This window comes from Talpa occidentalis, unplaced genomic scaffold (assembly GCF_014898055.3).
Source record: "Talpa occidentalis isolate TD23 unplaced genomic scaffold, MPIMG_talOcc4v2.1 talOcc4.4, whole genome shotgun sequence".
Classification (NCBI taxonomy): Eukaryota; Metazoa; Chordata; class Mammalia; order Eulipotyphla; family Talpidae; genus Talpa; species Talpa occidentalis.
This window is the reverse complement of record NW_023604295.1, coordinates 5,592,105-5,664,193: the sequence shown is the minus strand read 5'-3', so window position 1 is coordinate 5,664,193 and position 72,089 is coordinate 5,592,105. Positions and strand designations below refer to the sequence as shown.

At 42.0% G+C, this 72,089-nt stretch overlaps 1 long non-coding RNA gene across 1 annotated transcript in view; it reads left to right on the top strand.

The window, feature by feature from the left end:
• Positions 1-1,343, top strand: part of LOC129146700 (uncharacterized) — an 18,567-nt gene extending 17,224 nt beyond the window's left edge. Inside the window, exon 3 of the long non-coding RNA XR_008553744.1 lies at positions 1,285-1,343. This is a non-coding gene — a long non-coding RNA (uncharacterized LOC129146700). The remainder of the gene's footprint in view (positions 1-1,284) is intronic.
• Positions 1,344-72,089: the final 70,746 nt, after the last annotated feature.

Here is a 72,089-nt window from a genome sequence, read left to right as displayed (position 1 = left end):
GCACAGAACCTTCGCTCTGAGTTCTCAACAATACCTGTTAGAGGGACAAATGGTTGACTGGCTGCCTTTGCCAATGTATGTCTTTTTCTTCGTTTAACATCTTCTGTTTATTTGCATAACCCTACTTCTTTGAATATCATTTCCTAACCAGCTCTATGGAGGGAATACAAAGCTATTCTTTTAAACATAGTATCTGTCCCTGGTGGGCTGCATTTGGCAGCAACAATGGGCTGAAACCTCCAAAGGCTTAGTAAGAGCTGTGGGGAAGTGTGAAATGTGTTCAATTAACTCCCTTTACTCAAAGTAAATGGAGGCGCTTAAGCCAACAGTCATATATTCTCAATTGCTCCTATGACTAAACTGTGAACTCCTTAAACAGGTCGATTCATCTCAGCACAGGCAGCATGGCCTATGCCTAGCACACAGTAGGCTCTCTGCAGATGGAGGCCAAATGCACCAGTAATCAGACAAGGACCGAGCCTTCAGAAGGGCCCACTTGGACTGGAGAAGCCCCCGGTGGTAGCTCTGTAGTTAGGGAGGCTGCCGAGAGGCCGAGCTCACCACCCTGGACAGAGGGGCACCGCGTCCTTCCTGCCCACTGTGTCCCAAGCAGCTGCTAGAGGTGCGCCGTGGAGGGTGAAAATGTAAAGATAGCTGTGGTGGACTATGTCTGGTCTACCTTGTCCCCTACCTCATCATGGCCTCTCTCCGCTGGCATTCACCCTTCCCATACCCTCCACCCTTTGTTCTGTCTGTCAGCAGTCCTAACAAAGGGCCTTCGCACATTTCTTGAACAAATATTAGCACCATGTCTATTTCTGCATTAGCATAGAGGACCTTAATGTGTGGTCTCTCCCAGCCCATTAGTCACAGCCTTAATTTCAGAAGCAAAAAAGAGCGGCTCTCCAGGGGGGTGGCTGGGGAGGAGGCTCCATGTGTCTGTCCAGGGCTCCATGAATGTTCTGTTGAGTTCTGCTACCAGCCCTCAAGGAAGCGCTTCCCTCCTCTCTTCCTCATGGAGATGGGAGGGGAGGGGTCCTCCTGTAGTTTCTGCAGCCATTTACTGAGGCGGCATCAATAATTCAGGACACCGGCTCCCTTTCTGAAAGCCCAGGTGAGGGCAAAGGGCCTAGCCCAGGCCAGCAGCGCATTTGCTCTCTCCTGCAAGACTCCACGGAGATCACACAAGGCTCCTGGCTGGCCAGACCACAGCGGCGCTTGGAGAGGGGAACTCGGTAAGCATTGACTTTGGAGTTGAGATCTGCTTTTGTTTTCTTTCTTTAGCTGCTGATCAGCTCGCTTGATTCTATCAGCAGGCCAGAGGCCAGGCTGGATGGAGGCCCTTCTGACCCACCTGGGTCACAGGAGCTACCCCGAGAAGGATCAGATCCCAGGCTCAGACCCAGAATTCTTCCCAGACCAGGTAAGGGGATTGAAAACCCATTTTTGGATTTTACAAATATTTGTGTGAGACTCAAAGATGAAAATATGGCTGTGACTTAAGAAAGACTGACTTCCTGAGCTAGACAGTTTGTTTGAGGTCTGGGAGGGGCGAGACCTGCTGTCACCCCCTTGGGATGGAGGGGCGTACCGCTGCCGATCCACAGCAGTAGCAACTTACACCCTCTGCTTTCCAGGCTACTCAAGGTGCTTGGGCTCCGGTATTGTTCTTGGTTGCACGCATGAGTTTGGATTCTCCAATACAACCAGCAAACATGCCCTCCTTATCAAGTCTGTTAGAGACCATATTTCTCTGAGCCATTATTTGGGATTTCTAACTCAAATTTTGAGAAATGCTTCCAATTTCCAGAATCGAGATGTAGAAAGATCTGGCCCGTGTCTAGCAGCCTCCCCACATCTGCATCCCTGTAGACTTCAGTCTCAGTACTGAACCACCTCTCACTGGATGAGAAGGACCATCTCTATTTTTTCAAGTTCTCCAGAGAAAACTCCAGAACTTTCTTTGCTACCCCACCTCCCTATGCAACCAACCTCATTGACAGAACAAACTTCTTATACTCCAAAATGCTCTCATCCCTGCTGAGGTTTCTTTCTCTCTTTCATCTACTGAAATAATCCATGATGTACATTTGTCATTAATCTTATTATTCGCTCTCGTCAACTTGAAGATGGTTTAGAGAGATGGCTGTTTTGCTCCCTGCAGCTTCTCTCCTCAAGTTACCTAGGTTGCTGAACTCATATTTTTCCTGCCCCCTGACCTTGTCTAGTCAAATTTATACCACAAACCACTGCCATGTCCAACTTCCATGGCAGAGTTTCATCAAGCCACCTCCACCTGGTGCCCCTGTCTCCACCACTGTCAACTTCCCATTGACGGAAAAGTTGACTACAAAACCACCAGGTGAGGCCTCTTTTGAGGTCCAGCTTAGCATTCAGGTCTCCAAACCAAGCCTTAGGTAATCTCTAATCATCCACCTTACTCTCTGCCCAGCAGACTGCCCTCCATTCTACCTATTAAATCCTACCAATTCAGAGCGCCACAGGGTTGTGCAGTAACGACACAGGGTCCCTGGCCTCCCTGCTCGTTGGGGGTCTAGTTAGGAAGATGGACACAAACACACAGACATTTCAGTACATATAATGTGGAAAAGTTGCTACTTTGGGGGGCTGCCACAGGGGCATGGTGTGTGTGGACCCTGAACCTGCTGTGTGGAGAGAAAGCATAAGCTGGTTCTCAGTGGGCAGGAAGGAATTAGTCTTAGGAAGACATTGGCCGGAAAGCAATTTATTGGCACCCACAACAGAGAGTTGGCCCATTGCAGAGAGCTTGCCCCACAGCCAGCCGTTGTGCTGCGCTCACTGCTTGGCCTGTCTTGCTGGACTCTTTGCCTGTAAGGTGGTATGGTTACGAGCAAAGCTGTTCTATAGACTAGAGTGGGCTGGTGCAGCCCTGCTCACATAGCCTCTCAGCCAAGGGTGGACCCTGGGGTTCAACCTAGGACCCAGTTCTACTCAGCTGACTCACTTCTGTTGAAAGATCATCCTTTACCAGAAGGACAGAGAGGCCTTCAAAGCTTTGTGATCAACAGCTTCTGGTTCTGGCTTCACATGGGTTTCCTGGGCCATCTCACTGTGCTACATGAGACCTACTGGGTCTTAGTCCTTTGCCTGGACTGGTGGTTCTCCACAGGGGATAGCTGTGGCCCCAGGGGCCATGTGGCAATGTCTAAAGACATCTTGGGTTGTCACAACTGGGGGAGGGTATGTCTGGCATCCAGGTGTGTAACTCAACCTTCCTCTGCACACAGGACCGCATGCCCACCACCCACCCACAACAGCAGAGGAATCCCCCGCCCCAGAGGCAGCACCACAGCCGCCCCATGAGCTCCTTGGCACACCGTCCTGAGCCTCCAGGAGCTCAGTACTAAGGTCTCCCCTCAGCTCCCAGGACCACCCTCAGGGTACCCAGTCCCCAGGGGTGGATCTTCTCCACATTTGCTTCAACCATCAGATCTACTTCTGCCAAGAACCCAGTGTTTTTCTCCCAAGTAGCCCTGTGGGCCGAGGTGCTGGTTGCTGGCAGCTTTCGCCAGCTCCTGTTTTGCTGGGTTGTTTGCTCCTGAGCTTGGGCCTCCTTCCCCCAACTGCCTGCATCTCGCCTGCTCCTGGCGCGGCTGCCGACAGCTGGACTCACCGAGGGAACAGGCCCAGAGCAAAAGGCCCAGGCGGCCCACCGTGCTCCCTGGCCTGCCCCAGGCCCTGAGCGAGACAGCCAGACATTTCCTCTCAGCGGAGGGTCGGCCTTTCTTCCCCCAGTTATCTGTATTTACTTGGAAAATCATTTCCTCTGTTTTCCTCAGTTTTCCTTTGAGCCCAGTTGCCGGCTCAGTTCTCCATCCCTTCTGTTTATTTCTACTTCTCATTTTTCCCATTGATCAGATGCCCTGGAAATAGAGCAGGAACAGAGTGTTCCCTGTAATATTTGGTTACACTTAATATTTCTCAGCAAAACGTTGACTTGGAACGCCAAGCAGTAAAAAGCCAGGCCCGCTCTGCTTACACTGGACATGGGCTTCGGCACAGACTCCAATTCAGGTCACATCTCTTCCCTCGTTAAAGGAGAAGCCCGCGCAGGCCAACAATGCGGGAAGGTGTCCCAGCAGGCGAGCCGCCAGGCACCCCACGGAAAGCAGTTTCCTCAAGTCAGTGAGTGGTCCTTGCACACTCGATGCCCGGCTGAGGAAAGACATCGCGGCGAACGCAGTCTGCTTGCGACACACGCCCTAAGCAGAACGGTTTTTCTAAACCAGCCTTTGCCACCATGTCTGCTAATGCCAGTTTTCTCTGATGCCATTTTCTTACTCTGAGAGCTCCAGGAGGTAAAGTGAGTAAAGATCGCCATCAGCCTAAACTGCATCCCCAAGGGGCTTCACCACCTTGCTTCAGTGATAGGCTCCAGGCCCTTTGAGAACCCCACGCACCTCAAACTAATGGAGCACTTTTGTGCAGGCGTTCTTATAGTCCTCTTTGGCGAGCTGATGAAAGCCACATTCCCTTTCTCCAGGATTCCAGTGCCCACATCACAGATTAGTGTGAAGAGCAGGAGCTCACGCAGATGAAATGCAACACCTACACCAGAGACCATCAACTAAAGGGCAGAGTTCCTAAGGGAACCCAATCCTCTTAGATGGATCGTCGCCATGTTGGCTTCGGAGATAGGATCTTCTTCCTCCACAAGCCCCACATTTGCTTTAGAATAAAAGGCTGTAAATTTTAATCCTAGGAGGGACTATTGATGGAGGCCCATGTTTTCAAACTTAAAAGTCAACCTGCCCTTTTGGTTTAAGAAAAACAATTAGAAAATATTGAAACTGAAGTATTGTTTATGTTGGTCAACAGAAAGCAACTCTAAGAATGCTCACTCCAACCTACCAACACTTTGCATCTAGACATCTCTCTTTGGGCGCAAACATGTATTTTCTCACATGTATTTGTACAAGTCAGGAAAATGAATAAAATGAAGAAAGAAATTGCAAATCAAGAAACAAAGAAGAAACTGAAAGCCAAGGTTTTCTAGGAAGACTATCCTCGCCTTTCAGCTAACAGAAAGTGGTTGAGAAGTGACCCACCGAGGCACGTCAAACATGTGGGGACATGACCAAAAGTGCTTGAGTATTCTGGGCAAAACCCACATGGCTACCTCCCACCCATCAGAGAGGGCAGGTCTTTGTCTTGGTCCTTCTCTCCTTCAGAGTCGAAAGCTATTTGGTTACATGTATGTGATCTCCACCTCTGCCCCAGCCACCTGAAGAGGTAGGATCCTTGATCTGCTGGACCTTCATCTTGGGAAGTATGGAGTGCAGTGACAGATAAGGAGATCCACTGCAGAGGTGGAATGTCAAGGGCAGGGAACCTGCAGAAGGAGAGAGCAGTAGGGAAATAAACATCACAGGAGTAGGACTTTAGAGAAAAGAGCATGTAGAGTAGGACGTCTTCCTGGACAACATGGCGGCCATTCCCTCTTTCCTAAAGCTGGAAAGGTAAATTAGCTGCAAGACCTCATCCTACTATACAGCAAGTTCTCCTTTTAGGTCATCAATATTCTATTTTTTTAAAGATTTATTTATTTATGCATACAAGAACTGGTGTATAAGCCAGAGGTGTGGGGAGTAAGAGGACTCACCAGAGACAGAGTAGGGAGCAGAACAGACAGATCTACTGAAATACACTGCTGAGAGAAGCAGGACAGGAGAGGTTTCCTGTGAGAGAAGCAGCGGGCGAGACAGGAGAGGTTTCCTGTGCCATGTGGGTCACCTCCCTGGCCAGGGATCGAACTCATGCTGCAGTGGCTGGCGATATCTTGATAGTGCTGTCTTTAACCCCTGTGCCACCAGGGAGGCCCAAGATCATCAACATTCTTGGAAACTGTGACTTTAAGCCAACTGACATATAATAAAACAGATCTTGGAATAACAACACGATTCGGTAAACACCTGATTGCTGTCATCAGCATCACCAGCAACAGCATCAGCATTGTTCTGTAGATGTTATAACAAAATGACCTCCTTCAAGGACCTGCTGTGTTTCTCTTGGATGCACACCTAGTGGATATGGGCTATACAGACCCATTTTTATTTCAGGTTCTTTTCCATGAATATGTTCCACACGCTTCTCCCAAAAGACAGAATTTTCACCAACAATCAGAGACCAGAAAGTGAAAAACAGGAAGACAAGCGAGAAAGGAAACTTTTCCTTGGGAAAGCTTTCAGAACCCTCAAGAATTTTTTTTTTGTAAATTAAAAAGATTCACTTTCAGACTAAGTTATTTGGTATATCTGAGAATTATTAATCTGAAAATAATCGGACTGACCCAAGCACGTTATTGCCAATGAATTGAATTGAATGAAGTGAATGTTTGCTTCTTCCCAAAGGGGTGGCAGGTGCTGATGAGATGAAGATATAAGTAAGAAGCACCTCAGAAAATCCTTTTTTAGGAAAGGTGAAGAGTTTGTTTTTAATTAAAGTTTCCCTTAGGTCTCTAGAAGCTTCCATGTTACCTGTTAGGATTGTGACTAGAAATGAGAAATGCACAAGGTAGCCAAATAGTCAAAGAGACAACCTCTACTGGACTTTCTCTTACCTGCACTAAAGTGTTTTATATTCTGGGTGCTTCGAAGAATGTAGGTAAAATCCACCCAATTTATCCAATGTTCCTAATCCCCTTCTCCATTATTTAGTGAGGCAGGCAGTGCCGCAGAGAAGGTGCACACAGAAATTTCACTGCGTTTTCCTCTCCTGCTGAGCAAGGTGCAGGACGGAGGACGGAGGATGGTGAAAGGTGAATGATGGAGAGACGTGGGCAGGGAGACACCAGTTTATACCCAGACAGGATTTCTAGACCTGAGTCAAAGGAAGGGACGCTCCCTCCCCCAGATGACCAGCTGGTCCACTCCACCATCACGAGAGAGTTTCCCATGTAGACGGTGAGGGCGATCACCTGTTCCGCCTAGCGAGCTCTGGCCCCAAAGGCAGCAATTCTGATGGCCTCAGAGGGGAGAGAGCTGATTCCTTTCCTTTTAATCTCATCCTCTCTTTCAGCCCCTCCATTCCTTGATTTCAAAGCCTTTCTGAGACAAATATGAAGTTGAAAGGATAGACTTCAATTATTTCATTTTCTGAAGGTTAAAAAGGTTCTTGTAAATGACTGATGCAAATCCTGGCAACCCGGTTAAAACAACTGGACACCATATGGCAAAGGAAAGTGGTTTACTGTAAAGTGCTGCAGAGCAGGAGCTCATTTACAAGAAGCAATTACACAAACAGCCCTCAGTATCCCAGATCCCATAAAAGGATGGCGGGTAGAGGCACCATGCAGCTGTGCCTGCGTGGTTCCTCCCAGGGTGAGCGACGCACGTGGGCACCTTATCTGTGGCCCACCCCCTCCCACCGCCCTCAGGAGACCAAGTCAGGCTGACACACCAATGAGCAAAGAGCTACACCCCGGAGCAGAATACTTCCACCTTCCCCATCACTCAGCTGCCTGGGGGAGTTTCCTACTGAGAGCAACATAACCATAGAAGGGGAGCATGTGTCTGTCTCAATGGTTGAGCTAGAGAACTTTCCTTTCACTTCAGGTCAAGGGCACAGGAGAAAAATTTTGTATAATCTAGGATGCCTTTGGGCCCTTAGTCATTCTTAAAATTGAGAGTGCTCATAATGCACTCTGTCTTTTGCATGCACACATAGGTGTCTCTTGCATGCCTGTCTAGACACAGCAAATCAATGCACCGATGCAGATGATAAAGCTACAGGTGAGAGCTGCCCACTGTTTTGTAGCTTCTCACTCTGCACTCTCAGTCCTGTCTGGGCTGAGTTGGCGGCCCAGGATCCCACAGAGCACAAGGAGCCTCCTGGCCCGTTTCAGTGGCTCTGAGCCTGAATTTCCTTGAGCCATAACCCCCTCACGACCAGTTCTCTGGTTACCACACATTGACTGGGCAGGCCTTCCCATGTGGTTGTTGCCTTGACCATAATCTCTGCTGGGGAAAAACTGGAGTATACCCAGCTCACAGTCCTGTTGTGGGTGACAGCACTGTCCCCATGGAGGCACCTATGTACCCATGCACCCCCAGGCTACTCTTCATCAGGATTTCCTTTGGAGTGAACACAACCAGACAAGAATGGAGTGGCATCTGGCCCAGGCAGTGAGGGGGGATTTCCATGCCACTGGAATCACCAGGTCAGTAGCAAAGCCACACAGGAGATGTGTCTGTGAACCTTTATCCCGGCAAAAGCAGGATTAGGTTCCAGTGTGCCATGTGGCACTACCAGCTCCCCAAGGCTCTAGCACAATGGAGGGGCCTCCAGAGTCCTTCAGACACACTAAAGTGGGCCTGACAGAGATGGATGGACTATGCCCGAGGTAGCACCTGATCCCCAAATGCCCATCAGTTGATGAATGAATAAACATAACGTGGTTGTATACATTTGCTAGAGCTACCATAACAAGTCTGTGGACTGAGTGATTTAAACAACAGAAATTTATTTTCTCACTATTCTGGAGACCAGGAGTCCACATACCTTCCTGTCTAAAAGGGGAATAATCAGACTGTCTTCTTTTTCCCACTTTTTTTTCATCCAGCTCTCTCATCTATCAAGGCACACAGTGATTCTGTGGTGAGTTCTGCTCAGCAGATTCTAAGGCAAGTGCAACTTCCCCCCGATTGTCTGCCGTGTCACTGTGCAAGGGCCTCTCATGGACAAGGGCGAGTCTGGGAAGAAGTAGTCTTCTGTCAGTTTCTCCATGGAGGTCAGTAACCTCAAGGACTTTCCAAAAGCCGTGGTGTGGACTAGGCTTGAGTGAAAAATAGACCTTCGTGGTGTTAAATTCTTGAGGTTGTGAGCTTGTGGGTAATAGCAGCACGCCCAAGCTTGTGCTAAGGATGCGCTAGGAACTGGCTAGAACTGACTGGAGCACCCACTGGGGAAGAAGGTTCAGAGTCACCTTTAGGTCTTTGGACTGTTTCCTGGACACATCTGACAGAATAGAAAGTCACAGACCACAGCATTGGTCTCCCCGACAGAGAAGGAAGAGAAAGGAATGCAGGCTGATACAGTTCATATTCAACGTAGCTGAAGCTCTAGGAACAGTCAGTTACATAAACCATTTACAATTACAAATAAAAGTGGGTGAGTGATATTGGACGTTCAATCCATGTGCCTTTATCTTTAAGCATTAGAGGGAAATCTGGTGAATTTGGGGGGCTTCTTAGAGTGGCTTCCCACCCCAAAAATGTTTTTGTGTCTTTGAGCCTCTGACAGTTCACATTCCATATAAACCACTCAAAAATAGCTTCCAATACCAATGGAAGGAATGAGCATGGGCTGACATTTTATTTAGGTATCAGCGAGGTCAGGCTGTCCTGTGCCTTTTTAGGCCATGCTCTGCATTGATTCCGGTCAATAGCCAGTTTTAAGAAAAGCTTAGGCCAGATTTAAAAAAGAAAAGAAAATGTGCCTTCCCTTGGGTAAACATGGGAACCTGACAGCTCTAGTGGGTAAATAATGTACTTTTTAAAAGGCTTTCCAAACAGGTTTTTATCCAGCAAGCTGCTTTGATAAGCTACCATTCTTCCTAACATCTACTTACTCAAAACTCCTTAAAAATATGTCACAGCTTGAAAATGATAGACGTTCTACTAGATCTGGGTTTGCTGGATTTTTTTTTTTCTTTTTAAGAAGAAATGTATTTTTTCCCTTTGGCTAGGGAAAAAGTCTTTCTTGAAATATGATCCTCTCAGATAAATAATGGCAATAAAAGTAAATGGAAAGTGGGAAAGAACATGGTTTCTTAGTGCAGTGTGCAGCGCTTTCTAATTGGAAAATGCTAAAAGGGAGTTTTCCTTGGAGGCCTCCCATCTGACTTCAGACCAAACAAAACAGTGATTTGCTTGTGAGCCTTGAGGTCTCTGTTCTCCTTGTTAAAGGAAAAGCTAAGAATGGAAGAAACATACTAGGTTATAAAACTGTGCTATAGGAAAGATCTGAGTGGTAGACTATAGACATTATAGAACACAAGGAGCAGAAAGACCTTTGAGGTCATCTGGTCAACCCCCTGAGCCATGCCAGCTGTCACCAGGAAGAGGGTTCATGAACAATTTTTATTCTTTAAACTGAGTACTTCTGCCAGTGGAGAAATATTTCATTTCCACTTAAAAAGACATCTCTCTCATTCAGCTGATTTCTTCTGGAATTTTGTGAGGCATTTGCTCACCTGTCACAGAATAGGCCTTTGGTTTCTGATGGCTCTGAAAGTCAAATATTTGTAAGTCCAGAACCCCCGGGTCTGATAGTCCTGCTACCTATTCGATCCAAAATGGTTATTTTCAGTCTTTTTAAAGGTCTCTGCATACATGATGGAATACTACTCAGTTATAAAACAAGGTGAAAGCTTTCCACTTGTGACAAAGGGGATGGAAGGTGACACACAAAGACACAAGTCAGTAGGAGAAAGATAGATACTGGCTGATTTGACTCATATGTGCAATATACAGAAACAAAAAAAAGGAACAAACTCAACCTAAGCAACCCAAGAATCTGCAGAATTGAGGCTACCAGAGGGGGAAGTTGGGAGGTGGAGCGCATGAGGGGGGGGGTGGTCAGTGGACTGGAGTGGAGGGTTATAGGGGCTTTGGTAGTAGGTGTGATGGGTGGCCTACATCTGAAGGAGTGAGAATCTGTACCCTTAATCACACCCAGTGTAGTAAACCAATGTTGCCTTAATAAAAAATAAATAAAATAAAGAAACTACATTCAGTAAAATGAAAAAATAAATGTGATATTTACCTATCTAGAATTAAATAGCATGAAATACAGAAAAGTCTCCACATTTTCTTGATTCAAAATAATGTCTGTAATATATGCATAATTAGTATTAAAATAATTAGTCCTAAACATAGAGCTTCCATATGATCCAGCAATTCCACTCCTAGGTATTTACCCGAAGGACACAGAAACATCAATTCCAAAGAGCACCTGCACCCCTATGTTTATAGCAGCACTATTTACAATAGCTAAGCTTTGGAAACAGCCCAAATGCCCAAAAATAGATGACTGGATCAAGAAGATGGGGTCCATATACACCGTGGAATATTGCTCAGCATTCAAAAAAGATAAACACATGCAATTTGCAGCAACATGGATGGCGCTGGAAGGGATCATGCTCAGCGAAATAAGCCAGAAAGAAAAAGAAAAATACCGGATGGTCTCACTCATAGCAGGAATCTAGAAAACTTAAATAAGAGACCAGGAAAATGAATAACTATAAGAAAGTGAAAATCAAAATCAACAAAAAACTATGAACCAGAGACACTTTTTGGGGGGCGGGAGGGGAGGGATTGGGGTCAGAATGGAGGGGTTGCAATTGTATGGGGAATATAAAAATAAAATTTATTATTTAAAAAAAATATTATGTAGTCAATAAAACAAATAGCATGGCTGGCCTATAATTTGATAATGTAATCATTGCTTCTGCTTTTGTCTCTTGTCTCACTCCCACTCTCTGCCTTGCTACTTGTACAGTTTTAATTTATATTTGTATTCACATATGGTATGCATATGGATAAGAGTATACTTATCTTGAATTTTGTATACAAACTCTGTATACATAGTTTGATGAATTTTCCAAACAAAGCCAGCTCTTGAATCCAACACTCAGCTGAAGCAAAGAGCAGAACTGGTGCCCAGAAGCCCCCTTGGGCAGCCACCATTCTGATCTTTAACCCCCTAGACCAATTGTGCCTGGATTTTATATGCTAGAAATGGATTTTTCTAGTATATAGCTCTTGGTTTTGTTTTCTTTCACTATATATGAATAGAGAGAGAGAAAGAGAGAGAGAGACATCTATATATAGAATGCATATATAGAAATAGATATACACACATATATAATCTCTATGTCTCATATATTTAAAGGGTGGTTTTACATAATACACACACACACACAGGCACACACATATATAGAGGAGGAGAGATAAAGATGGATGGATGGATGGATGGATGGATGGATACATAATCTATAGTAACGGATACCTAGAGAGGGTCATCTATATAGAGAGAGGCTATATAGGTTTATGGAGAAATTAAGGGAACAGAGGGTCAGAAGAAACAGAACCAACAGAAGCAAATATTTCTATTTGATAGCGCCTAACACAGCAATTCTCCCCACTCCCAGGCACATGGAAATTGTACTGATTGACCAAGCAAGACATTCTTTTCAGCTGCACCCTCAGAGTCCTCCTCATTCAATCCTCCAGATGACCATGGCCAGACAATGAGAATCAGGTTCTAAGTCGTTAATTATAAAGCTTGTCATTCATGCACCAGAGCAGGGGTCCTCAGTTGGGGGGGATTTTTCTGCCTTTCCTACCCCTGAGACATTTTGCAATGTCTGAAGATATTTCTGTTGTCACAAGTTTGTTATCACAAATAGGGGTGTCTGATGGTAAAAACCAGGGATCCTGCTGACATCCTATAATGCATGAGACAGTTCCCCTCAGCAAAGAACTTTCCAGTTCCAAAGGTCATTTCCCAAGGGTGAGCAGCAGAGCTCTGGAGAGACGTCATCCAACATCTGAAAGTTTCAGGGTCACCCAGAGTCGGACATTAAATGGCAAATATCCAGATAGAAAGTATCTGAGCCCTCCTTAGAGGGGCACTGTACACTGCGTAGAGATCATTCTTAATCACCAGTCTGGGAGGTTATTTCAAAATTCTGAAGCAATGTGGAGGTAGCATGCCCTTCTGTTTGTTTTATGTGACAGAGAGCAATTATTTTAGCCTTATTTTTTCTTAATTCCTTTCAAAACTGCATCTCCTTTTCCTTCCATGGATTTGAAAATGGATCCCTTCTTCCTAACACAGTCCAGCCCACAAAATATTTGTCCAAGTCAGCAATCTCTTTTCTGAGTGGAACACACTAAGATCCTGGGAAAGAGTCGAGGTAAGGAAATTAGTCAGTGGCGGCATCCAGTACTTTGCCATCAACGATAACAAAACTGATCCAAGGAGCAGATCACAATAGTCAATGTGGATTTTGCATTTCTGGCCACCAGAAGATTGTGTGGGTATCACCGTAGTTTGGACAGTGGCCCAGGAGGGGTCTCTAAAGATGTGAAGTGGTTAGCATTCGTTGAAGGAGACCCTGACTTCGTGTTTCCTGGAAGACATCCCTAGATCTCTCAAGGATACAGAAACACTAGAAACTTGCATAAGAATTTGTCTGTCATGTTCTTTAAGGTAGGATACTATACTAACACGATACGAACATGTGTTGATTTTTAAAAAGAAATTCTTCTTAGTACAGTGCAAGTTGTAGTAATTTAAGATACTCATACCATAGGATATGCTACGTGTGTGGAAAGGAGTTGTAAGTGGGAAGAAAATATAAACTGCTACTTTTTTTAACATGGACTTCCACTATATTTTACAGTATAATTCCCAACAACCAGCATAGAAAGGAATGAGTGATTCTTTTTATAATGAACAAAGATCATAAGAAAACTACGTGAACATTCTCTAGAGACCCTAAAGACAGAGAGAAGTCAAATAAAAATAAATCACTTGGGAAATCCATTAATATTTCTGTAGAATATCAATAAATCAGTACTTGGGAAACACACATTCATGTTATTGTTACTACTTTGTAGTAGGGCGGTTATATAATTTTGACACCCAGGAGAAGACCGTGATGTATTTTTTCACTTTGGTATTTTCAGAACTGTCAATGATTAGCTAAATAAATAAATATGTAAGCAAAGTATTTTTATCTCTTCCTGTTGTAGCTAAGTAGCTGGTCAATTGGCTTCAATAGATTTTATTTCTAAAAGCCACACATAAGAAAGGAAGGGCAACAGATGAAAAGGATCTAGCATTTTGGCTTGGATTTCAAGCCCTCTATGGCAAATGTCCGTAAGCCTCAATGTCCGTAAGCCTCAATGACCTGAATAGCAAGTAGACATCATACTGCGAAGAGGCTCGGCTCTGGTGTTCTGGAGCACAATTCCTCTGCACACTGTCCATGGAAAAAAGATAAAATCTCACCCCTCCTTCCCAGCCTATGCCTGAGGATGTTCCAAAACTGTGCAACTGGTTTGCACTCCAGGAAAAATTGCACTTTGCTGATGAAACGAAACATAGCTAGGAAGATTAGATAAGGGTGAAGAGACAGAGCAACGTGTCTGTATTTTGGGTTAACCATGGCCTTGGCTGACATGTGGACTGAGAATCAGATAACAAAGAAATAAGTGAACAAAGAATCTTAGCTGAAGCACGTGCATCGTGTTGATGGCCAGGTCGGAATCTGCCTGCCGTGGTTATAGCTGAGCAGGCCTGGCCAGGCTGTAATTCATCCAGCTGATTTCTGCTTTTTGTCATGAACTACCAAGCTAGAACTCCGTTATCCTTTCATCTTTGGAAGTGGGTCTAATGAAACTTGTTATTGGATAGACCGGTTTAGACTGTCCTGTTCCTGTTGTACCACCACATCTGAGACGTCAAATGGAAAATCATCAGGTTTTGTTTTGGCCAGCTATGAGGTGTTTTCCCACAGTGGTCAGTGTTGTTTTCCCACAATGACCAACATCCTATGGGGACACGCTGGGAGCAGTGCCACGGGGAGTCACCATCCTTGATGCCACCCTCCCAAACATCAGCCTCGTCTCCTTCCAGTCTACCTCAGATACATCAAGTGCATTGACCTGGTGGCCAAGACCTCACTTAGATGCAGGGGAAGTGGGATCTGGGTTCAGATCCTGCCTCTGCCACCTGCAGCGTGTTTGAGCTTGTGTAGCTATTGCCTCACTCCAGGTGCAGTGTCCTTTCCAGAAAAGGGGGGCCATACTAGCAAATATTTATATATGATGTCATGGAATTATCAGAATAACAAACTTGCTAGGTAGCACCATGATCATGGCATTTTACAGGGGAAGGAACAAAGGAACAGCACCCCCCGGGACAGTGGCAGAGCAGACACTGGCACCAAGGCCTATTCTGTCCCAGGTGTCTTCTGGTGCCGCTCTGACATCTGACCTGCTGCCTTTCTCTCTGGAGAGTCCTTCCAACTCATTCCTCACCCATAGGAAGGACTGCTCAGAGGAGGACTCAGGCAGAGCACATCCACACCATAAGGCCCGTCTCATGTGCCCTTCCTCACATCTCCCTAACGCGTCAGGCGCTGCTCCAGGTCCTGAGCATACAAGATGAGCAAAGTCCCTGCCCTTCCGGAGCTTGTAGTCTAGAAAGCAGACAAACCACAGGCCAATCAATATGTCTTCAATAAAACATCACTAGTGTCATAAAGAAAAACAAAACAGGGGTTAGACAGGGACCTTGTTAATGGACGGCGGGAGGACATGGGTGGAGGACATTTCGGGGAGAATTCTTCGGATAGAGAGAAGGACTCTGCAGAAGGAGCCGTGAGTCAAGCCCTGACTGATAGATGGAGAAAGTCAAGTGATGATCTGGGGACTTAACTTTGCTCTTAGAGCAGAATTAATTGTGTGCTAATGTCTTAGCTTAAGCAAACAGAGCTCTCGTCACCACTGCCAGCCAGAGGCCTACCTTTTCTCAATAGTTGAATGACAGAAAAAGAAAACTGGAAAGGAAGAAGCTAGGCTGAAGGCTGGAGAGAGCCTGGTTCACACAAACTCTGAAGGTACCGTGAATGGAAAGAGTATTTCCACCTCCCGGCTGCTGAGCACTGTGATTCACAAAGTCTCCCAGAGACAAAACCACAGCTGGCCACAGTTTTGTTGGTTTCACTTAATTCCCTGACCCTGACTCCTTGTGTGGCTAAAAGCATATTATAATCACAGTAAATTCTGGCTCTCCTCTTTCCATTAAAGGGAACTAAGGCCATTTCAAACACCATCTTCTCATCCAAGCTTGATTTTACAATGCTTTGCACTGACGATTAGAGTTAATGCTTTTCTCTAAGAGGTTTGTCACAAAAGGGAGTTTAAATGGGGCTCATTTTCCCCATCCAGACATTTGTTCTAAAGCTTCACTTTCAGCAAGTGTGCTTTACATGAATGATTCATGTTCTACTGGTATAGGTTATGAATTTGGGGAGCCAAGTCACTCAGGAAGTTACCTTGGCTTCCGGGGGACCTAGCCATCTCACCTGGTATGCAGGTTGGATTATGTCCTCCCATCCCCCAAAATGTCTGTCCTTATCCTAACCTCCGTACTCATGAATGTGACCTTATTTTGAAATAGGGTCTTGGAAGATACAATGAAGGATCTCATGCAAGGTCATCCTGAATCAGTATGGAGCCTAAATCTGGTGGCTGGTGTCTTCCCTAGAGAGAGGAGTGTGAGATCTGAGAGGCAGGGACATGGAAAGGCCATGAAAAGCCAGAGGCAGAGGTGGAGACTTTGTCTCAAGCCAAGGAATGCCAAGGGTTGTCAGATACCAGCAGATCGACATGAAGTTATTGCCAGTCAGGTCATCCAGAAAGAAGCAGCTCTGCCAACACCTTGATTTTGCGCTTTGGCCTCCCCCATTGCAAGAAAATAAATCCCTGCTGTTTTGAGCCAACAAGTTGGCTTTGGGGATGGCTGCCCTACAAATCTCATGTGCTGGGTTTAAGTCTTTGGCATTGGCTAGAGGACTCATTGTTAGGAGTCATTTAGTTCTTTGGAACAACAGAGGCCATGACCCCGTCTTCAGATCAGTATACAGGTTTTGTATGACCATGTGGGAGGGAAAATGACTGTGGTGGCTACTGCTGGTGTCTTCCAAGGACCCAATCTGCTTTGTCTCCTCTTCTGGGGTAGATGTTTAAAGGGATGTTTAAATCAGAGTAGGATGGAGAGTTATTTTCAAACACCTAATTAGACTTGATGTCTAATTAGGACATCTCGGACCCACTGTTAGCAAACCCATAATGGGAAGCAGAGATCAGAACCAAGACTGTTCTCAGGGGAAACACTATCGGTGTTTGGAGTGTGCAAAGCCTTAAGGTGTGGGCATATCCCGTGTATAGTTGGACCATCAGCCCCCTGGCTCTGCAATTGAAATGGCAGTAAATGCCCCTCCCTCTGCCCCCAGTCACTGTGACCAACCCAAACACAGACCAACTGTTTCCAAATGTCCCTTAAGGGAGTTGATGTGTCCCTGGCTAAGAGCACTGACAGAAGAACCTCAGGGTTAATATCTCTGGGCTAAGATGGCCTGATTCATTCATAATTACAAAGAAATAAACTTGCTAAGAGCAAAATTAGGCCACTTAGAAGTTCACTGGCAATGAGCCACTTCACTTCTATGATCCTTTTTTCTCTTCATTTTTTTTTAAATTCAGAGTGATCAGCTCATTGACCTTTTTTGACCTTCCATTGACCTTTATTGTCATGCGTTGCTACATTTCAATCATTTTACAGATGAAGGACCTAGTCCATCACATCAGGATGACCTGGATGACTTTTGTCTTCATCTTTTATGTTGTGACTTATAATTTCAATGCTCAGAAAAGTTTTAAGTTATGCTTCCTATCCCTTACGGAGATCTAATCATTCTGGAGTAGGGGACACTGGGAGAAGGCAAGAGGGGAGTCTTACACCGAGCCAGGGGCCAGCACAGAGTGTTCATGATGTCATCGTCCTGGTGTTGGCCCTGACACAGGTGACCAAGAGGATCTAGGGAAGGTGCTCATTGAGGATGGCATGACCAGTCTTGCATGTCATGGAAAGGCAGGACTGAAGTAGATAATGACCTGTCAGGGAGTAAGAGGTTATTGTAGGAACCAATAAAAGCTGATGGAGGACTAAAATAGTAGCGGCAGGAGCAAAGGGGTGAAACAAGATTCAAAGAATAATACAAGTTCTGAAGACAGGAAGACCTACTGGATGTAGAGAATAAAGAACGGGAGAAGTCAAAGATGCCTCATTGAACTAGATTTCCAAGATAATTGAAATTGAAATGAAGTCAGATTCCTTTGATGTTTTCCAGAAGTTTCCTCTAAACATTTTGTTTGTGTTTGAAGAACATGATGAGGAAATAATATCCTAGAAAATAATAGGGATTAAACAATTCAGGGATTTGAAGATTCTGTCAAACACTTAAAGATACCAGCAAAGGAGAATGTTCTAGTAGCTTTTCATTCCATCAGACTTATTCTCTATGCCCCCCAAAAAAAAAAAAAAAAAAAAAAAATTAAGAACTTACTTAAACACATCTCAATGTTCTTTCTTAAGGTAGAATTTTAAAAACAGTTAAGAGAAGTAATGTGAAAATTTTGGGTGTTCTGTGAAAACTTCACTATCAACATTACAAGTCTGTCTCCTTGAAGGCAAAAATGAGCAAAGTACAGATGCAGAATGTTAATTTACTGTGGGTGGGGCTAGTGGGCAGGAAGGTGGAATGGTATGGAAGAAGATGAGCATGAACAAGACGTGCTAAGAAATGACTGAATCTGAGGCCTCATTGAACAGTGAATACCCCCTAAGATGTGAAATGGGGAGAGCAGAGTGCCAGTAACATAAAAGTGCTGCTTCCTCCCTGCACAGGAGGAAGAAAGAGAAGCATAGAACCCACAGAGCTTACCTTCTACGTAAAAATTGATGCCAACAGCTCTGGAGTCTTAGGAGACAGATGCCAGAAAAAACAAAACTCATTGACTTAACGCATTGACTTTTTTCTGTATTTAACATATGTATCAAATCCTTGAATTTGGTTTCAAGCAAGATGGTTCCTGATTTGGGAGGATTGTGGGCATGGGAAAGAGAAAAGCCCCTTAAAAGTAACCCAGAGATTTTTGGATCATGCAAAGGTAAAGAAAGATAAACAGAAATGTTTAGAAATTTATTGCCAAGGAGCTGTAAAAGATATCTTCCAGGAGATGGCCAAGAAGTGGGGGAGGAAGCCCATGGAAGGCTCTCGTGAACAAGTGGAACTGGTGGAAACTCTGTGAACCAATAGGAAAAATGTCTACATTTTGCTGTTGGAAAATGTCTGCCTCCGCCCAGCTAGGGCCACCTCCAGAAGCCAGAGCTGGCAGAACATGTTCTTGTGACTGAAGAACCTGGACTGAGAAAAAAAAAAGAACAGCAGAAAAGTCCATGACTGAGCCTCTGTGTGTTCTTGAGTTACAGGGAGAAGGAGCAGGATCTACAGCCTGACATGCATGGACCCCACGTCTGTAGGGGTAATTTAGGAACAGACATCCAGTGACTGTTGGTCCTTTTCCAAGCACAGAAGCGCTGGCTGAGTTAGCTCTGTGGATCAAGGGATTCTCTGAAGTTGGGGAGAGGGTTTTTCTCCTTCCCCACTTAACTGAGTTTGCTAGAAACCAATCTCCTTTAGTTAACTGAAAATGTTAGAAATAAACTGGATGTCTTCTTCCCTTTGTTAAGTAAAAACAATCATGTATCCTTTCTGTGTCTATAATTCACCTATAGAAACTGAGGCCAAAAATTCCAAGGAAGGGGACCAGATACTCAGAGAATTCTGGTATCAATCTCCCCAGTCTAGGTCCTCAGTTCAGCTCTGAATCACCTCTTTCATGAATTTCTCACTTATTAAACTTTAATTTCATTTCTCAGAAGTAATTATTTCAGTTAAAGACTCCTATTCTGGAACACTGAACTGGCTTTAGCTGCACATGTATTTTGCTTTGCCCTCCAGTATTATATTGAATCACTTCAACCCTTCAGAATATACGCATGTTGCATAGACTTCAAGTTCTTTTTAAATTCTCTTACAGTCTGGCAACACTAGGCCCTCTTCCTACAGGCAACAAGAACAGATATAAAGGAGAAAAGCAAATGACCTCCCAACTGATTTTAGTCCCATCTCTCTGCCACCTCCTGTGGTCACATCCAGCCTGCTCTGCCCTTACTTACAGGTCTGGTCTGGTTTTTATTTGTCCTCAGGGGTCACAGTCTAGGGAAAGGTAGACCAGCTATTGACACAACTGAGAGTCCCCGGGCATAGGCAGGACTGGAGGTGACCTCTGTGGCCAGACGTGGAGTGCTGCTCTTAGAAAGAAAGCCAACACTTCCTTTCACACTTGGATTCCAACAAGGAATCCAGCATCGATCAGGTTCTCTGAGAACTGCAGTCTTCGGAAGCTTCTGGAAACAGCACCCTAGAAATAAGACTGCTAACTCACCATGGTTGTTTCCATGGAAGCAGAGTGAGTCTCTCTAAGTGGTACTGATGGAGGAAAGGATAGAAAACCTAAAGGAGGCATCACAAGACTAGAACCCAACTCACACAGGAGGTGGGGTAGAAGGCATTAGCGTAAGCCATTAACCCAGTTACAGAAACCGAGACCCTTAGGCGTCAACGCCCAGATCAGGAGGTGCAGTACCCAGACAGGTATCCTACTGCTGTAGGGTGTGGCAGGAGCACAAACCATCCACCCACAGAGATGAGCCCCTCCCTACTGAAAGAAGATGATAAAACCTAAAGCTGCCCCCACAACAGGACCAGTCTTTCTGCCTGCCTGTGCCTGTGCAGGTGCTTCCTTTCACCAACTCTCCCCTTCTGCAGGCAGCAGCCTCCTGCCCACCTGTGACCTGTACCTGCCGGGGCTTCTCCTCACTGACCTCTCAGGGGAGGCAGCTCTCCTCAAGGCCCCCGCCTGCAACCATGCAGGCCTCTCTCAGCAAACCTGTCCCTTTTGGGGCAGCCCTTCCTGCCCGCTTGTGTCTATGCAAGTGTCTTTTACTGTCCTGCCCCTTTTCTAATAAACCTGCTCTTTAAATATCACTACCGTCTCTGTCTTGTGGAGAAACTCACCTGGGAAACTCGCTGCATGCCGCTGAAAAGGGAGCTCTGGTGACACCTTTCCCAGAGTGAACCCAAGGACCTCGCACTCCAAACCCACAGACTCCAGAAACGACATCAGTGTTGTGGGGTGCATGCAGCCACATGGTAGGCAGAGGAGAGCAGAGCAAGAAGGATGGTACTTGAACACGAGAGTAGTCCTCGTGCATTGGGAATGGGGGTGCAACTGAGGACTCTCCTCTTGATGGGGGGCTTTAGTTATATGTTTACATATTAAAGAAAATACCAGATGAATATTAAAAGCTCTCTAAATTGTATTTATCTCCACACTAGGAGATCTACATGGAAATTTTTTTTAAAAATTTCTAAAAAATTTCTAAAAAAAATTATGGATATGTGGAATGATTTCAATAAGATGATTGTTATTTAATATAATTTATAATGGCAAAGTATTGGCAATGGCTTTTACGATCCACAACAGTTGGACATTGCTTAAATATATTGTGTCATCTGTATAGTAAATTCCATGTAGCCATTAAAAGTTTCTATCCAGGAGAATTCTCGCCAGGTTGCTAATTTAGAATATTTAAACACATGTTACAAAAATAAGGTCCATGGTATAATGCTATTTTCATTAAAAGATCTAAACATACACAATGGAGAAATATTCACATGATGCAACATGTTCATTTCCCAAGCTGCTGTAACAATTTACCACAAACATTGTGACTTAAAACACTGAAGTTAAAACTCTCTCAGTTCTGGAGGCCAGAAGTTCAACACAGTCTGCTGGGTTAAAATCAATGTGTTGGCAGGCTGAGCTGCCTGCAAAGGCTCTCAGAAAGATCCTTCTGGGCGCCCCCAGCAACTCAGGCTGCTGGCATCCCTTGGCATGTGGCCACATCACTCCCATCTCAGCCTCTATCACCCCATCTCCATATTTGTTTCTACTTGTCTGCTTTCCCCTCTCTAAGGCCATTGCTTATTGGATTTAAGGTTACCCAGAAAATCCAGGCTAATGTGTCCATGTCAAAGTCATTAACTTAATCACATCTGTAAACGCTTCACCTTGTCAGGTAACATTTGCAGGTTCCAGAGGTTAAGACCTAACATCCTAGGGGTGGACATTATTTTACAGCTGTCCTACCTGATATTTCTTTCCTTATGTCTTTTCCATTCTCTCTTAGAGAAATCACCTTATAACTTCAACAAAACAACTTTATTTCAACTAGAATCAAATAAACAGTTTATGAATTCTTTCTTTGTATATGATCCTGTGAGCATTTCTGCCTAGGAATAAAAAGAGATACAAAAGTCACATAAAACCTGTCTTTGCTCACTGAGTACCAAAAATTATTTTCAATATTTAAGATGTATATTAAAAATAGAAATGTCAATATTCTTGATCTTATCAAATATGAAGAGTTAGTATAGAAAAATAGTAAAATTTGGAAAAATTCAAGAGATGGAGGAGGCATTAGAGATATTTAAGAAACTGGGATGATTCCTTAAGGGAAGCTGATACAAAATAAACTTTAGATATGAATAAATGTTAAGATTTTAAAAAATAGTATAGACAAAGGTAGACCTGTCATGATTTAGAAGAACTTCTAGTAGGTATTTCTAATTGCAGAAAAAAGGGAGATGGGACATGTATAATAAAAAAAAAAAATCTATTTGATAGGTAAGGATGAACTCAATTTCTCAAAGGTTTTTAACGTTAGGAAAAAGATGTGTTCCGAACAGTAAAGCATCATTCGAAACAGGAACTAAAATAAACACCAGTTATAAAAGGTGCACGGTATGGTGGCTATTCAGATGAGAAATCTGGTTATATTTTCAAAGAATGAGAGAAGGCGCTAGAACAGGGAACGTGCCCAGCTACTCCCATGTTTATGAGTCAGTGTCTAAGTTTGATATAGTGATACACACACACACACATACACACTCACTCACTCACATGCACGTGCACACTCACAGACGCACGTGTTTTAGATAGGTTTCTCGTCCTCAACAAGCTCATAGCTCGGTAAAAGGGACAGGAATCAAAATTATTGATGAAAGGCATTAATTATGCAACTGGTGTTTGGAGAGACATAAGCCAATGCCTTAGAGTCAGAGGCAGGAGAGCTTGCCCTTGAGCAGAGGGCTCGCGGGGGAGAGGTGGCTGCGTGGGGAAGGCAGAACGTGAGTATGTGTTTTTGAAAAATTGGATGGAAGAGAGACGGGAAAGAGTCCTGGGTGCTCCTGGCACTGATGGAATGATATGCCCTGCCCAACACTGGCCGAGATTTTTTTTTTTTTTTAGTTATCTTTTTCTTTCTTTTCTTTTCTTTTCTTTTCTTTCTTTCTTTCTTTCTCTCTCTCCCTTTTTTTGGAAACATACCTCATGCCATTCGCAGCAACATGGAAGGAGCTGCAAGGGATTATTCTTAATGAAATAAGCCAGAAGGAAAAAGAAAAATATCTGCTGGTTGCACTTATAGGGGGAATATAGGGAAACTAAATAAGGGATCAGGTGATTTTTTTTTTTTTAATCAACTGTTAGGAAAGAAAATCTTTCCCTCTACTCTCTTATGTCCAGTACGTGTCAGGGCATGCGAATTAAAGTAACAAAGGTGGATGAGTGCGCAAAAAGGCACACAATTTTTAGTAATATTTATGTGCGTGGGATTTCACAGAAAAATAGGGAAACTCAAATAAGGGATAAGGCTTGGGGCTGAGATTGCCTTACAACAAAGAAGAGATGACAAATGGTGGGGAAGTGACTGGGAAGTCTAAGGGGAATCCATGGGTGATAAGGGTCATTCTAGTAAGTTCTGTTTGTGCAAACTCATCTCAGTGTGGCCTCCCAGTCTTTGTGATAAGAGTCCCTCTTCTCTCCAGCAGAGGTGGGGGAGGCACCTTTCTCAAAGAAATGTGTTCCCTGTTTTTAGGCAGAGAGAGGGAGGGCAGAAAACTCTTTCCACATCCATTGATTCTTAATTGCCTTGAGATCAAAATAATCCTTAGGCTAAAATGGCAATGGTGGAGCTGCCATTGTCCTTCAGAACAAGCCTGTGTGAACTGAAGCCAGGGCATGCATAATGGGTGCCTGCAGGCAGGTGGAGGAACCCAGAAGGGAGGTTATGGTCTAGCTGGCTTGCCTGAAAGAAAGGCAGGGATTCGTTCTGGCGGGAGGGTAGGGTGAGTCTACGGGCACAGCCCAGGCCATTTGGATGTGGCAGTTACAGCACAGCACGCTCAGCCCACTGGCCTCCTTGGCTTCATTTGCCAGAACTAGATGGCTCCACCATTCTTTAACAGATCCCTTTTCCTCTCAAATTGAAAAAACATTCACAGAACATTTTAATCAATCAATAAAGTGGAGAGCAGGTGAGGATTAGCAAGAAATGAGATGGAAAACTCAAGAGGATTGTAATGATGAGAGGAAATTAGAGAAAGTACATTCTCGTGTTTTCATAGATCATACTCGCAAAAAAGAAAATGATATAAAGTTGCATAAAAATAGAACAGTAGTGTAATAATACTCAAACTATAGTTTCTTTTACTGTGGAAACTTTAAAAAATATGACTCACAAGTAGAAAGAAAAGGCAGAAAATGTGTTCCCTAAACACACACGTACACACACACACTCTCCTAATTGCTGAACTTCTTAGAACTGATGACACATCATTAGAAAGAAATAATAGATGGCAGAAAGCTCCATATATTAGAAATATAATTGATGTTCAAGCACCAGTGACCAACTAAGGTCCAAGTTCAGGGCCATGGTCCCCCATGGTGCCCCAGGTGGCTTTGCGGAGCCCGTGAGCAAAGATGATGATGGAGAAAACTGTCCCTGCCACCAGCACCTCCTGTCAATCTCGACTGTCGTGTGCTTCTGTGTGTGCAGTGAGGTCCAGTGAGTGTACAGTGTGTTGTCTGACATGGTAGGGAGGATCCTAAGTGAGTCCTGTCTGGGGGAAACCATGGCATGTGTTCACTGGATACATTCAAGACAAGTTTATGATTTGAATCCCTGGAAGCCAGTGTGCTGACTCTGGGAAGATATAAGACTCTAGACGTCATAGCTCTTGCTTTGGAAGCAGTACTGGTCTCTGATGTCGATTTGGAGGGGTGTTGGGCCTCCTTCCCACACTTTCTACTCTTAGCCTCCATCAGTGTCCTATTGCTCTGTAACAAATTTCCGCAAACAGCAGCTTTAAGCAGTTCCCATTACTAGCTTGCAGTTCTGTATGTGGGGAGTCATATGACTAGTTTTTCCACTCTGGGTCTTATGAGACCCAGATCAAGGTGTTGGCTGACCATATTCTCATCTGGAGGCTCTGAGGGGGTGGGGGAAATAATCTGTTGTAATGCTTATTTGAGACTTTGTTCAATTCCTCTGGGTTTGTGGGACTGTGGTCCCCAGTCTGGATCCTCTGTGGCTGTGGCTGTCAGTCTGGGGCCATTCTCAGCACCTAGCGGTCACCCACATCACCTCTATTTTCATGGCCAGCAATTAAGGATGTTATGACACTGAAACTCTGTCAGTTCTCTCACCAGAAAGAGCCAAGCCACAAGTAAAGGCTTGATTACTTGTGGCTTGATTAGGTTAGGCCCACCAGTGTGAATTTCCCTTTCTGAAAACCCAGGAATTTAGAACCTTAATTGTATCACCAACAATCTCTTGACGGGAGCACCTGAATGCCTGCTTGACTGTATCCCAGCAGGCACAAGTCTCTGGAGTCATCTGAGCATTCAGTCCAACACCTATATCTGAAAAATGTTGATTGAGTGCTCAATGAATGAGAAAACAAATGAAAAAAATTCTGGCACTTCTCTTAAGTGAAAGGCAGCATAGCTTTATTATCATCTCATCCCACATCTCCTTAGCAGATTCATTGTTTACAGAGCGCTGATGCTCGCATTAATTATTTGTTCGCAGCTAATAGCAACTCTGCAGGACAAGCCCATGGGGCACAGCTTTATTCCTCTTCCCCAGGTCTCTGTTCTCCGGCCTCCTGATATAGTGCCGCTTTCACTACAAGAAATTAGTTTCTGATGAGTGGATAAAGAAGCTGTGGTAAATAAACACAATGGAATACTACTCAACTATTAAAAAAAAAGATGATGCCTTGCCAATTGTGACTACACGGGCAGAATTGGGGTGGATTATGTCAGGTGAAGTAAAGCAGAGAGAGAAAGAAAAATAGCTCAAGATTCCAGTCACATGTGGATACAGAGGAACAAAGCAAAGACACAGACAAAACTAAACCAGAACAAATTCTTGAAATCTGACTGCGGAACAGAGGCAGCTGGAGTGAGAGGGTGGGTGCCGTGGAAACAAGGGAGGAGGCACAATGGACTGTGGTGAAGGATTGCCAGGGTTTTGGTGGTGGGTGTGGTTTGCTAATATACATGTGTAGAGGTATGTGCCTGTATTCCTAAATCACATACAGTCTTACAAATCAATCTACCTCAATAAAAATGATGTGTGTGTACAAAAGAAATAATAATAGATTAATAACAGCAAATTTTGCAGATTAATAACAGCAAAATTTTCAGCAACCTAGCAACAATGGCTAGGAGAGAATCAGCAGAACATGGGGTGCAGTAGAAAACCCGTGAAGACTTCTGGGGCTGGGGCTGCTGGATTGTCTGCAGAAACAACCCCGCAGCAATTACAGATCATCTGCCATCTTCCTACCACTCAAGGCCAACCAAGAACACCACTGGAGAGAGGAGAGCAGAGAAGTCAAGTATTCAACCTCCAGGCTGAGGACACAGAGCAGGTTGGGGCCGGGCGACAGTCTTACCAGAAGACCAAGCTTTAGTACCATGAAAAGTAGGGTTAAGACTCTTGAGTTCAATTCAGTCAGTTTCTTCACCAAAAGGGACCAGCAGAGCTCTGAGGTAGGAATGGAATGAGGCAGAAATTGAGAGAAGAGTCCATGCAAAATTGACTCTGGGCTCTTTTGCTGGGTCTTAATGCCCCAGGAACCCTGGGCCTATAGGATTTTCAGGAGCTCCATAGACTCCTGAGTCAAACCCTTGTATCTCCATCATAACAGGATGAAAAGGAGAGCAGACCGGATGGTGACGCGAACACCAGCCACAGTCCACTCAGGCAGGTCCAAGTCCATGTTCTGGGCTCCCCACTTAACCCTATGGGCCTCCTTCTCCTCGCTGCTTCACGCTGGTGGTTGCACTCTCTGATTTACATAAACCCCTCTGGCTAGAAATCCTACATCTTATGAAGAGTTTTGGTTATCTGGACCATATTAAAGAGCCTCTCTCTGGGATTAATAACAGCACACGGCAGTCTTCATATTCCTTCTTTTTTTTTCCACTACTGCCCAATCAGCATTGTAAAGTATTCAAATCTTAAAAAATAATTCACCGAATGCATCTTTTTTTAGCACCAGCTGGAACAAACGTCCATACATCAGTGGTTAATTGCCTGCATGTGGAGCAACAGTTACATGCACAGGGAGCAAGCGACAAAGTGTTATTTTAATAGGAAGCTGTTCACCCAAACACACTTCATCTGAATTCTGGCACCAAACTTGCAATCTGGCTCACCCCAAAACCTTCCAGTCACCTTGTGCAATTTGGGCCATGTAAATGAGAACCCCACACACACCCAAACGTTCATGAACAACCAATGTGGGAAGATAAAGAGTTAGGGTAGTGGGCCTCCCCGGTGGCGCAGTGGTTGATCACTGGTCTGCGAAGCTGCCCGCAGCCTCTGTAGCACTGGTTCTATCCCCGGCCGCTGGGCGAGGGTCCCTCATGGCTCAACAGACCTCTCCTGCCGCCCGCTGCTCCCTTCAGCAGTGTCCTTCGGTCCTTCTGCCTGCTCTGCTCCCCGCTCTGGCTCTGGTGAATTCTCTCACCCTCCCGCGCTTCTGACTGTACCCGGTGCTTGTATAAGTAAATAAATAAATCTTAAAAAAAATAAAAGAAAAGAGTTAGGGCAAAGCTTGGTAGACTGATTTCTCTGTAAGCTGTCCCACTGATCAGTTGACTTTGAATTCTTTGGAAATGAATTTTTCGCAAGAAGAGCAATAGAGAGCCAACTCACAGAACTATGGCTTCCTGGAATCTGAGCTTAAAAAATGGCAATTGGGGTGTGGGGGTGGGGGGATAATCAGGTCAAAACTCTTGGACTCATCCATGACTCTTGCCTTAACTCACTGCAATCTTCTTGGCTCTGATGTCAAAAGCTATCCAGAGTCCAGCCACCTCTCTCCACCCCGAGTCTTCCAGGGTTTCTTCTGGATAACACATCTCCAGTTTCCAACTTTGCTCCCCATTCTATTCTCAACACATCAGCCAGAACCAGACCTTGAGTGGTTTCCATTTCATGAAGAATAACATCCATGGTTCTCAAACAGTCCTCTGTTCCCTCTCTCACTCCTTTCTCCCATACCATTCAGCACCAGCCACATTCACTGCCATGTTGATTCTGTACCTTCCAGCCAACCTCCCTTAATCGACTAGTTCCTCTCCCTTGAATGTTCTCCTGTCAGACATCTCCCTGGCTAATTACCTTACCCTCTTTATATTTTGCTCAAATTACCTCAGTGAGGCTTAACTTGACCTTCCTATGTAGTACCGTGACTGGCCTCTCAACCACAGCAATCCAAATCGTCTTACCTGATCTACTCTTTCAGTGTTTAGCACCTTTTATCTAGAACATTTATCTATAATAAATGTTCAACTTTCATCTCTTTCTGCTAGAATGTAAGTTGCATAAGGGCAGGGATCTTTGTTTTGTTTTCTGGTATATTCCAAACACCTGAAACAGTACTGGGCAAATAATGACATTTGGGTGAAATTTCATCTCACACTCATAAAAGTTGAAGGTCAAATTAAACAATAAATCTTAATCAAATATGATAAACTGAACGTGTTCATTTACAAACTTTCTCTGTGACTGATAGAAAATTAAACTCTTCTTCAAAATAATCTAGCAATTATGCGGGAATGCACCTCGTTGAGTAAACAGGATTCTAACTAATCTCTGGGATGTATTTGCACTGACTGTATCAAAGGACCATACATGCTGCATCCCACATTTTCTCAAAATGAAGCAGCCTCCCTATCCCCAAGTGAGCAATTTATAAGACACAGGGATTCCTTACCTCCTCCCTATAAACTCTAGTTTATAGATAAAGCACTTGCAGATAAGACCTATACCCTATAATTTAAGGCTGCTTCACAGTATTCATCCAATTCCAGAGGAAGCAAATGGCACCCTCGCATGAGGATGAGCAGAGAATAGTGTAGGGTGAGCAGGTTTGAGTCCCATTGTGACCCTGGGGAAGGGGACCTGGGGAAGTGAGGTGTCTTCACCCTCCTCCTCTCCCTCTGCATCCTGCTGGGCTCCCTGCTGGGCTCCCTGCTGGCACAAGCCCACCGGAGACTAGACAGCAAGATGGTCTGCCCAGGTGATCCTCAGTGTTCTCCTTCCAGGCCACGGAGCAGCATGGAGCAGAATGGGGAGGAAGCCGGAGGTGACTGGCTCACTGAAAAAGACCTTTGATGCACAGCAAGGAAATAAAAGCATTAGCCCTGCCAGTGGATTTCAGAACTCCGAACACGGTTTACCTCCCAAGGTAGTGGACATTAGCCTAGACTCATAAGCATTGATATTTTTAATAACATGTTTTCTAAAACCAGTACTTACACTTGCCACCGTCAAAAAAACAAACAAAAACTGATTCTATTCTACTCTGTTGTATTCTTCATGCCTCAATGCTAGTTGCAACCCATTAAATTGATTTCACAACCAGAGTTTGAAAATCTCTGGCCAAGACCAATCCCTCCACTTAAAAAGTAAAATTGCCAGGCCCTTGCAAGGTTAACAGGCTTGTCCAAATTTATAATATATGTGATTGAAATGATGTGGGTGTGTACACTCATTAAAAAAAAAAAACTCAGCTCGTTTCATCTCTCCAAGTGTTCTCTTCCAAACCACAGGCACAGCACTGTGTTTTGAAAGACGGTTGTAAGTAATGCAGTGTTGGGTGACACCTCAATTTCATGATCAGTAAAATAAACAGTCTTGGTTGTGCTGTGAAAGGGGGTGAAGTTCAAAGAAGTGGAGGGCTGAGGTCATGACCCCTCATGCAGGGGGAGCAGCCTGAGATCAAACCCCACTTCTGTGGGAGGGTGGCCGTGAGCTTGTGCACACCCTCCTCCAAATAAAGCCAGCAGCCATGCTGCTTGCTCAGGACGATTGCTGGACACTAGGAGTGGGCCAGTGACACCGTCCCTGCACCCCAGGGTGGAAGCCGGGAGGCAGGCAGAGGCCACAACGTGTCGCTCACGGTCACACAAGAAAGCACTTCTGCTCCCAAACAGTTCGTCCAGGAGAAGCTCACTTTGATGATTTTGAAAAGTAGCAGAACCCGTTCCCCTTTGGCAGGGCTGGGTGCGTTTCACTCATTTCAAGTCAGGACTAATAGTCCTAATGATTTTGAAGGGCTCTAAATGATTCCTTTATGCCCGGCCAGGATTGGCCAAAGTTCCACTTACAACCCACAACATACACACACGTTCCATAGAAAAATAAATACTGGGGTACTGTCCTGGTACATGGCCATGCCACGTAAAATGGCCATTTTCTTAAGTGCTCATTTTAAAAACAGCTTTGTTATTTCAGCATCTGCCTTTGAAAGCTGGTTCTCCGGATCTCTGGTGTTCTGTTTTCATTGCAGGGCAAAAAATAAAACATTAACTCCTCAGCAATTTGAGAGCTGCTGTGTACTGAAGGGAAAAAAATTGAGTCTGGAGAAACTGCTTCATTCTCCGCTATTTTGATTTTGTATCAGAGTTTCCCCCAAACCATCCTGCCCAAGCTCCTGGACAACTAGCAAGTAAAGGACCCGTCCAGGGCACATGACTCAAGGCTTCAGCCCATGGCCTCTGCATGCTCCATCTACCCCAGTGTTGATAAGGGTCTCATACGTGCTGGTCACTGGGAGTGGATGTATATGTGCATGTGTGTGTATATGTGTGTGATGTTCATGTACATGGTATGTATGTGTGGAATATGAGACTGGGGTGAAGTTAAGCTGAATAAAATAGTCCTTTGAGGAATTTATAGGTTCCAATGCTGAAACAAGGCAGAACAGATGAAGGGTGAAGTCGCAGTCCCAGGAAGCCGTTGATGGAATGCACTTGGGAAGCCTGTCATGGGGCCAGGACTTCCACATGATGCCATTCCCAGCATCAGGCCCTTCCACCTTCTGTTGACTTGTGCTCTTCAAAATCAGGTCAACATACTACATGCTTACAACTTTGCTTGCTGATCATTAAGAAAAGGCCAGGGTTGCCAACCTCAGTGGCTGTTTATGCCCATCCTGGTCTCTCTCAGCATTGACCACACCCTAGTACACACCCCCTAATGCTGAAGCAAGCTTTTCACCACCCTTGGTTCTCTTGGTTGTTGTACTTGGGAAGCCATTCAAGATTTTCCCCTCAAGTCATTCTGTGAAAAATGTTATATTTACTACATTAAAAAAAAAGTTTTTTTTTTTTAATTTTAGGAAAGTTTTAAATTTGGAGTGATAGAATAGAGAGCTTCGGTGTACTCCACACCAATTTTTCCCCATTGCTTGCATCTTACATCATTGCATACACTTGTCACAACTAATGGACCAATTCTGATACATTATTATGAACAAAAGTCCTTGCCCTGTTGCAACATCCCTGGTGCTTGCTGACAGCCTTTGTCTGTTCCAGGATCCCATCCAAGAGATCACAGTATGTGTAGACACCTCGGCTCCCCTGGGTAGAGACAGTTTCTCAGACTCTCATAGTTTTTGATGACATGGACCATTTGGGGAACTAATGGTCAGGTAGTTTATAGGATGTCTCCCGATTTGACTTTTTCCGGACTCTTTTCTCATTACTAGACTGGGTTTTGTATTCACCCTTGGGGATATAAATATTTCCTGTATATACATAGGTCAGACGTATGGTCTTAAAGGATGTGCATATGCTATGAAGATGGGCACTGCAAACAGATAGATGCTCTATAGGGGGCATGTTAACTGCATGGGATATGTCCATGCGAAGAATAACTGACAGTAAATTAAACTACACTGGATGCAGCTCCTTCAAATCACAAAAAAACAGGCTTTAGCTACCTTAGATACACCTGAACCTGTCTCTATTTTAGCTCCAAATCCCACTTGGGCTTCTTTCTCTTGTGTCCACCACCCCTTAGGAGGGATTTGTTGCTGTCAGATGCATTAGTTAGTAGACCAGGGAAGAGAAAATACATAGGGAATCAGGCGGGAGGTTCGAGGAGTCACACCTGGAAGTGATGTGATGACTTCTGCCTGCATCTCATTTGCCAGAACTCAGTCACGTGACCCCACCCAATTGCGAAGAACACTGGGAAATGTGTTCTAGTTATTGTAGCAAGAGAGGAAAGAATCAGGAATTTGTGAACTTACAACAGTCTGTGCCATCCTATGAATTTGTCACATAAAATTTCCAGGAGGTGAAAAGGAATTCAGAGACTAGGAAGATGTGTGTTGTTCCTTTCCTACCGAGCTCCCTGGCTAGATGTTGCAAAGGATCCTTTTTCAGATCATGATGTCTTCTAGAGAGGGACTTTTGTTAGAACACATATATATATATATATATATTTTTTGTGGGACCCTCGCCGGTGGCTGGGGATCAAACTGGCCCTGCACAGGCTGCGGGCAGCCTCACAACCCAGCGCTCAACCACTGCGCCACCAGGGGAGGCCCAGAACACATATATTTAAAAAAAAAAAAAAAAAAAAAAAAAAAAAACTAAACTCTGGCTTCTAAAGCCATACAGATGGAGAAAAGTGAAGAGGTAGAAATTAGGATAAATGATCACATCAAACAAAGGCACCTGATCCTAAATGCATGAAATTATTAAACCAGGTGATTGCAAGAAAGCTCTCTCAGTGTCAATATTTATAAACAGTAACCAAGTGGACATTCCTAAAAGGAAGCAGATTCTGAAAACATCTCTATACGAAGTTAAATTCCACTATACACCTTTCTAGAAGAGGAAGAACTGGGTCTTTCTTTCCCAAATAGGTCCCTTCTCTCTTTCATTTTTAATGACCTTTCTCAATCTGAGCCATAGTATGTCTGGATACTAATTGTCTACTCGTCTAGACGGTGATGATATTATGACCAAGCTATGCACAGATATTCTGTGTGTCACTGTTTCCAATGCTGCCCACACATATTGCTTCACTGAACATACTTGGCATGTGTGATTATTCTCTTGATATTTATTTTCACCATTTAAGTTGAGAATGCTTACTTCATCAAATCATCCGGTGACCCAAACTTTTTTTTTTAAATAGTTTAAATGAAATATGAGAGTCTTCAAGCAAAATGAAGAAAATTATGTTAATGTGCTTCATGCCTTTCCTGCAGGCAGGGGCAATCAACCTTTGGATATTTTTCTTCCAGAAATCACAGGAATAAACCTTGCTCAGGTTCCCCAAACACGGTTACTACAAATCTTTCCCAGCCAGATAATTTGGTTGGCTCAGAGCCATTCTGATAAAGAAAATCCAGGAATATCTGCAAGTGTCTCTTACTTGCCCAGAAGTAGGCTCTAGAAGCTAGGTTCAATGGTCTACATGCCCCATCCCTGGTCCAATGAGCAGGCTGCAGTAAACTGGACAACGACTTGGCTCTTTCATATTCAAAATGAAACATTTTTTTTAATCACCATCTTAAGAAGAAGGAAGGACAAGGATATCACATCCCTGAAATCCACCTGAAATAGGAAGACTTTGAAATCAAGGCAGAAATGAAAAACAATATGGCTTGGAAAGTGGGAGGATGTTCCAGACACAGAGGATAACAAGGTTTATTTTTGGCATGCAAAGAGAAAATGATCAAAGAAACCTGGAAGAAGTTCGTTTGGCTGAGGAAAAGGCCTAGACTGGGAGTAGCAGCAGACGCATGGACTTGGCAGAGGGGTAGGTGTTGATGCAGCATGACTGTGAGGACAACATGAGGGCTCCCACTCTCCTGTTTTCTATGCTATTTCACCATCATCATCACCCCTGGAGTCACTACATTATCCAAACAAAATGCCATTACATAAAATTCGATGTTTTGAAGTGGTAAAATAGAAGCTTCCCCAATTCTTGAGATATCACCTCTTATACCCAAGATAGAAGCAAGAACCCCAAGAGATGTATTTATAATCCATCTGTGCAGGTTACGATCTCATGTTTCTGCAAGATCAGGTGGGACAGTCTCTTAGAGGAGAGCAGTGATATGGTACGCAATGGACACCCAAGAGACAAGACAAGAAGTTTCTAGAGCCTACTGGGAGGGGTGGGCAGAGCTTATTGACAAGTTTGCTTTGCCTACTCTTTCCAAAAGTACTGAGTCAAACTGCACACCCCCAGCACCCAACGGGATATGTCTACTCAAAACCTGTGAACATAGCCTTATTTAGAAAAGGAACTTTGCAGATATAATTCAAGGCAAGACACCCTAATTTTAGGCTGGGCCTTTAATCCAAAGATGGGTGTCCTTATAAGAGAAATGCAGGGGAGATTTGAGACCCAGAGACCTCAGGGCCATATGAAGAAGGACACACAGGTTGCAGTGGAGAATCTACACCCACAGGGCAGCAAGACTGACTGGCAACATCTGGGTGCTTGGAAGAGACAAGTCACATACTCCCCTTCTGAAAACTGTCCACAAGGAAACAGCTTTTCTGGCATTTTGATGCAGCTTCTGGGGCTCCAGAATTGTGAGAGAATACATTTCTGTTGTTCTAAGTCACCACGTTGGTAGTTACTTGTTACAGGAGTCCCAGGAAATTCACACACCAACCAAGCAATACCAGCTTATGATCCTCCCCCATCCTGATAAAATCTCATTCTCAAAGTAATGGGGTTTTTTTCCCCTAAATTCTGGCAAATGCATATATCATAAAACTTACATCTTAAACCACTTGTAAACGTGCAGTCTAGTGGCATTAAATGCTTCCCATTTTGGGCAGCCATCATCACTGTCCATCTCCAGAATATTTCTGTCTTCCCAAGCAGAAACTCTTTACCCATTAAGTAACAACTCTACCTTAACTCCTCCCCCAGTTAACCACTGTTCCACATTCTGTCTCTATAAATGAGACTCTTCCAGACACCTCACGTCAATGGAATTCTACAGCGTTTGTCTCTTTGTGTCTGGTTTCAATTAATATAATGTCCTCAAAGCCCATCCATATAGTACGCATCAGTACTTCAGACTTTTTGATAGTTTCTCCTTCTCTTTTTTAATTGAAGTGCCATTATTTTATACCCTTGATAATGTTTCAGATGTTTAGGATTCCCTACACCTCCCCCTGAAAACAAAACACCAAATGAGTAGCTCAAATAAATGTGGTATACACACACAATGGAATACTACTTGGCAATCAAAAAAAAAAAAAGCTCAAGTCATTTGTACGACATGGATGGACCTGGAAGGGGTTATGCTCAGTGAAATAAGCAACAAGGAGAAAGATAAATATCAAATGGTGTCAGTTATATGTGAAATACAGAGAAACTAAACAGAGGGTCAGACAAACACTTCATTATTTTTTAAGCCTGGATAATATTCCATTATTGTGTATGTGTATTGGAAATTTGCATGTATTCACTTCTCTCCATTTATCTGTATATGAGCTTTGGATTGCTTCCACCTGTGTAAAACTGTAGATCAAGTTGTTATGAACATGGGTGTACAGCTACGTCCTCATCCTCAAAATAGCTTACCTCTTGGGCCTCCCTGGTGGCGCAGGGGTTAAAGACACAGTGCTATCAAGCTATCCGCAGCCACTGCAGCACAAGTTCGATCCCCAGCCAGGGAGCTGAACCACATGGCACAGCAGACCTCTCTTGTCTCCCCGCTGATTCCCTCAGCAATATATTTCAGGAGCTCTGCCTATTCTTCTCCCCACTCTGTCTCTGCCAAATCCTCTTACCCCCAAACCCCCCACACCTCCGGCCTATACCTCAGCTCTTGTATGCTTAAATAAATATTTAAAACAAAAAAGCTTACCTCTCATGTTGCAACTCTTCAACTCCTTCATCTCATTCTTCTTTCTTGCTGGACTGACCCCTGAACCACCCTCCCTCTCCGTCAGTAACACCCTTTCTAGAGTGGCTATTGGCAATGAGGCCTGCATGGTTTCTATGCTGATCTTTCAGTGGGATTTGAGACATAACCCAACTACTGGGGGAGGGGATAGGGAGGAAGGTGGACAGTGAGCAGGACCTAGGGGGCTGCACACACACACTTATGAGTGATGATTAAGAGCAATAAGAGGAGCCTGTTCTATTGTGTTACATAGTCACCCCAATAACAAGTATCCCAAAGTGGGCATCTTATAGGCAAAGGATGTGCCAACACCCTACCAAGACTCATGTCCTGTTCCCTCCAGAGCCACAACATCTTGGTGACTCCCACCCTGGAGCTCAGAGACAGTATCTGTTGCCAAACATGTGCTCTGTGATATAAAGCCCCAAGCTACCCAATTCTTTGTGCCCAAGGACATATCATGTGAACTTAATTCTGTCTACTCATTCTTCCTGGATTTATTTTCCCCTGAAAAATATGAGATGACTGATGTGAGCCAACATAACACCAAATGATAAAAATATGTATCACTTGTGGAGAATCAAAAATTGTTTTATTAGCCCATTGTATGTTCTCCTACTGGAAACATTTTTACTGGGGTGGTAGGGGAGGGAGGGAGTGGGACTAGTTGATGTCGGCCTGGAAAACCTTTCACAAATAGTACAAGCACTCTGTGCTAGGAATAGCAAAAGCTTACTTCTGATGGGGGGAAATTCTAGCTTCTATTTATTTATACTTGTTTTTATTTCCCCCTCAACAACTGCTGTTCTCTATAATTTAAGCGTCTGCAAAAATAGCAGTTATGTAAACATTAATGCATTAAAAACTATCATTTCAATGTATCCTGCAAATCCTAGAAGCTAAACATTAAGGAATCATGATATTTTTTTTTTCCCTCTAAGCAAGGGAAGGGAGTTCAGTCTTTTTATCCCTAAAACATACCTACAAACTTCTCAAGTCCAAGTTCTTACGCAGGCCTGAATTATCATTACTACTGCATTTTAGTAAATGTTCATTTTCCTTTTGTCTCCAATTACATGCTCCTCTCTTTACCCACGGCAGATTTGTGTGTTTTATATCTATATTTGATAATTTCCCAGCAGTAAGCCTGGAGTCTTCCTTTCTCTTTTAGCAGGAATGTTCTGTTTCAAACCACAATATAAAAATAGATATAAGTATCCAAATGAAATTTGTTTTGAAAGAAGTATTAAATCCAATTATCCTATTGGTTTCATAAATTTATATATATATAGTCCAGAATGAGGAAAATTCTTATATTCTGAATATAAATTTTACCCAGGAAATATCATGAAATTGTAAGACTGATAGCAATTCTAGAAGGTGTTAGACCAATATGAATTACAGACAAATGGGGCTAAGGATAGAGAAATTTGCAAAACCAAAGCACAGGTAAACTTTTGACCTGTATATATCAGGATACCTCCTTGAATAGAGAACTCTCATTATATCTACTCAAATTTAGAATTATAATGGTCTATATACTGACTTAGCACATTCTTTTCTCTCTGAAATCTGTGGGATTACCTAGAGCTACAAATTTTTCCTCTGAAAATTCCAGAAACCCTCAGTCGCCACTACCCTAGAGATTTCAATACTTTCAAGGAGCTTTTACATTATGTGTGAGGGACCCTTGAATCCACAGGACTGAGTCCCTGTTCCCTGGCAGCTATGACAAATACAGTAACAATTCATTCCATTTGTCTTCATTAAGCTCCTACAGAGTAAGATACTGAAACAGACAAAAGCCTTTACCCAAAAGAGTATATTGACTAAGAGTATATAGCCTTATGAGAGGGACAGGTCAGCAATAACCAGAGAGTCCAGAAATCAAGGGGATAGTGAAACAACTTGAAGAGCATGAGTCAAGGAAGCTAGTTGTTCCCAGGATAGTGAAGAGAGCTTCATAGAAGATATCTTTGAGTTGGACTCTAGAGGATGAAAAAGAAGACAGCTGATATATAAGGCAAGAGATAGAAGAATGAGGAAGAACACCCCATACATTCTTACACAAAACCCCCAAGTCTAATTCTTGGACCACTCAAAGAAGAATAAATAAGTTCTATGACTAAACCTTAAGGATGCAATGAAAATGGGGAAATACAATTTATTCCAGAAAAGATAGAATGGAACAAGAATACATGATGATAAATATTTCTTAAGAAAGTGGAAGGATAAATGAATAACTTTAAAAAATATTCTTTCTTCTTGAAAGTACTTAGAAAGCAATGTTTAATAGTATAAAACAGATAGTTATTTTCTTTTGATAGGCATTATAGAGTGAATATTTGTGTACCTCTCCAAATTCATGTGTTGAAGTTCTAACCCCTATGAGATGGGGGTCTTCGGAGTTATTTAGTGTTAGATGAGGTTTTGAGGGCAGAACCCTCATGTTGGAGTTGGTGTCCTTGTAAGAGGAGACACAGGGGAGTTTGATCTCAGTTGCTCTGTTCCTCCCCACTGCAAAATGAAGACACAGCAAGAAGGTGGTCGTTCATCTACAAGGCAGGAAAAGAACTCTTACCAAAGAGCAACATGGTTGATACTGCGATCATGAATTCCCAGCCTCCAGAACTGTGAGAAAATAAATTTATGTTATTTAAGTCACCCAATCTGTGGTGCTTTGTTATGGCAACCTGAGGTGACAGAAATAGTATGGCCATAATATTTTGACATTGATAGAGTAAGTTCTATACTGAGGATTTGGGAAGCAGAGTTGCTGAACAGCTAACATATTTCAACAACTGCAATGTTACTAAAGACCATAAGATAAAATAGTTTAAAAACCATTTATTAAAGAAATAAACTTGTTAAGACAAAAAAGAACACAAGTGCCCAGCAAGATGGCAGCAAAATGAAGATCTGGGCTTCGTCCTCCACATATTCACAACCAAATTACAACAAAATAAAGTCTATAACCCATGGGAGAGAAACTGATGACTATCACATAAATAGAAGCAATAAGATATCATAAAGGGGTAGGAAAAACTATAATTAAATTGTGGTTAGGTGATCCGGGGTAGCACAACCACAAGAGGGAGGGCAGCTGTACAGGGTTCCTCTGCATTTGTTAGGGACACATGCCCACATGGAGATTTGAAAAAAACAGGCATAACACTGGAAAAGGGGATGCAAAGAGCTGGCAGGAAGGACAGAGTGTACACCACTGGAGAGCTTTAGAATAAGGGTGCAGGTCGAGAGTGATGGCTACTGGCTTGGTCCTAAAGTTCCCAAATTAGAGTAGCTGGAGCGAAATCAGTGAGCGAGCCAGAGGGGATCACCTGACTCCTCTAATATTTGTAGCCTGAAGCTATGATATGCAAAACATCTGTCTTACCCCCACCCGGAGCCAAAACCCAGACACCAACTGAATGTTCTCACTCACCAGAGTTTGAAGCACCTGGATTTTAATAATAGAAACAAGCACCCCAGACTCAGAACCATATTTACAAAGCAAACAACATTTACCAGCTTGTGGCACTGTCTCAGTTACATTCATCACCCTGAGCTACAACTATTGCTTACCCATATCCTAGAAGTTAAGGCTGGTGTGAGACTGTACAAGACATTTTGGCCAAGTTAGTTAGGGGAGGGAATCACTATGGATTCCCACTACACAACCTGGGTACTAGCATCATAGTAAGAAGCATGAAACCTTGATACTCACTAGAGGTGACTTTCAGGGCCCTACTGCCCCTGTACTTTCCAACCTATTACACCTACTGACACTAGTGGCCTGGTCATCCAAACAGGTGCAAAGACATTGGTCTGTGAAATAATAGATGCCTAAAGAATCTGGATAAAATCTGGGGTTATACTCAGCTTCCAGCAGAAGGTTTATAAAGCCAATTTATTAAGATAGAAAAGAAAACTTCATCTATCAACCCACAAAAAAACTAAAAATGAAGAGACAAAACATGTCACAAATGTTCAAGCAAAGAAACCATAAAAGAAGTTTTAATCCAACAGTTTTAATCCTGCAGAATATGCCTGAGGAAGAATTTAAGGTAACAGTTAGAAGCATGTTTGTTGAATTAAGAAAAACAATGAATGATGAAAAACAGAAATACAATAAAGATTGTGAAAAATAGGAGACCATTACAACTATATCAAATGGATCTAAAAAATATTATAACTGATTTAAAAATATATTAGGTCCTCAACTGCACACAGATGCAAATAACAGAGACCATAATTGAGCCTGAAAGCACAGTGGCAGAGAACACACACATAGAACAACAAAGAGAAAAAGGAAAACAATGCAAGCATTCTTTGGGATAACATAGACCCCCCCAGAAAATGAAGAAGAGAAAGGCATATAACTTTTATTTAAAGAAATAATTGCTGAGAACCATGTCGATCTGGGAAATGAACCAGACATCCTGACCTAAGAGGCATCAGTTACAAATAAAATAATTCCAGACTGACACACTCCAAGACACATTATAATTAAATTGTTGAAAGCCAATGACAAGGACAGAATATTAAGAACAAGAAGAGAAAGAAAAGAACACCCATGGACTTTTCAGTGGAAACCTTACAAGTTCGAAGGAAATGGCAGAAGATATTTAAAATATTCAAAGAAAAAATTTCCAACCTAGAATATTTTATCCTGCAAGACCATCATTCAAGATAGAAGGGAGGGTAAGAAGCTTCACTGAAAAAGCAAAAATTAAAAGAATATATCAGCATCAAACCAGACACAAAAGAAAAACTAAAGGGGCTACTATAAACAACAACTATCAACAAAACAAATGCAAAAGTAACAGCCACTTAAAGTATACAATGTGGAGGAAAATTAAAATTGGCCCATCAGAACATGTTTGCCATCAGACCACCGAATGGGCCACAAAATAGTCCATCATATGCTAACCTCAGCAAAACCTGTAGCCAATACAATACTTAATGGTGAAAAAAAAATTTTTTCCCTTAAGATGAGAATGAAGAAAAAAGTATCTACTGTCGCCACTTCTGTTTAATTTAGTCTTAGAGATTTTAGTTAGAACAATCAAACAGGAGCAGGAAATAAAAGAAATCCAGGTTGGAAAATAGCAAGTAAAACTGTCCTTATTTGCATATGATTTATATGACTACCATAACGAATTCACCAAGAAGCTATTAGTAACAATAGCTAACAACAAAAATTACAAATACAGCAATGTGAAAACAGGTTACAATGTCAACACACAAAAATCTGTTGCAGGTGTTTATATGAAAACAATGAATAAGAAGAGAAATAAAGAAAATACTTCCATTTGCAATCACATCAAAAAGAATCAAATACCTAGGAATTTACCTAACTAAGGAGGTGAAGAACTTTTACAATTAAAACTACAAAATGTTATTAATGGATTCAGATCATGACAAAAATTGATACAGCACATTCCACCCTGGTGGAGAGAATCTATATAGTCAAAATGACTGTTTCATCAAAAGTGATATAAAGGTTTACATAATCCCCATTAAATTAGGAACAATATTCTTCAAAATATTGAGCAAAAAATGTAAAATTTATAAGGAACTCTCAAAGGCCTCTAATAGCAAAAGCAATCCTGAGAGGAAAATAAGCATCATGTGACCTGACTTTAACTATACTATAAAACAATAACAAAACAATATGTGATATATCAATGGAACAGAATCAAAAGTCCTTAAATCCACATATATAATAATACTTAATTTGTGATAAAGGAACTACATCCATACAATGGAGAAAGGAGAATACTTTTAACGAATGATACCAAGGATACTGGAGGCCACATATAAGACAAAAAAGTTGGATTATTCCTTAACCTCAAGCCAAAAAAAAAAAAAAAATTCCAAATGGCTTAAAGATTTAGATATAAGACTTACAACAGTAAAATATATATAAGAAAACATTGGTGATAGGTCCCATTAAATCAATTATGAAGACCTTTTTGAAGACTAATCCTCTATGGTAGGGAAAATAAAAGAAAAAAGAAACAATTGGGATGACCACACATTAAAAAGCTTTTATATAGTGAAACAAAACATAAGTCAATCTATAAGACATCTCACTGAATGGGAGAAAATATCCACATATTACAAACCTGACAAGGGGTTAAAATCCAAGGCATACAACCATATTCAGTTGAACAACCACCACCCCCCACCACACACACATCGTTCAATTAATAAATGGGCAGCAGATCTGAAGAGACAATTCACCAGGAAGGGCATCATGATTGTGACATCTCACACATGTGAGAATGGGACATATTTCAAACCTCCAAGGTGCTGGAGAGGATGCTGAGAGGGGAAGTGGAAAGTGATCGAGATTTGATGGTGGAAAGAGATCGAGATTTAACTTAAGAAACTAAATATGGAAACACCATTTGACCCAGCAATCCTACTCTTGGGCATCTATCCAAAGAACATGACACCAGCAACTCAAAACATTATATGCTCCACAATGTTCCCTGCAGCATCGTGTATAATCGCGAAGACATGGACACAACCTAAGTGCCCACTGATATAGGGCTGTACCCAAGTGTCCATCCACCCAAGGGAATACTCTCCAGCTGTAAAGAAAGACAAAATGTTCCCATTTACAGCAACATGGAGGGAGCTTAAGGGTATTGTGTGAAATAAAGAAAGTCAGAATGAGAAAGACAAATGTGGGGTATTGACACAGTAGACAATTGGACAAAGCAAAATACTTACAAAAGCTAGTTTCCCTAATAAACAGAGAGACTTCTGAGATTAAGCAGGAGTGTGAGGGGAAGGGTCAAAGGAGCATAAGGGATGTAAAATTTCAGTTTGAATTACTTTTGTAAAAATTAAGCATAAAAATACACTTTGTTGCTTAATTTTAAATAGCAGATGCTTGAGGAATGTGGTTTAATAAATCAGCTAAAATATACAAGGAAACAGTGACCCATGTTCCTGGGAACAAAGGTTGTTTTCCAACAGGCAGTGAAGGGGTAGTCATGAGACTCCAGTAAGTGTTGACTTTGTTAACCTAAATGAAAAGGCAAACTGAGGCAAAGTCAAATTACCAGAAATCAAGTTTATTTGGAAATAGCACAGGAGTTACATTTCAGGATATAGATACTATAGCAAGCTATTGGGGACTCTGTTGAGGATTGGGGGTGAACTGTTTTTAGGGGCAAGGAGTGCAGAAAGGGGGTGGCTTAGCCAGAGTCCGAGCAACAAGCTCATTGGCTTGAGGATGGGGCCAGGTCTTGGCCTTTGATCATTGGCAATCAGCCCCCATGTTAGGGTACCCCCAGCTTTCTGAAAGTCACCTCATTGACAGGGCTTTGCTATAATTAAGAATATTGCTACTGTCATCATTATTGTTCTAATCACTTAGGAAATGCAAAGGTACTAGGAGCTTTATGGGGCAGAGGGGGAGGACCAAATATGTATTTCTTATCCTCAAATCACAGTCTCTCACATGCAGTTTAACCTAATTCTACATGGCAACATTGCTATAATTAGAGTCTTGCTATATGATTTTTATGTAATTTATCACATTTTATAGTGCTAGAAAAATGAGCTATTAACTGAACACAAATTAGTCCTTAGAGTAGCTTTTTAGAATTTAATTGTTTTTCAAGACTGTGATAAACCAGATGACTAGTAATAAAATGGATAATATAAAATTAACAGAATTTGATCTTTGGCTATAATTCAGAGAATAGTTCCTCATAAAAGAAAATTAAATGATAGTTGCGACGAACGTGTTTAATTTTGAAGATTATTGCCTCACCATTGACTTCTTTTTAGGAGGAAAGCAAACTGAATTTATATTAAAAGCAAACAATTGCATTTTTATGTCAATGGAAAAAATATTTGTTGTTTTAAGTGACCACAGGGTCATTAAGTTACAGGCTTTGTGGAAGGCGGGTCCCAACCCTGGGTTTTAAACTCTTTTAACTGTCTGTCTGCTTCCTAACACAGGGTATTTGGGGAAAGTATTTTCATTTTCCACACAAAAATATTATTCCATTCTCTAAATAAAATTTACTTTCTTTAATGTATTAGGAGAGTGCCCTAAGCTAATGCCCTAAGCTAATAGGATTTAACTCTGTCCATAAGGGAAAGATTTAAGTATTTGTACACCTACATGGCTATTTTGGTACCATAAAGAAAAACAACTTCAAGCTTGTGACAACCAACAATTTAATTGCAACACTTTCTTTCAAAACCGATCCTTAAAAATTACATTTTCATTTTATTATTTTAAAAAATTATTGAGCTTTTACATAGCTGCTCTATGCCTGTGGGAAAAATATAAAGGTCACACCCTCGAAATGGAATCTCCCTCCTAACCTCTTCCAGACTTGTTTCCCTTCTCCAGATTCTACTTCTGCTCATGGTTTCGAAGACTAGACTAGACATGGTCTGTAAGGACCTAACAGTTCCTCCAGCACTTTCCAGCACAAATACAAAGCTAAGCTACCCACATGTACAAGGAAATTTCCCAGTAGCTACATTTAAAAAGCAAAAAGACACAGGTGAAATCAATACTAATATTGAATTATATTTAGCCCAATGTAAGCAAAATGCTATCTCGACTTGGAAACAATATAGAATGTTAATGAGCTATTTTACATTCTGTTTTTCTTCCCTACTAAGACTCTGAAGTCTAGGAGCTGCAGGCTCATAGTTTCTGTCAATTCAGACCAGCGACATGGCACTAGGGACAAGTGGGCATGCTGTTGGAAGTGCCATTCTCTACAGCTCCACAAAAGTGTAAGAACTTCTTTCCATAAAGAACGTTTTTAATGTTCATGTTCAATATACATTCTCTTACTCTGTTAAAGGCTGTTACACATGAATAGGTGTAAGGATACACATTCTAAAAAAATTATCATACTATTTTAATTTTTTTTCTTAATTTCCACCAATGTATTTTTTTTTAAAGATTTATTTATTTATTTATGTATTCATACAAGTACTGGGTACAGTCAGAAGCGCAGGAGGGTGAGAGAATCCACCAGAGCCAGAGCAGGGAGCAGAGCAGGCAGAAGGACCGAAGGACACTGCTGAGGGGAGCAGCGGGCGGCAGGAGAGGTCTGCGCGCCATGTGGGACCCTCCTCCGGTGGCCGGGGAGCAGCCGGGGATCGAACCGGCGCTGCAGAGGCTGCGGGCAGCATCGCAACCCAGCCTCAGCTGCTGCGCCACCGGGGAGGCCCAATGTCTATTTTTTAAAAGTGAAATATCTCCCTCTCCCCCCATTCCCTCAGCCCTTCTGTCTCCCTCTTCCCCTCTCTCTCCGTCTCTCATTCTCCACCTCTCTCCTTACCATCTCTCTCCTTATCATTTACCCTTCAAATGGAGACCAGTGGGCCCATGCAGGACTATCATTAACAACAGTTTTTTCCGTGGTTTTTCTTTTTATTCTGTTTTTATGAGGAGCATGGGGGCCACACAATACATTTCTTTGAACAAATAACATGCATTGCCTTTGAAAATTTTTCTTTGCCTGGAGTCAATTTATGCCTTCATACAGCTGTGTTTGGATATGTAGATATCGTGCAGAAATTTGGAAAATTACCACGTGAAATTATTGTTTATCTTTTCTTCTCAGGGGAGCAAGATTTTGAATAAGCTTTTCATTGATGAATAAAAATCTCAGTGTCTAGTTAACTATGAAGCATGCATTATAAAATCATGGGATTCGATGCCATGGAAAGAACAGGAGGCCTGGAGTCAAGAACATTCTGAGTCAATCCTCACTCTAACTAGGGTGACCTTGGAGTGTGACCCTGGGGAATTCACTTAGCCTGCTGGGCCCCAGCTCTGCTGTTCCACCTATTAGGAGTTGGGACTCATAGCAGTTTTTCTTGCCATACATCAGGGCAATGTTTTTGAAACCTTCCTTTCAAAATAAGTATTCCTAAAAAAAAAAATAAAATAAAAAGTAAGTATGCTTAATCTTAGTTACAAGAAAATGTTTGCTTTACAATGTATGACCAGATATTCTTTTTCTAACACTTCCTTACAGTTTATAACAGAGGGTGCCCAATGATAGCTTCCAAGGTCAACTGTTTTCAATTGACCCTTGAGCCAAGAATAGTTTTTATATGTTATGAAATTCAGAAAAAATAATATATCATAATGTACCAAAATTATGTAAAAATCAAATTTTGCCATGCATAAGTAAGGTTTTATCAGAACAGGACTGTGCTCATGTGCTAACTGTTGACTTGGTTACTTCCCTACTACACACTACAGTGATCAAGTGGAGTGTTTGACAGAGACCAGAGGGTCTGCAGAGCCTAAAATATTTACTATTTAACACAACCTGGAAAAAGTTTGTGGTCCCTTGATTTATTACTATATTGTATTACTACACTGATAAATATTACTCCATACTGTATAGTATCTGTATCCATATCTATTACCATATTGAAAATAAATAGTAACTTGCAGAAGGAATAGGTGCTATTTATTAAAGCTCTTGGAATGTGCCATGTTCTGTACTAAGTGATTTGATTTTTTGTTTAATACAACCATCTCCAAAGTAAATTGTAGGGTCAGCCCCAAATGTGTGATAGCCCATGCCATGGCCCCCAGGCTGGCCAAGCCACAGAAGCAGGATCTGATTCCAGGTTTCTCTGAAACACAGCCTGTGTTTCTAATCTCTGTTCCAGAGCACCAACTTTCCTCCATTCTTTGCTCGAAAGACAGAGTGGTTTAGAGCTGTGAGACAATGTATTTCTGTTGTTCAAGCTGCCCAGTCTGTGGTGGTTTGTGGGCAAACTGGATAAGTCTGTTACCTGCCTCCCTCAGTGTTCCCATAATTCCCTGTGCACAGCTTTCTATCATTCTTCTCTCTCAACTTTGATTAAGATGATCAGTCTGACAGGACCCACGCTTGACCACTTGCTCCTTAGGAACAGCATTTCTCACACCTGTATCCCAATACTTCATACATGGAGGTGTCTCAGTTAATGCTTTTAAATGAAAGAATGGTAAAAAAAAAATTGCCAAGTGTCTCCAAGTTTACTCTTGTGTAAATGTATATATTCATTCCTTCGTTTACTCAGCATTGACCCACAGACTGCTATATTCCAAGTCAATGCTCTCCTATTAGTAGTTTTACATCCTTCTCAGCTAAGAGGGCAAAGACCTCTAGCAGTGTCCAAATAAATATCCACTTTATTTAACCAGTACACCAAAAGTAAACCACAACTACTCAGTACACTAACAAAGTAGTTTTCCAGGACTTAAAATTGGAGATTCATCAAGTCCCTTGATAAACTGAACTTCATCGGAAAATTGTTTGATGATCGTTGCTTTTCTCTAAAGTATAGTTTTCATAGTTGCAATAAATGTCCTTTTTTAATGGAAAGCATATGAAATAGAAAATGATTAAAGAGTGTATCCTGAGAAATAAATATACAATAGCTCCACCACCCACCCACCCATGGTTTCATTGTCCATGGTTTCAATTACCCATGGTCAACTGTGATCTGAAAACATTAGGTACGATAAGATACTTTGAAAGAGATAGAGAAACCACATTCACATAACTTTTATTTTGGTGTAGAATTGTTATAATTGCTCTATTTATTACCAGTTATGGTTATTAATCTCTTACTGTACCTAGTTTATAAATTAAATCTTATCATAAATATGCATGTATAGGAAACATAGGTTCAGGTGTCCACTGGGGATCTTGGAATATATCTCCCTCAGATAAGGGGGATTACTTTAGTGTATTGTTGAATATCTCTGTATTAAGTCAACAGTGGGCATCTTAGTTATATATAACCACAGTCTTCCAAAAGAATTATTAGTGTCTATTGATATTGCTGTATGAACAGATGACTTTTTCTTTCTATAAAAATTTCTGCAAAAAAAAATCATTTTAGCCCAATGTTTCTTTATTTACTCTTTTTGAATAAATCCATAAAAGTGATATTTTCAGATCATATTACACGTTTAGGTTACTTTGATTTAAATGTTCTATTTTCTATTTGAAGATATTAGAAATATTTACAGACAATAATGATCATCTTGCATTGTTTGGATATTTTTTATTTTTTCTAACTTTTCAAATGTCCACAATTCAACTTGAAATAAGATTTCATTGCAGAGCAATAATTCTTTTTAATGACCAAATATTTATCTTGACCTCAAAAGGGATTATGGTGAAGAGGTTGCATCTTAAATAGAAAAAAAAATTCACTATATTCACACTATTTGTCAGAAAAATAGTTTGAATATGTAGGGTGGAATGAATTGAAAGAACCAATGGTATTTTTGTTGTCTCACTGAAGAGACATTCCAAAATCTTGAAGCACAAGAAATACTTTGAAAGTCTGTCTTAAACTAAATCCCATAGGAGGGAGGCTTGGCAAACACATCAACGTCCTTCTTGTAACCCTAAAATGTTCATGGATTCCAGGAAGCTCCCATGCATTTTGCAATCTTGATTTTGCACCATGAATCCTTCTTCCTTTTGGTCGATGAAATGTTCTGTTTTTCCTAAAACATCATCCATATCCTCTAAGTGCTATATATCTCTCAATTATAAAACTGCCATTTCGATTTATGGTCTTCAATATCAGCAAAGACTTCCCTCCCCAATAAAGGGGGAAGGGTCTGGAGTGACTTCATGAAGTATACCTAATAATGCTATGACAAGAAGCAGCCACGTCACCACAGCGCAGACTCAGTGGAGGCCTCCTGGTCAGTCCCGGGCTATCTTTGAAACCAAATCACATTCTTCGGGAAGCGGTGTTGGTAACTCAATAAGCAGCAGCTGTTCCTGAGTCTTTGAAAAAAAATGTATCATCATTTGCCCAGTTTTCAGTACCCGGTGCTATGGAGCATTATAACTATCGGCCAAAGTGGAAAACACTAGTATTTTTTATAATGATTGGAAAACCTCTGAGCTAATAAATACATGAAAAAAAATTTTTGCTCTTAATCTGAGGATCCTATCTCAATTTAAATGTACTTTGTTCACTTTCCTTTCTCTGTAATGTTAATTTGCACTTATTACCCAGAAATTCCATACACAGAAAACGATTGCTCCATCCCCTCCAGTCTTAATAATGAATGCTCCATCCCTGCGCCATTTTAAAAGCTTTCTAAAGACCCTTTTAAAATGAAAGGTGATAGCACTGAATGTAATGTTTATTTACAAGATATTAGGATCCCAGGCTTCCAGAATGCTCAGTATAAATAACAACCCAGCAGCATGCACTGCATTTAATAGAAATTTGATCCCATCAATTTTACATGATCCCACGAAGGAGAGTGTAGAATGCTAATGATGCTAATGAGAATTTGATGTTGACAGAAGATTCATTTATAAATAAAAATGGCCAGAAAGATTATTAAATTGGACGAAGTTTTGTCAATACCCATCTAACATTAGGTCTCACTATCAAGATGACCAGCCACACTTTCAATAACAATCATTCATGAATAACAATTATGATTCGATGTTGTACTTATGTAGCACTTTTCATCAGTGGACCTAAAAGATATGTATTAAATTATCTCCAGGCTCCTTGACAGCCTGGACTTGGGGTATCTACTTCCAGAAGAAATCCAAATCGGCCTCACAGTCCCGGGTTGTGCTGAAATAACATTAGTCAGGCTTGGTCAGTCATCTGCAGATCTCATCACCCAGATGAGCTGGAGAAGAATCCTCTGAGGGGCAGCAAGAAGATGGCTCAGTTCCCATGTGCTCCCAGTCTGACCCGCTCCTCTCCAGGTAGCTGTGGAGTTGAGGGGTCTGACGACCCACCCATATTTGCTGAATGAAGGTCTCTAGAGGTCTCTAGCCATCTTGGGGGAAAATGGAAGAAGAGCTAACTCATGTTTTATAACTCTAGCTTTAGTTGTAAATATATGCATAAAATGACAATTTAAAAATTATTCTATGATCTCATCAATTTTGACAAGTTGTGACTACACAGATCCTGTGACAATATCGTAGATGTTTAAATTCACAGCAGCAGCCTTTACAGCGTCTGTCCTGCTGGCATGTCATATTATGACCAACAGTGCCCCCAGCACCCAGGATTGGAATATCTAGTAAGAGATGAGGAAACTCCCCAGAATGATGCTGAGGTCTGATGTTCGCTGCAGCTCCTGCACCACGTCCCCCAAGGGACAGGCAGGCTTGAATAGGCTGATGGGACAGCAAGTTTTAGTCTGGTAGGAATGAAAATGAAGCCAAGGAGGAGCAATGACTGAAGAAAAGAAAGAACAGGGTGAAGAGGACTGAAAGGAGGCATGCGTGGCACGTGCTCAAGGGCTGGAAGGCGACCGTGCAGACGGGGTGACGCCATCACTGTCATGCTGAGGAGCCAGAGGCAGGAGGAGGCCATTACAATTCCCGGTGCCTCAACATGGAGCACAGTGGCTGCTGGGCTTGCGAGGGTGGGAAGGTGGAAGGACAGAAGGTGTGGGAGTCATCACTAAGTACTCATTCATTCCGTGGGTGCTTCCTGAGGCTCCTCTGTGTCAGAAACTATGCAAGGTGCTGAGATAAAGGGGTGAGAAGAAGAAAATGGCAGATACCGTCCTGGACCTGAGCATGACGGGGGAGGCAGCAAGGATCCAGGTCATCACACTCACAGAGGGAGAAACCCCCACTCCTCAGCCTGTGCCTGTGGAGGGAAGGTGTTCTGTGGCTGCAGCACTGATCCAGCACAGAATTTAAAGCAGCTTCCCTGAGACAGATACCCTGAAGACACCAAAGAAGGGGCAGGGCTAGGGGAAGTAGGAAAAGCAGAGCAGGAGAGCCTATAAGATCACATTTAGGAATTCTGTCTTCAGCTCCGGAGCAACGAAGTGGTCCCTTCTGCAGGTGAGGCTTTTCCATACACAGAGGTGAAGTGTTACCCCTGAAATATACATAGTTTTGTAACCAGTGGTAATTAAATAAAAAAATATTTTTTCATTAAAAAATATATGTGACCTGGGCTGTAGAATGGAATGGGTTGGATGGCACCAGAATGTTTCCATGGAGACCAGAAGGGGACCCTTCACAGGATATTCTGCACCCATTGACTCTCTGGACCGAGGGTCTTAAGGTCTTGAGATGTCTGTATTTGGAGTTCATGAACTTTGCTCCATTCACTTACTAATCCACTTAATAGTCAATTTGTTACATGACAGTTTGAAAGTGTATATTAGATTTTATGTTGTTATCAATCCTCCAATTTTCAGTGCTTCTCACATCACTGCTGCCATCAACAGCATCTCCTTTGGACTTCAGGAATACTGTTGAGCTTTGTGAAGACAGTACATTTGAGCTACACAGCAAATTAGCCTACCCATGATCAAAACAATCATTGACGAAGACAGTATTTACTTATTTTTTTTACCAATTACCATCTTTAAATAGGTGCAAAGTGGAGCTCACAAAATCACAACATAAAACTATCCTGGGAAATAAGTTGTTTGGAAAGCCTGCAAGACTTACCAAGCATGTAAGTTTTCTCAACTCCCTATTGACATCATTTCTCGTGATGATATATACTAATACATTAGTGAATATAGCCACAGCAGCTTTCACATAGTCCTATTAAAAATAAATATGCTTCTAAAGGATAAGCTGAGTTTAGAGAATGAGTTTCTATAATTCAAGCATATTTTCTGTAAATGCCCAGAAAAAAAATGTCAATAATCTCCTGGGTACTTAACCAATAGGAGCTCTTTTTATTGTTTACTGTTAGTTACTTGTCTTTTTTTTCCTACAGAAGATATATATGTACAGCTATTCATATTTATTTTTTTTACAGTGGTTTATTTTGTGGTTTAACTTAGTCACTTACAACAAGCTAAACAAAGTCAGGAGGGTTTTTTGTTTTATATACACACATGTGTTTACATGTACATTAAGCCTCTGTGGGGGGATGGTAGGGAAAGATAGGCAGAAACATTAAAGTAAAGGAAGAGGAGGAAGCCCAAGGACTCAGGAGAAAGTTATGTAAACTTTTAAAGAAGGGAATGAAAGAACCAAGCAATAAAATCCTTTTCTTTTGATTTTGCATGAGCTTTGCCATTATACGAGTCTACTTTGACATTTGACATTTTAACAATCAAAACAAACACACAAAAATAAGCCAAGGACAACAAAAACCCATGTGTACATGACTGAGACCATTCTGTGAGGGGTTAGAGCTGCCAGTTGTACAAGATTGATCCAGCACTTTAGAGAAGAGAACACGTGGTGCTTGCTTGGGCAAACGCCCCCTCCCATCACGTCGTGGGAACATTGACATAAACAAGATCTGGGGTGCTCCTGAGGTTTAGGAGAACCCATGAAAGGAAGACACTCTTTTCCTTAGAGATTTGCTATGTGTATGCATTAAATTCATTCACTCATTCCTTCATCAGTCAGCTGACAATTATCTATTGTAACTCCAACCAGCCAGGGCCACTTGAATGATTCCGCCATCTTGCTACAGGGTGAATGAGGCAACCAGCATTGTGCCCAGTTCCCAGCTGTGAAAGGAGACAGTGAAGACTGAGGACTAGCCCAAGGAGACAGTGAAGACTGAGAACTCGCCCCTGTGAAGAAGCAACAATGTCACGGTGACGGTCAGGCTTCCAGATTGTGTTTCAATTTGGTTTAGGTTATAGCAATGGTTCTCAACCAGGAGACAATGTTGGGCTCCAGGGAAGAGCAAGCAGTCTCAAGACATCCTTGATTGTCACAGGGAGGATGAAGGAGGACCCCTGAATGGCATGAGTAGAGGTCAGGGATTCAGAATCTTACAACACACTAGCTAGTCCAGCAACAAAGAAGGATGGAGACTAAGCACCTGTGTTACTGTAGTTGAGACACCCTGGTGAGAGGGGGTTCTTGGAAATTTCAGTTGATAACCCAACATTTATTGTTGCCAATCTGGGTAAGAGGAAAAAGGAAGAAAAACAGAAAGTGAATTTCTTCTAAACTGAGGTTGACACACAACTGTTGGATTCTCTCATAAATGAGTCGAAATTTAAGTTCTGTTTTTTTAAAAAGAAGTGCTGACTTGGCAGGCAGCATTTTTTAAAAATTCCATAGTGTGGCTACCCACTGACACCACAGCAGTGACATTTTTATCTGTCAGTGATGGTCTCCCTGGATGCAATTACAGAATGTTCAGAACAGAAGATTCATCTCATGTCCTGTTCTTACATTCAATCCACTTGCGGTTTCCCAAGGGAACCAGTGGCTCTCCCACCATAAAAGTCACATATTTCATGAAGCGTATTTGCCATGTATTAGTAAGAATATGTAGCTAAAAAAAACAGTATTTGAAGCAAAATTAACGTCTTCTTATTCTAGTAAATTTTCTCCCTTACTCATTGAGATGTTTCTGTCAAGAGCCAGCTGGTCATTCCAGCCACTCCCATGAAGACATTGAAAGACATGGGGGAAAGTCGCTGTGTTTACAGTAGATCTTTAGTTTCCATGTGTTTGTTTCCACATATTTGTGGGAGAGATGTTGGCACAAAGGCTTGACATCACAATTTACTGAACTAGACACAGGGCAAGGCGCTTAGGTACAGACAAAATGGTGCACTTCTCAAGATTTCCTGGATGGGACAATATCAACTCTGTTACTAACCTCACTGCCAAAGGCACAGCCACATCAGTAGCTCCTGATTATAAATACTTCCCCAGGGTGAAAACTTCTAAGAGCTATAGTTACATAATTTTGAAAATCAGTCATAGACATAATCTTCAAATCTCCACCGTAATTTAAGTAAACGCTTCATAGAGAATTTTAGGCTAACTGTTTAAAAATCACATCCACGAAGAATTGTCTCATCAACATGATATCAACGAAAAATATAAACAAGTACATTTTCATTTCTTTCAAAGCAGTCAGTCTAGTGGTCTCTAAACAACAGAATGGAAAACCTTAGTCTTCCAGAATCTCACGAACTCATCACAGCCTTCACACCAACACACTGGGCTCACTAGTGTCTAATCGGGTTGGACAAATATCTTTACTTAGGGTAAAGACAGTGTTTTTGTGTTTCTAATGTGGTTCTCCATGAGGGACACAGATGAATGGCTCTTTCCTTCCCAAGACTGGATGGATATTGGCAGTACACGCAAATACTCCCAGGTGTTTGCCAGTATGGCAACTTTATTTGTGAATCTAACAGTGGTGCGATGCAGCAACAGAGACAAGAAGAGTAGCAGAAGCCAATTTGCTCACACTAAGATATTACTGTCAGTTACTCCATCATGTCTGTGTGGAGTTTGAAGTCAACAAAATGAGCCCGGGCCATATCTTGAGTGGCCCCGAAGGAAAGGTGTAACCCTGGGCTTATCTCATATAGAGGAGACTTGGGGAGGCAGTTGGTATCCACTCGAAATTGCTCAGCTCAGATCTAGTTCCCAGCCCTTTATAGCTAAGAATAAAGGTAAACATTACAAAAAAAGATAAGGTGATATGATTATAAAAATAGTAGTGATATGAAATTAAACGCTTAAGTGTTTACCGAGGACCACGTCTTTATAAAGCTCCTGCAAGCACTTATTGAGCTCCTACAAGCATTTATTGAGCACCCAAACTCCTCCTGGCACTATTCTATATACTAAGGACACAGAGATACAAATGCATATCCCCCCTTCTCTCCTCTCAGGAATTCACAGTCCCCTGCGGGGATGCAGAGTGAACAAGGATCCCCAGAACAATGTGAACCACAGCAGAGGGTCTGTGCAGAAAGGAGGTCTGTGCAGACTCAACCTCAGGAAAGGGATGCGAAAGTTCTCCCGGATGACAAGGAGCACAGAGTTTGGATGGAAAGGGGCCCAGAGTGAAGAGAGAAAACCTGGTAGAGGAACCTGGGTCTGACAGGAGCACAGGGGGTGACTAGATGCTTGCCCTCGAAAGAAAGGCACAAAAACCTCTACACACGAGATGTTCACTTCAGCATTACTAATAATGATAAAAATAAGGCAGCAAACTGAATTTCCAAAGTTAGTGGGAGAGTCAAATCAGACTTCATTCTCAATAAGGCTTCATGCATAATGATGGATTCTCTTGCACATAAAGAAACTTTCAATATAGTGATTAACAACAAGAAATGAGCACATGCAATGATTTCAGTCCCATAAAATATTTAGGTGCATAGAAAAGAATCAGAAGGGAATACACAAAAATAACAGTAAATACGACATCAAGAGTTTGTGGTTTTCTTGAGTCCTCAGACTTTCTGTTAATAATGTTTTTAACAATGCTAATAAAATGGTAGAATTTGGATCATTTAATAAACTCCACAGTCATGGGAAAATTACATGAGACTTTAAAAAAATGTCCTTGTAGACCCTTATATTAAGGCAGAAAATATACAATCATATAAAATTAGGGGGAAAGTTCTCATTTTAGAGGGAAGCCAGACTCATTCCCAATTCTGCCTTGAGTAGACTGGCGAACTCTCATCACAGCACCTCATCTTACCTATTAGTTTGCACACAAAGGCAGAACAGGGTCATCTAAATTATCCATTTACCTCGTAACTGGGATGCAAAGCTCTTTGTGAGGGGGCTCAGCATGCTGAGAGTCGCGCCACAATTGATCCTGTAGATTAGAACATTTCTACCCAAGCATTTGGCCAGTGAGATGTCTAAGTAGATTAATTGAAGTCGAGATGCATTATTTATTATTTAACACTTAGTGAAAGTAATCAGTGAGCTAGGTTTAATAATGATTTCTTTTAGAGACTCACCGATGAATGAGAATTAGGTAAACATCCAAATCATTATTCGGAAGGTCTATCAAGTTTCAAAATCAGAACTTTTCCTTTTTTTTTTTTTTTAGAAAAGGCAATCAGCATCATGCGAGTCCCTTGGCACATGGAGAAGACATGTCTCGTGGAAGACAGGGAGCCTCTCAGAATTAGGGCTGTTTGCACCGGATGGGAGAGGACTCAGCCACGTAGGGGCCCTACCTGATCAGAACCAGGCTTCTGCTTCCTGTAGGGAAATCCAGGGGACCCCTGTTCCTTGACCTGAGACCCCTTCATGGTAGCTGCTAATTATTTTAGAATTAGAAGACTTTCCTTCCTTCTACAGATGCCTAACTTGCTAGAAAGCTAAATTTTACGAAATCTAATCTTTATCCATGTAAGGGAATGCTGGGCTTCTGGCTGGACCGTGCTACCACTTCCTGGGTGCCTCCTCTCCCTAGGCTGCTGCCCCTACCCCATTCTCCCATGTGTGAGTTGCATGTTTCCGACATTACATACGCCAGCACAGCCTGATCGAAGAGCCATCATTTTTTCAGTGGGGAATCACTAAACTGCAACTTTGGGCTTTGAGAAATTCGGTTGAAGATGCAGACAATCCACTGTTCTTCTCCACAGAGGACCTCATCAGGGCTTTTGGACATGACCAGGAATCTCACACTTCCAGATTTGTAGTTTAGGGTACAGTACTTAATCTTTCTGGGGTTCACCTTCTTTACTCTAAGTGAACCTATCACAGGAGATGTGATTGGGATCTCCATTGGCTGCTATATAAATTGGCCCCACACAAGTTGGCACTCTATACATCATTTTCGTCCTCTTCTGCTGTTTGCTTAAATTTTATTGTGGTAGGAAAACAACAGAAAATTTACTCTCGACTATTTATTTATTTATTTGTTTATTTTTTAACTCACCAGATAACCAATGATTACAAAGGATACTAAAGGATCTAGACCAACAGCCGGACGGAAGGGAAACATGGACAAAGTATGGGGGAAAGGCATGGAGCTTCCCTGCCCTCTCCAAAGCACCACACTCCCCAAATCTCCACTCAGTCACCAGCCTGGAGCCCCTTCTTCTTGGCACCAGTTACACAGGCACAAGTAATTAAACCATGGGCCACTGGCAATTGGCCTCCACCCTCTCCGCTCCCAGTACTGGGACTGCAAGTTCCACCCTCCAGCATATTGGTTTTCCTGGCAACCAGGCCAGGCCTCGGGTGTTTTCCAAAGTTACCTTTACTGCACATAGCAAGAGACACCTTTCACACCCTCAACCCTTAAGGGAGAGGTAAGCCAGGAACTGTGGATGAGAAATAAAATTTCATATACTATGTATGAGAAATGCTTTCACATTATATATTTGATGACCACATGTATTTCCTTAATATATCACACATTTTATGTGTCTACGACAGTACTGTTAATGGTAGGCTGTGTCACAGAGAAGGTCTCTAGAGCTTATGCATATTACATAACTGAAACTGTACACCTATCAAACAGTAGCTCCCACCTCCCCAGACCAGCCCGTGGCAACCACCACTCTACTCTCTGCCTCTTTGACCATTTAGATGGACCATGTGATTGGGATCACGTGACACTTGCCCTGCTGTGACTGGCTTATTTCACTCCCATGGTGTTCTCAAGGTTCATCCATATTGTTGCACATGGCAGGCACTTCCACTGTGTGTCTAGACCACATTTCCTTGATCTTTCCTCGGCAGACACTTACCTAGGTTGGTTCCACACTTTAGCTATTGTGACTAGAGCTGCATGAACATGAAGGGCAGCTGTCTCTTCAAGGTGCCGATTTCAGTTCATATTTATCAGTGGATAAATATGCAGAATTGGGGTTAATGAATGCATCAAATGATAGTTCTAGTTCTATTTTTTCTTTATGTTCCACAGACTCTTCTAACACTAACTTCAAATTTCTCTACACACAGCAGAGATTTCAACACCCACCCATTCATTCCCAAAGCCACCCAATCTCTGTATTTTTCTGATAATTTTTAAATATTTTGGGAGTAAGTCTATCTCTTTTTCCTTCTTACTGGAGGATGAAGTTGAATTATTACATGAATGCCAGCAGTGGGAAGAAGAAGAACTGAACTATAAGGGTTAACACTGAACTTCAGAGTAGTAGCAAAAAAGAAAGGATTATTTAAGAGACCACATTTTATAAACAACAGTTTCCTAACAAGCCAGAACAACAAGAAAGTCAAGTTTGGGATTCCCATGCTTTCAGTGTTTATTTGTTTTTATTTTAGTTATTAAATAATTTAATATTTTCATTGTAGAGATAGGGATTTGAATATTTAACTTTTTCAGAAGATTCATTCTTTAATTAAAATCACTGGATTTAACAATAATGCCACAAATATATCTCAGTAATCACAGTGAAGGCACAAGGAATATTTACTTATGATCACAATCAGTGGCTTAAACTATAGTTGAGTTCCAAAAATATTAAAAGTATGATTTTTTTGTCATTTGTGATCATTTGAATCATGTCAAATTTATTCATTAGTTCTCTAGTGTTACTAAGAAGTTATCTTTTTGAAAGGGCCTCCCTCTCTGCAGCACGCATTTTTAATTCCTACTTCCTGATATTTTTAAAATGAACTAAACGTTTATCTTGGCATTATTTACAAATGAGGTAGAGTTCATTCAGATATGCATCTTGGTGGAAACAGAAGATACAGGCTTTCTGCAGAGCATGGACCTGGGAAAGAGGATTCCCAGGTCTGGTCCTGTTGTCCCGCCCTTTCCAGCCTCCTGAGTCAGCTTAAGACACAGGAATAGGGCCTCCCTGGTGGCGCAAGGGCTTAAGCACAGCACTGTGAAGTTATCTGCAGCCTCTGCAGCACGAGATCCACTTCGATCCATGGGCAGGAAGCTACCCACATGGCACAGTAGACCTCCCCTGTCTCACCCACTGCTCCCCTCAGCAGTATATTTCAGTTGATCCGCCTGTTCTGCTCCCCACTCTGTCTCTGGTGAATCCTCTCACCCCCATACTCCTGGCCTATACCCCAGTTCTTATATGCATAAATAAATACATTAAAAAAAAAGGGCAAAGGGATGCCCTCTGTTCCTCCTGCAAACAGTCTCACTGACCCCCAAGGGACCTCTTCCAGGATCTTCCAGGCCCTAAGTCTTCTGAGTCTCTGGTATGAGGATGCTGGCAATTACTGTACTCTGTCATCAACGCCTATAAAGAATATACAGTCCTTACCAATGAGTCCCTCACTTTTTTTTTATCATAACAAAACCATTGAGTTAGATTTAGAAAGATCAACAGAAATAGAAAAATGTTCAATTGGATGTTTAATTATTTTTAATATGCAAAATTCAAGGATGGTTCACCACCAACAATTGCTAAGTAACTAGCAAATTATGTTCCATTTCAAGAGTTTCCTTTATTGATCACACACATTTTATGTGTTAGTACTTTGCTAAACATTCTAACTATATAACTTTAATCCTCAAAGCTTCAGAGGTAAAGCCTATCATTCAGGGTTGCCAATACAAGATGCATAGCCCACTTTGGATTTCGGATTAGCAATGAATAATTTTTTAGAATACATGTGTACCTTGTGATATTTGAGACAAAACTACATAAATCATCATCTGCCATTTATCTAAAAGACATAGGTGATTAATTTTGGTGTACAGTCTTGGTATAATCTCAAGCACTGCTTCACTGTATCCAAAGAGTTATATAACTGGATTAAGTCAGGCTTCACAGAAGCATCAAGATCTTTTAGAGGTGGCTTGTATGCTTAGACATCCTAATTCCTTATATTCCCAAGCCCCCAAAACATGCTGAACTGGGGGCACAGACAGAGCGGACCTACCTGGTTTACTCAAAACTTGTGCTAAATGTCCTCACACACATGAAATTAAATATGACATTATTAGTCTAGGCTTAATACATCTAGAGTCAAGCTACCTAACAAAACCTCTAAGGTAAACATAAAACTAGGAGCACAAAAACATGGTAGAACCAAGATGTGGAAGCTAATCTCCAAGCCCAGGTCTCATTCTTCTCCCTTGAGCTTCTCATGTTCAGCATCACTTGTAATCAGGGAAATGCAAATCAAAACTGCAATGAGATACCATCTTATACCAGTGAGAATGGCACATATTAAAAAACTAGCAACAACAAATGTTGCTGTAACAGCAGGAAGGCCACAGTGCAGGTTCTCTATGACCCAAGCAGACAGGATAAAGGAGGAGAGTCCTAGGTGCCTTTTCAGGCTTTTACTGGGATTTACCAGGTACACAGCAGGCAGGGGTGCCAGGGGGCCGGGAGGCTGGCAGACCTTCCAGTCCCCAGCAAGTCTTCACTTTATCTGGGCTCTCCGATGTTCTCTGGTGATCTCTGTTTCTCTGCTCTCTGCTCCTCGTCGTTCTGGCGTCCCTGCGACGTCGCCCTTATAAGCCGAATCTCTCAGCCTACATGTACCCACCTATGCATGCCCACACCCCACTCCAGGTGTCCGCCATTAGGCATGCATTCAGGACCACAAGGATCCATCATCAATCCTAATGGCGGGAGGGCAGAAAAGCCTGTTATCATTTAGTTACCCTACAGTTGGCAAGGTTGCCAAGAAAAAAGAACTCTCCTGCACTGCTGGTGGGAGTGCAAACTGGTCCAACCACCATGGAGAGCTGCGTGGAGATTCCTCAACCTGCTAAAGATGGAGCTTCCAAATGACCTAGCAATTCCACTCCTAGGTATTTACCCAAAGGACACAGAATCATTAATTCCAAAGGGCACCTGCACCCCTATGTTTATAGCAGCACTGTTTACAATAGCTAAGCTTTGGAAACAACCCAAATGCCCAAAAATAGATGATGGATCAGGCAGATGTGGTACATATACACCATGGAATATTACTCAGCATTCAAAAAAGATAAACACATGCAATTTGCAGCAACATGGATGGCGCTGGAAGGGATCATGCTCAGCGAGATAAGCCAGAAAGAAAACGAAAAATACCGGATGGTCTCACTCATAGCAGGAATCTAGAAAACTTAAATAAGGGACCAGGAAAAAGAATAACTATAAGAAAGTAAAAATCAAAATCAACAAACAACTATAAAGCAGAGACACACTATGGGAGAAAGGAGGGATTAGGGTCAAAATAAGGGGGGTGGTGGGAATTGTATGGGGACTATAGCCAAGATGAAAATGCACACATTGTGCAAAAATGAAAAATGATGTAAAAATATATAAAATAAAATATTAAAAAAAAGTTGAGAGGTTTGACTGATACTCATATTGCATTTATATAATAGGCATGATTCTGTAGCTCTTATTCTTTTAATTCACATCTTGGGGCTGTGGGTCTGTGGGTCTGTAGGGTAAAGAAAAGGCCAGGCTTTTCTGCCCTCCCGCCATCAGGATAGATGATGGATCCTTGCGGTCCTGAATGCATGCCTGATGGCGGGCACCTGGAGTAGGGTGTGGGCATAGGTAGATGGGATGCACCTGGGCTAAGACTGGGCTTTTTAAGGGCGGCGTCACGGGGACGCCAGCAGAAGCTGACAGAGAACCAGAGAAGCTGAGAGAGAAGCAGAGAAGGCCGGAAAGCCCAGATAGAGTGAAGACCTGCTGGGGGCTGGGAGGCCTGCGAGCCTCCCGGCCCCCAGCACCCCTGCCTGCCATATGCCTGGTGAACCCCAATAAAAGACCTACAAAAACCACTGAGGACTCTGACTCCTCCTTTACCTGGTCTGCATGGGATCAGAAAATCTGCTCAGTGTCCAGTCCTGCCCTTACAGCGTCCCATTCACATTCCAATGCTACAGAGGTGGAAACTGAAGAGAGGTTAAATAACATCTCAAGGTCACACAGGTGGTAAGTGTGGCATGAGGATTCAGCTCTGGAAGGCTGCCCAGACCCCCTTGGTGAGCCTCCAATTCCACCTGCTGTAGAATTGGGAAACATGGATTCTACGCACTGGGGAAGAATCAGGTGATCTATGCACTGTTTCCAGAACTATTTCACAGTCATCATCTCGGTCAAATTTAGGGCGACCGACTATAGTAGAAAGAGTGAGTGTGGAGTATTACTACCGACATTTTTTCAGATGATGAGATTAAGGGTAGAGACCCGAAGCTTTCCCTGCCCAACATCAGCAAATTTGTAAATAGTACATTTTTCTATTGTAAGTTAATTCTCTTTCTGCTCTGCCTGTGTTCAGTGTGGAAATTAAAATAGAATCTAAAAAATATTGAGCATTATTATTTTGATCTAACTTCAAACCTGGACTTGGGAGGTAGGTATGACCTCAAATATGGGATCACCAGGGCACAGGGCCGGGGCGCCTTATACAAGGAAAGAGAAATCTTCACTCCGACTTTCCTCAGTGATTTGGGGGCAACTTGGAGGCTTTGCCAGAACATCAGGCTTAGGGGTCATGACAGAGAAAAGGCCTAAATGGGAAACTACTACCAAGTGCAATAGGCAACAGGGAGCCAAGGCCACGTTTTTGCAATTGGCTAACTTTTACTACCCAAAACGCTCCTCTGTTCTTAAGATGCTTAACATCCATGGAAGGGTGATCATAATTAAATGCACCAACATTTAGTGCTGGCTACCTCATTTCCCAAAAGTTAGTTTTCTAAGCACCAAGTTTTATTGCTGGGAAATTGCTATGGTCTGGTATTAAGCACCAGGATGATGATGGGTTTAGATCTAACACAAAAATTAGAGCGCTTTTAAGTGGAAAAAGACATTGGTATTTACAATGTGTATTTTAGAGAAACAGCAGTAATGAATGACTTTTCAGAGGAAAAGTAGAAATAAGCTGTGGAAATAGCTACCTTTGTTTAACTCAAAGTGAGTCACTGTCTGTAGAATTCTCCAGAAAGAGAATGTGGGCGGCCAGACCCATTCTCTGCTGTGATCTTCAGAAATGTGGGAGCAGGCAACACGCCTGCTAATGAGGCCTCAGAAGTGTCTGATCATCTCCTTTAATTGCTCTAAATAATTGGAGGCCTGCATGGCCTGGCTTCTCCTACCCAGAGATGGCCAATTCAAATATGCAAATCTAAAATTATGTGAATGCTACTCTAATTGGAGTCTGGGTTACCCATTATTTTGACGATGAACAAAACAATATGATGAAAAAAAAAAAAAACACTGACTATCAAATTCTTCATTTTAAGCTTCACTGAACTGCCCAAATTACCCACAGGCAGTCCTGACAGGGCCCACTTTACAAGGGAGTTGATGACCTCTAATTAAGACACAAGGCATTGCTCTCATTATGTTAATATTTGAAATTGAAATTGGTTTGACCTATGCAATTTCATAAAATACCACCGAGTGAGACTCAAATCAGGCAACTTAGAGTTGATGAAATGTCCAATAGTCCAAGAAATATCACGAAAAGATACAAGTTCCATCCCCTCCCCCAGAGTTGATTGCCTTATGGAGTGGCAGGTCTGAAATGCCATATCTCTTGACATGACTTTCTCTAGAAACTTCATCCAGCAAAGGGTGGTGGACAGGCACTGCTAGATCTTTTCCCACCAGGAATTGGTCGGTTGTACTCCATCTTTCTTAACTGGAGTCATCACTTTCAACCTCCCTCTACGTCCCCACTCAGCACACTCTTCTATCTGGAAATCTGTCTCATCTTCCCTATCCTACTCTCCATCCTGGCCCATGCTCGAAGACACTTTCCCTCCACTAAGCTCTCTGCGAATGACTTGAAGTTTCTTTTGCCATTTAGCTTGTTGTTGCACCCACCTTAGTAATACACAACCCTACTTTCCTGTGTTTTATTAAATTAAATTACAAAACCCATCCCTTCTTTCTTAACGTCTGGTGATTTTATCTCATCTCTGTATCCAGTTCTGCCCACTCTTGGGGTTTGGGGGAAGGAAATAAAACTCCAAACTTTCCTTGTCCACACTCCTGTTTCCTTTCTTTCCTCATCTCATCTCTGCTATGTTGCTAAAGGGTAGTTGCCACTCCTGCTATTACTTCCTTTTGACCTATACAATCTGTTCTTCAGCCCTAACCAAAGGACACATCTTCTGTAGAAATTAAGCCACTTCTGCTTTAGCAACAGATATCAAGAATTAGAATCCCAGTTTTTCCAAGGACTAAAGCTGTTGAGTCTTTTTAACTTATCTACATAATTTCTTTGTCCACATCCTAAAATAGAGTGATAATAAATATCATTGTCACATAGAGTTATTGAAATGATTAAGAGACAGCATTTATCCCCATAGTGGTTCCATCCTGAGTGATCAGTGGTGCTAGATGTTGTGTTTTTATTGTTGTTATTATGTAGAAAAGCCACACTCAATCATCTTTTTCAATTTTCATCTTTAACATCTTAGCACCAAATCTTTCAAAGTTGTTTAAATATTCTCCTTGCTTGTCTTCCATGATAGAATTCACATCTAATGCTCTCTGATGGTTTCTCTTCCATCTGCAGTGAAACCAATTCCTCTCCATCCAGGAAGAAGATGGTCTTCATGACTCTATGGTCAACTGCTGCCATACCTCCTATGCTGCTCTTTCTAATTTCCCCCACAACCAAGTATTTCCATTATCCGATCTTGCCCCAGGAACTCTCCTAAAGGTGGTGGGCCACTTTCAACCTCTACCATAAACAATCCACTGAACAGATTCTGATATGACAGTATAACCCACCAGCACATGATACCAAGCACATGAGACATTAGATTAAAAACCAGCATCATAACACTCCCCTATAAAGTCTATTCCAGTCTCCCTTATTTCCATGAAAACCATTACCAATTCCCAGGCTATGAAATGGACAACTATCCCCAACTCCCTCTCATTTGCTCTCAAAGTTAATTTCATCTCTCAGAGAGATATAGAGAATTGTTACCCTAAATCCAAGCAGGTGGTTGGAAGAAAAATGTTAGAAGAAAAATGTTATCTTAGAGATTGTAATGGCTGCAAAAGAATTAAGGAAAACAAAAGTTCATTTAACAACTATTGCTGTGTTCCAAAGACTGTTTTAGGAGGTCCACCCCCCACACCTCAAATAACAAAGGAAAAGGCATTATTTCAAGATGGAGGGGAACCTTGATGAGAAAAATCAAGGTTGACATGTCAGCGAGGATGTGGACTATCCAAGGGATTATTCTGTGAGCTGGGGCTAGTCCAAGACATTAATAGCAGAAGAAAAGAGGGATTCATAACCAGTAACACTGACTTGTAACGAGGTTGTTGGAAATTCTGAAATCCAGAACTTAAGTCTTTTTAGTGTGTTGCATTATATGACAAGGTCAACACATTACAAACAATGAAGAGAAGTTGGAACTCCCAAAGTTCCTATTTGCATTGTCCTTTCTGTTGAGTCTTATTTGGCCTGGGAAGACTTGGTCCTGTCAGGAAAATGACAGCTGAGTGAGTGATGGGAAGAGCTGACATTCACTGAGTACTTTTCATGTACTCCATGCATGTCCATCTACTCCTCACAGTCCCTCTTTGAATTAGAAAGTTAAGGTTATAGATAAAAGAACTTAGATGCTACAAACATTCACAACACCAGCCCCAAGGTTTGTATACTGTGGGCTGTGATTGCCCAGGGGTAAGCACTGTGTATGCCACTTCTCAAGCCATATTACCCTACGACATCCACTCCAGGATGGGACAATTGGAGGTAGGAGCTCTGAGTCATTATCAATCCCTGAGGAACTAGAGAGAATTGGAGGAAAAGCTGAGGCTTATGAAGGACATGAGTCTTGCATTTCAGAACTGGTGGGCAATGTTACATTCATATGTAACATCCTCACTGAGGTGTCACTTTTACTTTTCTTGTACTCCTAGTGTCTGGTAGTGACCCACGCATAGCAATGCGCTTCATTCATGAAGACTTGAAACTGCACTGGAAAGTTTGGATGGGTCAGCAAGTTATTTCAAACTATCAAGCTGAAATATGCTGTCACAAAGGTGTCCACCATTTGGTTCTGCTTCAGACTCTTGGAGGAATTCAGCACCACCTGGATTTCCAGCTGAGAGTGGTTTGTACTTGAACACAGACGTGAGGCTCCCCACTGCCTGTTTCTTCAGTCTTTCTTCAAAAGGAGTTTTACCATTGACATCAACTTTTCCCAACTTGCTACCAAAACCACTTAAGGATTTTCTAAATATTCTTAAAACCTTTTTGAAGTGTGAAATTATAGTATCACTTGAACAAGACTGCAAAACTTCATATTCATTCTGCTTTGAAAACCACTATACTGAGTAGGAAAATGTTCCCTCAGCTCCATATCTGTTATTCTGAGGTTTGTGCAATAAGAGGTTTTTGTATTAGTCATCTATTGCTGCAGTGTGTGTGTGTGTGTGTGTGTGTGTGTGTGCACGTGCGCGCGCATGTGTCCCAACATTTAGAAACTTAAAGCAACATTTTTTTAAGAAACTTAAAACACACATACTGTGGGTCAAATTTAACAGGTGAAGATCAACTTACTAGCTCCTGTTCATGATTGTTGATAGGATTCAATTTCTCCTGGGGTCTTGGACTAAAGTTTTCAGTCTCTTTTGGGCTGTTGGAAACCCCCTCAGCTCTTTGTCACGTGGCCCCTCCAATGCTATGTTTTTTACAAGCAAATCACCGGGCCATACTCACAAGGCGGTGATCACACAAGAGCATGAACACCACAGTGGGGATCCCTGGAAGTCACTGCAGAAGCTGCTGACCCCAGGGTCCTTGGGCTCAGGACAATGATATCACTGTGCAACTCGCTTCTTTTCTAATTTCTTCTCATTTGCAGGAGAGGCCCTAGCTCCAGGACACCTGCTAAAAATAAGTTCAGTGCTATACTTCATGCATATCAGACAAACTGAGATTATCTAGATAAAACAAACGTGATGGCAAATAAATTTAAAACTGTGTCACATAAAAAAGACTGGACTAGCTGTTGGCAAAGAGAAGGTTTACCATGAAGGAACAGGACAGCCATCTTCAAATATTTGAAGAACTTTCATGTGGATTTATTTAACACTATCCCAGAGGGCAGAACCCAGACCTATGGATGAAAATGATGAGGAAGCTTTTGGCTCATTCTAAAGAAAATAATTGACATTGTCAAAAAACGGGAACAGATGCATTGGAAGTGGAGAGATAGCCCTCATGGCATCAGATCCTGGCATCAGAGCCCTCATGCCATCACCTGTTACCTGTATTCCAGGGAGACTCGGGCAGGTCATGGCTGGGAGAGCTGACTGAGAAGGTCATTTTTAATGTAGTTCTGTGATCCAATCAATTCCAAGACAACTCCAAATCAATACTGCTCTCATATTAACTCCAGCTTTTACCCCTTTCTGCTACCGACAAGATCAAATCAGTATTACCAGTTGTCTGAAATATTGCAAAGGCCATTCCTCAATTTCCCATACATGACATGATTCTTTTTTTTTAATTTTATATATTTTTACCTTATTTTTCATTTTTGCACAATGCATGCATTTTCATCTTGGTTATAGTCCCCGTACAATTCCCACCCCCCTTGTTTTGATCCTACTCCCTCCTTCCCCCTCTGTAGTGTGTTTCTGGTTTACAGTTGCTTGTTGATTTTGATTTTTACTTTATTAGAATTAGTCTTTTTCCTGGTCCCTTATTTAGGTCTTCTAAATTCCTGCTATGAGTCCCACACATGGCATGATTCTATCAGATTAAATCTCCAGGAATGTATTGAGCTCTTTAAATTCCTCCTTAACCAGTATTTCTTGAAGGTTCACATTGTCTTGGAATAAAACCAAGATTTTATAGCCGTATATATCTGAGCCCCAACTTCAACGGCCTAACCACTGTCTACGTTTCTCCATATGCCTATCGTGGTGTATTAGTCAGCTGGGGATGCTAAGACAAATGACCATATCCTGGGTGACTTCAACAAGCACTTATGTATTACAGTTCCAGACACTGGGAAGTCCTATATCAAGAGACCAGTAGAGATTGTGTATGTGGTGAGAGCCTCCTTCCTTGTTCCCAGATGGCATCTCCTCAGTGCATCCTCACATGGCACACAGGAGAGAGCAAGCTCACTGATGTCTGTTCCTGAAAGGACACTAATCCTATGAGGGCTCCATCCTCAGGCTCTGGTTACCCCCCCCCCAAAGATCTCGACTCTCAATATGATTACAATGGGAATTAAGATTTTAATATATGAATTTTAGGGAGGACACAAACATTCCGCTTATAACACATGGGATTGGACTAGACACCTTGCTATTCTCCAAAGAGGGCAGGCACTTTAGCACCTCTAGTCTCTCCTTTAGCAAAGGAACACAAAGGCAGGTGAGCTGGCTCCGCCACTGAGGACATATTGCTTACCAGGCAGGATAAGACACAAACACAGAAAGTAACACACAAAGTCTGAGTGTTCTACAGTCGAAAAGAACACAGTGATTCCTATCTCAGGAAACCAAGGAACATTTTCTTGGAGAATTTGTGGAATTTGAGCAAGCTGAGATGAAGCCAGGATTCCATCACACCTTTTGGCTCAAAGAAACAGGTATTTCCTTCAACAATTCTCAACGAAAGAGGGAGAACATGGATTCTTGGAGTTTTAAATGTTCACAGGGTCTAGAATGCTGAGAGCCCTCAGCCATAGCTCTTCTGAGTATTCCAACAAATGGAATATTAAAACATAATTATAAAATTACAGTACATTTAAATAGTTATGTTAATGTCTTAGATATGTGTACACAAATATAATATTTCATCAGTTAGAGCTACTGTCAAAGCTCTAGTGTTGAGCTACTTTATGAATGTGAAGTCCAAGAAAAATATCCCACCCCCTCCTCATTATAGATCAGGAGACTCATTCAGGGGAAAACTGGGTATGGACATTGGAGGACTTTGTTTCTCAGAAAAACCCAGATGAGTAGATTAATTACCTGATCTTAATGAACATTGCACACAATGTGGAGTTCTGGAAGATGGTTAGAACTGTGACTCTAGCAAGACAAGTGACAGTTTTGCCCTTCAGCTCCGTTGAAGGGATTGGCCAAGATATTCTTTAAGATTTCTTACTTCCTAGCATTCAGAATTATGTCAACTTTTTAGGTATAACTAAATAAGTATGAAGGTTCCACTTAGTAAATTATGAGAAACCATTAAAATAATTTTAGTTTCATGATTTCTTACTGAGGCAACATTGGCTTACATTTTGATATAGGGACACAGCCTCACACCTCTTTAGGTGCATGTCACCACATCACGCCCATCACCAAAGCACTCGCAACCCTCCACCATAGTCCACTGGGGCCCCTCTCCCCGTTATCTTACCCTCTCCCCACTTTCTTACCCTCTCCCCATTTTCTTCCCATCCCACACCCTCCCCTCTGGTCACCTTCTGCAGTCATATTTCTAGGGATTGTTCTGATTTCATTTTCTCTGTCCCTTTGTTTTGCTTCTGTAGAGTACTCACATAAAATCATCAGGTATTTTTCTTTCTCCTCCTGACTTACTGTGTTTAGTATAATCCCTTCTAGTCCCATCATGTTGTTGCATGGATGCTGTTTTATCTTTTTTTATAGTTGAGTCATATTCCATTGGGTATAGAAACCACATCTTCTTAATCTACTCATCTGTCGTTCGGCACTTAGGTTGTTTCCATAGCTTGGCTATTGTAGAAAGTGTGCAATGAACATAGAAGTGCATGTATCGCGAGCGCTTTTGCATTCATTGGGTAGAAACCTGGGAGTGGAATTTCTGGAACATATGCTTGATTTATTTTTAATATTTTCAGAAGCCTCAGACTTTTACCTTGGGGGTGGACCAGTCTGCACCCCCACCAACAGTGTGCAAATACTCCTTTCCCTCCAAACTCTCAACATTTGAAGTATCTGGTCTTTTTAGATATGGACCATTCTCATGTGTGAACTAAATATTTTTTAAAATTCGGTTTATACAAGTTTTTTCCTGAAAAATGTCAGAGGAACTAAAAAACAGTCAGACTATATATACTTGATCATTTTGCAAAATATTTCACAACGTATTCATAATTTTTTTTTTTTAATGATAGCCCTGTAGCCTTTCAGGGACTATTTCTCTCTTTTTTTTTTTTAAGATTTATTTACCTATACAAGAACCCAGGTACAGGCCAGATGCGCAGGAGGGTGACAGGATTCACCAGAAACAGAGTGGGGAACAGAACAGGCAGACTGACTGAAATACACTGCTGAGGGGAGCAGCGGGCGAGACAGGAGAGGTCTGCTGTGCCATGTGGGACCCTCTCTAGCCGACCGGGATCCAACCCACGCTGCAGAGGTTGTGGACAGCTTCATAGTGTGGCGTTCAACTGCCTGCGCCACCAGGGGAACCTCGTATTCGCAATTTTTTAATGATCAAAGAAATAAAACCGCACAAAGACACTTTATTAGGGACCGTAGAATCTAAGAAACTCAGATTTCCATCCAATGTGATCACACCTCCAATCAAATTTCATTGAAATCTATTGAAAAATCTCATTGGCCACATTTTACTTTGACTCAGCAGGTGGATCAAATTTCAAGTATAGATTCAATTATTAAGTGGAACTGGTGTAGATTTGGGTTAAAATTTGTCAGCAGTTTCTAAAAATATCGTGAACAAATAAACAAGACACCACACAGCAAACTGTGATGAATTCTGCTATGATCAGTCAGTGGCCATCACCCTTGAGCTTCACATTAAAACTTCCTGTTCCTTCCACACAACACTCAGATTGCTCCGTTCCTTTTCGGGGAAAGTAGCCTTTGGCATATGGACAGATTTGCTTTGGAAATTTGAAAATACCAAATTATATTAGTCAAAGGACAAAAAGTTTGATACGAAAGAGGAAGAACTCCTTGAGATCTGAAAAGCACAGGAGCTAAAGTTAATAATGTGGCATTGCTTACTTCAAAATTCACTAAGTGTGCAGATCTTAGGTTAAGTGTAATTGTTAGAAAATAATAATATGACAGGAAATTTTTTTGAGGCGATGGCTATGTTTATGGAATAGAAAGCAGTGATGGCTTCACAGGTGTATACGTAAGCCACACCCATGCTGGGCAGGTTGCAGACATACAGATTTAAATACATCAACCATATCTCAACAAAATGATTTAAAAAAAATAAAGTTTCTTAGTAGCATTTTTCAATTACATGATTTTATAATAATCATAAGATCTAAAGTAGAAAAGCATCTGTAAGGTGATGACCTAATACAGGGAACATTGTTTATTAATAAATAACTAATGCCTAGACAATTGGCCTTTTGCTGTTCTTTTAGCTTTTCTTCTTTGCAAACTTCTTTCAGTTTCAAAACTCAGTTACTGAGTTTAAAGCCTCGGTAAGGAAAATCGTATCTTTGTCTTACATATTGTATGTTATACAGAAATTGACTTCACAATAAGAAAATATCTACTGCATTTAATTCCCTTACAAGCAAAGATCCATGATTTGTTAAGAACCCTACAAATAAATTATTTTGAGAATACAGACTGTGAACACACACTGGAAAAACATCCAAGTATTTAAACATACAGTAATTTATGTTGATCTCGATTGCCAGCTATTACTGCTCAAAGCCCCACATTACATCCTGTGTTGAGGTGGGCAAGGTAATGAAGCATTAAGTCTGGCTGGGGTTGAGAACAGCCCCGTCTCGGCTCCATGCCCATGAATGAACATACCCGTCCGGGTAAAACCTAGCCAGAGAAGTGTCTGGCATTTCTTCCTGGCGGTCGCCATGGCCGACCTTTTATATTTTTATTATTATTGCTATGAATGTGTGCATGTTCCAATAACTGGGCTTAAGTTCCGCCTTCTAGATACAAGACAGATCTTTGGCTTGTCTGTGGCTGAGCTTCAAACTTTCTGGCAAGCTTTAGAACAAACACTTAGACATAATTTGAGAACACATCTTTCATCAGGGCCTAACAATCAATTGGTCCTATATAATGAACTTCCTTTCTCCCACAGACACTCAGTAGAGCCTCACCTCTAAACTAGCACATTACTGACCTGATGAGGCTTGTTTAAAATTATTCAAGACATGGAGCCTCCATCTATTAGAGAGTCATCTTGGGATCTCTATCTAATTCGTAAATAGTGGAAAGTTTACTATATCCACAGCCTCCTAGAGAAGGCTTAGAATGTTTAGATTGTGACTTTCTCTGCTAAGTGGATATCTGTGAGTATGCTCTCGACTCTAGCATAAGACCAAGTTCAAGGATAAACTTGACCATTTCTCACATACCCCTAAATGTCGAGGAATTCATACTTCTTTGTAAAGAAAACCTTTGTATTAAAAAGGAAAGACAGGGTGGCCTTATAGGCAAGGGCATGATTCTTATGGGAACTAAGGGGCCATGAGGTTTTTAAGTCATTTCTTTTCCATACATAGCTACAAACAAAATTATAGAATAAGTAGTTGACTTGGGGTGACTCTTCCATATTCTTCCTCTTGCTATGGTTCACTTTCCCCACTTCCCCATTTTTCCACTCTTCAA